Raw genomic sequence first — 55,772 nt, 5'->3', positions numbered from 1 at the left:
AACCGGTATTTGAAAAGTCGCATCAAAGATATATGACAATGCGCCTTTTGAGACAGCCTCCCCTAAACTACTGAGAGTCGCGTTTAGGTAATGAGAATTCCAAAATGGCCATAACTAAATAGAATTAAATTATAAACTTCACCAATAGACCTGGTATTGATGAAACCATAATCTATGAAATTTCAGATGTCTTAATTTGATTTATGAATTTAAGACAAAAGGCAGAAGAGATAAACATCTTTTAGGAAATGTTACAACTAACGTGGTAAACAGAAAAAGGTTTACGCCAGCCAGCTGTAAGGGGGTTAAAACTTGGCGGCTAAAACTAAATTAAAAAAAAAAATTCTGTCAGTCAAGCCAGTGTAGGCAGTCCTGTTTGAAAGCGTTTTTTCAACGAATTACTAGGTCAAAACCAAGGGAAGATGAAATTACAATTATTGTGTGCAGAAATGGTGAGAGTTGTTGTGGCGAAGTAGGTAAAAAACAATGGAAAGCTTGCGTGTGGCAGCAGGAAGAGCAGGTGGATAGGAAGTTAGGAGATGTACTGGACGTGACAAGTTAAAGATGGAGGCAGATGTGGAACCTTCAAAAAAACTGTTAAGGGAGTGGGAGTGTTAACTTTTCTAATGAACATTATTATCTCTCATTTGTCGAGTGGCCGAGTTGAGCCACTGTTCTGGTGTGTTCATCTAGTAGCTCCACATCATGGAGCTGCATGTTGATTATTATTTGTTGCTATAGCAGGCAGTAGTGGAATCAAATACACAAATCAACAATTGTAGATAAAAGTAAGAAGGGCTCAGTTCAGCGTGAGACATTTACCCTTGAGGGAAGACAAAAATTATTTTAAAAGGTAAACGGCTTTGGACACTGCCAGTTACTTGGCACAGATTATGAAACATTAGATTGGAGCCAGTGTAACAAATCCCCCTAGTGGGTGCCAAGTCAGTATAAAAGTGTAGAGTGGAGCTCAAAATGTCCAAAATAATAGTCAACCCAGGGAAGGGATGAACTAACCTGGTGCAACTTGTAATTGCAACAGGGTGTAACTAATGGCTATCTCATCAGATCCAAAACACTTCCATCTCACCTTCTGGGTGATCTTCTCTTATAAGCAAAGCCAGCAGGGGGTGCTAACCCTGTGGTCTGTGTGTGTATATCACAATGCCCCAGGGCAGCGATGGGGACACTGTGCTGTAAAAATGGTGCCATCCTTTGGATGAGATATAAAATCGAAGTCCTGACTCTCTGTGGTCATTAAAGATCCCTGGGCATCCTTTGTAAACAGCAGGGTGTATCCTGATGTCTTGGTTAAATTGCCCACCTTGTCCTGGTCATTCAGGCCCCCTAATCATCCCCAGTCTCTTAGCTAACTGTCTCTCATCTCTTAAAAGTCTAATAGCTAATGTGTGGTGAGCATATTGGCGTAAAAATGGCTGCCGTCGCATCATCCAGGTAGATGCCACACATTTGTGGTGGTTGAAGTGGCTCCCCACTCTCTATAAAAAAGCGCGAGTATAGCAATATGTATATATATATATATATATATGTTTATGAAAAGAATAATACAGTAATAATTATTATTATCTAGTGGTCACCCTTTGGTTGTGCCTATGTATGACATCTCCTTCCGATGCTGGACTAAATTAGTGAATATCAAAGATTTGTGTAATTGTTACCTCCAGATAACTTTGGGGTAGCTACGCTACAGAACTTCAGAATTGCTGTGGGTTTAGCAACATCCTCAGAATTTAAGACCTACTTTGGGGTCCAAGACACCCTCAGAATTTCAGACCTACTTTGGGATTGGGGACACCCTCAGAATGTCAGAATTGCTTTTAGGTCAGGGTTACCCCTCCAACATCCTGAGATTGTAGTCCAGAATCACAGCATGACTGAGCTGACTGTTCATTTAAATGGACAGATGTCCTGTGTAGCGAGTAGCAGGACTGGGCCTTCTGTAACACCACATCCAATTGGAGCTAAATGCTGATTTCTAGGCAGCTTTCTTCGGTACCTCCTAATATCATTGAATTTCTGTTCTTCTGCCTTTTGACTTTTTGAGGGGCTCTCCGTCTCTGCTATCGCTTTTCCCCAGTTTTCTGAAGTCTTTGTTGCCCTCTTATTATCTCCATCTTGATTGTTAGATCTCCTCCAAACCTTTTTTGAGGTCACAAATGTTTTCTTTTGGTATTATAGAGAATCCCAGCGAAATTCAAAAAAGAATTGTATAGGTTTGTAAGGTCCTTATTGTCGTGTGTATGGAGTATGGAGAAATTTTCAGATGCGTGTGGTAATCAACATGCAACGTGATGAAAGTGAAAGTGAACTTAACCCGTTTGTGCAGGAGTATAGAAGCCCACCCCCATTCTGGTCTCATGTAAACAGGTTAAACATCTATGGAGCGCACATTCATTTAATCCTACGTGGGCCGAGAAGACACTGAGGCAGAGGCGTTAGATGATGATTTTTGTTTTTCAATAATTGAGTTGTTTTTCAGTTTCACTTCTCATCATGTTGTACTGATAAGCAAGAAAACCGAAACGTCCGACTCTTTTTTTCTGTCGACACAATAAAGGCAGCAGTCTGATGAGTTCACTGCTCTCCAGCAAATCTAAATGTCTACCTGTCAAGGAGCGACACACAAATTGAATCTTTGGAGGCCGAGTGGCCCTTTTCAATCAGTAAGTGCAGTGCACCCTCTGGAGGCCATTTGTTTAATAGCACGCTGTCCTAGCAAGCGGCTTGATGTGTTATGGTGTGGACTCTTAAGAGCCAGGGGATACTTTTGTGAAGGTTATGGATTTAAAATAAATATATGAATAAATTAAACCCTTTCGGGTCTTCATTTGTATCAGCCAGAGGTTCAGAGAAGTCAGCAGTGTAAGCTGGTTAATGGTGTAGCCTCACAGCACTTAGAGGTTTATGTGGGAAATAATTCTACCTTAGACTTATATGTGAATTCTGTAATATGACTTTTATAATTTCTAGTGTACATCGGAGGAATCAGGAACGTTTTACGCAGAAAAGGGGACAAATCAAACAGTCAGTGGGAGAATGGGAATTTTACTCTTTCTAGGAAAGCTCAAGATCCCCGACTTGATATAATGCCGTTGGAGTCCATCTTGTGCAAGAGGTAAGCTCAATATTTTGTTGTAATTGATATTTTCCACACTTTTTGCAGATTAACATGTTTCGCCCCTCATTTTTAGCAATATTGTATTTTCAGTCATTGTTTTACTTAGTAAAACTCTTTGGTCCATGCAGCAAGCACACCTTCCTTAATTGGGTTACATGGTATGACAGACAGATAATTTCAGAGTGGTCAGGATTGAACTGGCACTTTTCTGCTGTACACTTGGAGAATCTGTGGTCTTGTGAATCGTTGGGGTCCATTTTGTTAATCGGGGAGATGAGCGCTCCTCTGTGTATTAGAGAATTATCATGGCCCCCTCTTTACTAGGGGTATTATACGCCACAGATGGTGGGATCGGCACGCAAGCCTTCTAGAATTATGTTAGATGGCATGACAGACATATCTCCAGGAGAAAAAGGGTCTGTGCGGTTATGTGAAGTTACCTATGAAGTAATGGGAATGGGCAGCAATTTGTAGGTTCAGAGGGGTCATTATCATCACATTACCGTATGTTATGTGTATGATAATACATTCTTACTTGTATATGCTAATCGACATGTAACCACTTTCTGGTATCATGATCACTGGGGGACAACTACCTTACCTTGAAAGTTCTCTGTTTTTGTTCCCTGAAAAACATTTATTTTCTTTACCTCAAAACTTCTGTCTTCCTTGTCTCAAACGTTTGGTCTACCAGACCTTAAAACTTCTGTCAACCGTACCACAAAGGTTCAATTTACTTTATCTCAAAGATTCTGCCTTCTTTACCTTGAAATGTCTGTCTTTGTTGCCTCAAAACTTTTGTCTTCCTCCCCTCAAACATCTCCATTTACCTTAATTCAAAATGTCTGTATTCATTACCTCAAGCTTTCGGTATTCTTTATCTGAAATAACTACCTTTCCTCTAAGTTAGTAATATGACCTGTGGCGGATGGCCGGGGTCCTGGCCCGGCTGGTACACTTCTACGCTCGGTGGACTGGGGGAACAAGTGTGGTCTGAACATTACCTCCCTCGAAACGCTAGATGGCAGCCTCCCTGGGTTGCAGCGGTGCCTAGTATTCCCGCAGGGCTTCATGGGAGTTGGAGTTATCTATAGCCATGTTGGGATCCAGGAGTAGCCTTCTTGGGCGCTGCTGGAAGTAGGCCAACGAGCACTTCCGGGGGCATTATAAAATGAGCCAGCAGCCACCACTCGGAGAGCTAGAGTTGGGAGGGGGAGGAGGAGGAGGAGGATGAAGATGAAGCTTGCTGAGGAGGAGTGGAGGAGAAAAGAAAAGGACTGAGAGATAAAGAGAAAATAGGAAAGTAAAGAAAGGAAAGTGTGTGATTGGGCTGTTAGGGACACTGTACATCAATAAATTCACGTGTGTTTTTTGGACTTGTGCCTCTAGCGTCTGTCTGTGTCAGGTTAGCGCGTTATAGCGCCACCTATCTTCCACAGACCTCATATCCAAAAATGTTGGGATAGTACGGAACATGCTAGTTAAAACAAAAAGGAGTGATTTGTAAATTTACTTTGACTTGTATTTAAACACAAACAGTATAAAGACAAGGTGTTTCGTATTTAACTTCATCGACTGTATTGTTTTTTGAAGACACACGTTTGTTCTGAAGTTGATGCCCACAACACATTCCAAAAAAAATGGCCTGGGTTCGTTTGGGACTGAAAACGATGTGACAAATTGAAATAACAAGTGGTGGCTCTGAGGCTAAGGATCTGCGCTGCTCTTTGGAATTGTTGTCGGTTCAAATCCTGTTACTGCCAGAAGAGATCCTGCTCTGTTGGGCCCTTGAGCAAGGCCCTTAACCTGAAAATTACTCCTGGGGTGCTGCACAATAGCCGACCCTGCACTCTGACCCCTAAAGGTCATGTGAAAAGACAATTTCTCTTCTTGAATTAACAAAGTATATCAGATCAAAAAACCCAAATTTTAGCTGTTCAGATCTCCTGTGATTTCCTTGTTAAACACGACAGTTGTGCTAGCTTTAAAAGCTGCTTGAGACCTTCAGTGACCACATCATCAGACATTCAAACCGATTCAATTAAATCCGTTTAAATCAACACTCCAAAGAGTTCCAAAGGGACATTTTCTGTTCCATCTGAATTAAGGAGAAAGGTGGGTTCATGGGGTGATTGTCAGGTGTGAAATTCCTACTAGCTTAGATGTTTGGTCATCCTGGTTTCACTCTTAACTTTGGAAATACAGCAAAAATTACGCTGGACAAATCTCAGATCTGGATAAACGCAAAGCTCATCTGAGTGTATGTGGAATCTCCATGCATGGAGCTTTGGACTTCAGCTACAATTTAGTTTACTGTTTTGGGTTAGAAGAAAGACATGGCTGATTTTGGTTTAGGAACTTGGCTTGTTTTTTTGACCACATCTCCTCCTCTGGTTGCTTCCCTAAAACAGTTTGTATTCCCACCTTGGCATGACTAGAATAAGTGACAGGCAAGAGTTGTGGGAGTTTTGTGTCACTACATTTATACTTTATAAAGGTGGACCTCAAGGCTTTAAGGTTTTGGTCAGATTTGAACCAGCACCCTTCAAGGCCACAGTCCAGATGTTCTGATGTAGACTTGGGGATTATTATGAATCCCCCAGATCCATTTTGTTAAAGCATAAAATGTACATTCCTCTTCTTCGTAGTAAATCATGGTTCCTTGCTTTGCTATTTTGCCATGGGCCCAGTTGTACCCTGAGTGTATTTCTGATGGGGGTTTGTGTGTTCCACCACATCTGTGTGGGCTTTCCAGTGGCTACTTCAGTTTTGCTTCTTGTTTAACCTTTGAGGTGTGCTACTTTGCCTATATGAGCAGGTTTATTAATAATCTGCAAAACTGGTTGCTCAGCTTTTGCCTCCTGTGTGGAGTTCCTTCATAATCCCAAAGGTGTGCATATATTCCATGAACTTCAGGTTTTGTTACTAGATTAGACATAAAGGAAGTATTTCATATAAGGAAGACAAAAGTTTCGAGCTAAGGAAGACAGATGTTTGAAGGTAAAGTAGACAGAGGTTGCAAGGGAAGGAAGATGGAAATTTCGAAGGAAGGAAGGTAGAAGTTTTGTGGGAGGGAAGACAATTTTTGAGGTGTGGTAGTCCCAGGTTTTAAAGGAAGGTAGGCCAAAGTTTCAAGGTACATTGGACAGAAGTTTCGAGGGAAGAAAGATGGAAGTTTTGAGGTGCAGTAGTCCAAAGTTTTGAGGTAGGGTAGACAGAAGTTTCAAAGTAAGGTAGACTGAAATTGTGAAGTTAGGCAGACAGAAGTTTTGAACGGTAGGCCAAAGTTGCAGTGGACAGATGTTTTCTAGGGAAGGAAGATGAAAGTTTCACAGACAGAAAGAAGTTTTGAGGTAAGGTAGATTAACATTATGAAGTAAGGTAGACAGAACTTTCGAACAGTAGACCAAAGTTTTAAGGTACGGTGGACAGAAGTTTCAAGGGAAGATGACGGAAGTTTCACAGAGCGAAGTTTTGAAGTAAGGTAGACTGACATTTTGAAGGAAGATAGACAGAAGTTTCGAATGGTAGACCAAAGTTTCAAGCTTACAGTGGGCAGAAGTTTCGAGTTATGGTAGATGGAAGATTTGGGGTAAAGTATTGATGCTCACTAATCGTAGTGATGGCACATGCAAGTAAGAATTTCATTGTACTCTGTACATGCGACAATATTGACCCTTTGACCAATGTACAGCTGCACTTTGGCCTGTGTGTGCCTATATTAGTGTGAGGTGCCCCCATCTTTGTTCCCAGTGCTCCAGTGTTACCTTTAGAAATTTGCTGGATAGGATTGGCAAGATTTGTTAATCTGAATGGTCCGATCTCTTCAAAATGTTTCTGATGTTCTAATCTCACACCTCACTGTTATGGCCTGATGTTACATGTTACCCTATGGTTGCCTAACTACTGTTAGATAGATAGATAGATAGATAGATAGATAGATAGATAGATAGATAGATAGATAGATAGATAGATCTTTATTGTCATTGTCACTTTTACAAAGGAACAACGAAATTGAAGGTGCAGTCAAATCAGTGTGAGGCATAAGAGTTGAAAAGACAAGAAGAGAGAAAATAATAACAAACCGAATAGTACTAAAAGTACTTTACAGAATATACAAATTTCACTGTTATTAATATGCTCTAATATGATTTGCTTCTCCTGTCTCCTTTCAAATGTGAAAGTCAAGGGGGATGTTTAACATGAGGGGCTCAACTCCATTCCTAAAAGTGAAAGCTCAGGTTATCGAGTGAGTGTCTGGTAGCCTCCAGACAGGGCCCTAAAGTGTAAGGTGCAGGCCAGGTGCAGGTGCTATCTGAGCAATTGTTGGGACATCATGACAGGACACTGCAGTTCTTTAATTTTTCATCTGGAAGAGTTTTAATGAAAACAGAATGTTATATTTAATTGAATACAAGTTAATAAAAAAATATATAAAAAATAATAATATGCATATAATAAAAACTAAACCAATACGAATACACAAATAAATAGCAAATGACATTTAAATAATTTTTTACAGAGATCCTTTTCAAGCAGCCTTGGGGTGTCAGGTAGAGATTTGAAAAAAAAAAAAAAAAAATCAAGTAACACACAGACGAGGGGGGACATTTTGCTAAAAGCATTCAGCTTGAGATTTTAATCAGTGGTCTTAAGTGGAGGGCATCCAAAACTGCAAGCAGTTGACATTTATTTAAACAAAGGTGTCCAAACATGATCTGAATAGCAAAAAGAGGGGCTTCTAGACCACACAAGAGAGTGGCGACGTCCTGCATGTCGATTAGCACATGTGAGTTAAGAATTTCACACGTGACAACATTGAGCCAATAAATAAAAAAAAAAAAACAGCATGATGATGCCCCCCACTCTCAATAGTCAGTGCCTGTTGGGGTTTCTGCCAATTTGTTCCCTATGCCTGGTATCCCTGTACCCCTCCCTCCCCCTTTACTATTGCCCAGCATTGTCATTCTTGCATTTGAGCAGCCTTCTCTCTCCAGGCCTTGCTGTCATCCACTATCGACTGCTCAGTGTTTAGTACCATTTTGCTTGGCCACCACTGACCGCCAGAGTGTCTATTCTGGCCATCTCCATTCCTTTGGTGGTCCACACGGCTGTTCCCGGCGTTCAAGGCATCTGCTGCTTCATTCTTTCATCGATCCAGTCCAAGTAGTTGACTACTTTGGTGTACACACCAGGGGTGTTTTTCTTCCCACAGCCATCACCCCAGCTGATGATGCCCAGCAGAGACATGCGTCCTTTGTTTGAACACACAAGTGGACCACCAGAATCCCCCTACAAGAGACGAGATCACAAGTCAGAATAGCTATGCCAGTCTGCTTTCACCCTGCCTGCATTATGATTTGTTTTCCTGGTCTTTTTATGCACCTTTTCTGATATTTCTTATTTGCCTTGTTTTGACGTACTGTATGCCGAATCTTATTCTGCACTCCGAAAAATTATTTAAAGGTCCTTGGTGTATTTTTCTTTTATAGATGTAATATTGCGTCACCCTTGGTTTTACCATAGTTACTAACTGGGCATGCACCTGCTGGAATTATTCTAGTGTGCGGTTTACTCTGCTTTAATTTGTTCACCTCTGGTACAGTAAAACCTTGGATTACGAGTAACTTGGTCTGCGAGTGTTTTGCAAGACGAGCTAAAATTTTTAATAAATTTTGACTTGATAAACGAGCGAGGTCTTGCAATACGAGTAGTACATATATGCATTGTCTGCCGAGCGTCACGTCATCACAACTGAGCCGATGGTTCTTCTCTCTCCGCTGGATTGTGGGTAATTGTCTTCCGTGCTCGTTCTCAGTCGGCGTGCCTCACTCGTATAGTCAACATCCGTACGAGTGTATACTGTTTACTACAGCATTGTGACCACGTGTGGGGGGTGTAACGTATGAGTCTCTGTCTTGCACCCCAAAACACGAAGCTGAGTCTCAGTACTTTAGCAAAACCAGCTTTATTCAGCGTGAAACAGGAACAGCACAGTTATTTATTGTAGCGGGATCTACCACTCTCCTATACACAGACACAGCAATCAGGCAGGGTCGGGGCCAAGTAATCCTGTTCCTTGCATTTATAATGTTCCTTGTATCACCCATCGACAGTAGGCGCTTATAGCTTGACCACAATCTTTCTTTTCGGATTCGCTTTTGCGGCGACCTGCTACAGAGCTGGGAGTCTGTGGTTGCTTTGGGACGCTCTTCCACGTGTCGTCACGTTGGGTGGAATCCCTAAAGAGTTTAGAATCCTTACGGAGTGTAAAGCATTTTTTTTATTTTGTGTCCAAGTGTAGTGACTCTTCAGGCAAAAGCAACTGTCATTGGAGAGGTTTCCTTGTTAAAGTCGCAAAAAAAGAAGAAGATTCCAGTGAGCCCACAGATAGCAGGGATTCTGTTAGTTAGAGTGAAAGTCGTCCTGCACAACAACCCTCCTCTCTCTCGTCTCCCTCACACCAGCCATGATTCTTTTCAAAGGTAAAGTGCAGGTTAATTTGTTTTATGTATTTTTACTTTATATTTTGTACTAATCATTTTCATCTGAATATTTTTGGGTTTCCATTATTTCTTATGGGCAAATTCGCTTTGATATACGAGTGATTTGGATTACAAGTACGTTTTCCGTAACGAATTGTGCTAGCAAACTGAGGTTCCACTGTATTAAGAATTCTTGCTTTTGGTTTTTTCAGTTTAAGACTTTTGGTTTCTTAGGCGTTGACAAAAGACATGGCTGATACTTGGTTACAAACGTTCGCTTGGTTTCTGCTCACTCATCCTTCATCTTCCTCATAAATCTTTGTGCCTTGTTACACCTGTCAGCCTTCATTACTACGACTGCTTGGTCTCGCTGAGCCTGACGTACAATCAGACATCTGGAGGTAACCAAGAGTGAACTGGGCTTAAACACGGGTGGGAACAATTAGTCATCTGACTCGGCTGGAGAATTCTAAACCAATCCACTGCAATGCCTCATGAAGGCGGAACCTAATGTAGGGGCATGATTTAAACAGCAATGCTGCGCCTAGTAACATGACCAGCAGTAAGCCGGTGGTGACGATGGATAAACATCTAAGTCTGAAAAGTCTCCTAAACATAAAACATATAAATGTGTGTCGTGTGTACAGAGACATTAAAAATACATGTTGCAAAGGAAAAAACCTTCCTCTAAATCCAGATTATACACCAATCAGCCACAACTTTAAAACCACCTGCCTAATACTGTGTAGATCCCCTCATGCTACCGAAACAACTCTGACCCGTCCAGGACCTCTGAAGATGTCCTGGCACCATGACGTTAGCAGCACTTCCGTTAAGTCCTGTTACGTTACCAGGTAGGGCCTCCACGGATTGGACTTCTGCTTCCACCACATCCCACAGATACTCGATCAGATGGAGATCTGGGGAGTCTGGAGGCCAAAGGCAACACCTTGAACTCTTTGTCATGTCCCTCAAACTATTCCTGAGCAGTTTTTGCCAACTGGCACGGCACGTAATCTTGCTGAAAGAGACCCACTGACGGGCTCACTTGTGACCACTCTTTAAGAACACAAGGCAACGCATTTGGGAGCACCCCGAGATAAATGAACTCCAATACAGGAAGAAGGGCAAACTTCACCTAGATGGGGTATGGACCGGGATGTGGAGCTGAGAGGCAGCAGTACAGACCACTCCATCTGCAAGTGGTCTTTTTAAATGGTTTCACTTTTATAATACCCCACGTTATGGTACGACTTGGACAATTAAAGAATAGTAATGCAATATTAATTGATAGACACTTTCATAATTGTATAAAGGTCTAGGTGTTGTGGCCTGCAGGGAGCCCACCAGCTTCCCCCAACCCGACATAGACAGGCACCAGGCGCACAAGTCCAGCAACACAGCTGTGGGAAATGCTCTCCAACTGTTTCCCACCAATGCTCAGTACAATAGAGCACCAAACACACTGATGGAAGCACACAGCACGTTGCCTTCTTTTCCTTCTCTTCCTGTCTCCTTCCATTTCCACTCTTCCTCCTCTTCCCAACTCTGGCTCTGTGAATGAAGGCGGGCGGCTCCTTTTATGCTGGGTGTACCCCAGGTGGCTCAGTGAGGTCCACAAGCACTCCCAGGTGTGGCAGAAGCCCAATGAAGTAAAGGGCTCTGCAGCTCTTCCTGATGGCACCCCAATAGGGCTGTGCTGAACTCCAACTCCCATGAAGCACTGTGGGAATCTGAGGTACCAATGCCATCTAGAGCCCTGGAGAAGATAATGCCCTGATCACACTCTCTGCCCAGGTCCTTCCATTACGGAAGCATCCAGGACGGGTAAGGTCCCTGGCCGTCCCTCACATCATATTTCCAATGTCAGTGTATGATAAATTAAAGTGTTACCATTTAATGTACTGCAAAAATGCATGTTACTCATGTACAGCACTCTTATGTAACAAGACCTTAACAAAGGCTTCATAACACTTGTGAAACATCAGTAGATCGGTTATTCATCTCTGTGCAGTGGGACATACTGACATGATGGTCAAATTACTTGTTAATATGAAGGATTTTCAGGTCTTATACTAAATATGTAACATCAAGAGACAAGTGTCTCAGTTAGGCCACCTCAGACCACTCCAAAGTGACGTTCTGTTAGTAGGTCATATTGCAGAGGTGAATAAACACTTTACTGATGCTTTGTAAGTGTTATGAAGACCCAAAGAAGTGTTTGTTAGGGTCTTGTTACATAACAGTTAAATGAGGAATAGATGCACTTTTGTAGTGTGTGCTGGATAGCCGGGTCCCATGCCCGGCAGGGACACCCCTGCTACTTATGTTCCGGGGGAGCAGCCATGGACAGCTCAGTACTTCCCCCGGGTCGCTTGGTGGCAGCCTCCCTGGCCAACAGTGATTCCCCAACCTCCCACAGGGCTCCATGGGAGATGGAGTCCTCCACAGCTTGTTTGGGGGCTCGGGTGGCCGCTAGGGGGAGCTGCATGGAGTCAGCATCCAGGCTGGACGAATCTTCAGCCCCAACCGGAAGTGCAATTAGGACGAGGTTGTCAAGCACCTGGAACGCTTCCGGGTGGGCTATAAAAAGTGCCAGCCACCACCACTCAAGAAGCTAGGGTCAGGAGGAGGAGGACTACGCTTGCGGAGGAGTGGTGGTATAAGACAGGATTATTGTGTTGTGTTGGACTTGTGCTTTGTGGGACTGTGTATTGCCTGTGGGTCATGGGGAAGACGTGCCCACGGGTGAAGAAAAATAAAGGCTTTGTGCATTTATATACGTGCCTCCGTGTCTATCTATGCCGGGTCGGGCGCTTATATAGCGCCTTTGTTACAAGTGTTACTGATTAAATAATGCAGGTAATGAAGTTCACCAGCATTTGTAGATCTTTATCATCAGTGTTATTCAATTGTACACTGGGATTAGTAATGTTTGTCACTTAACTATTAAGGAACTAGCTGTACCCTGTGACTGCGCCCACATAGTAATGTAACCAGACAAACTTTAAAAATCAATAGACGTTGCCACTCTATCTGATCATGTTCAGCTCTGACGGGACAGCGTTCCCCGTGTGGGGAGCTGCCCTCTAAAACACACGTAGCTCTGATCTCTCTCTCAAAAACTTCAAACATTACTCCTTAACAATCTGTAGATGATAATGTCTGTTGAACAAACGGGTATCGCTAGCTAAGCGGAGGCGAGGTACACTCCAATACGTGGCGAGAAGTAGACCAACTCGAAAAGGCTGGCAAGTGGTCTCGGCCCACAGCCACTCTCTTGGATTTGCATAAATACATTGGTACCGCAAGCAAACTATGGTACTTAGCGCGATGAGAGAAGTCGTAAAATCAACCAGAAAGTTGAAGCAAATTATAGAAAACAACCAGATCTAAATCCATTAAGTAATTCTCTTGTGAAAAATGGACATACAAACATACAGAATGCGCTTAGAACATGAAATTTTTGGCGAGCACTTATGGGCCAAGGGTAACCTACAGTCCAAATTTCAAGTCCCAAGTCCTCATGGTTTGGGAGATTTCATGATGAGTGAGTCTGTTATTTGGCCGCAGGACACGCACACACGCACTAGGGACAATTTAGGATTGCCAATGCACCTAACCAGCATGCAGACATGGGGAGAACATGCAAACTCCATGCAGGGAGGACCCGGGAAGCGAACCCAGGTCTCCTTACTGCGAGGCAGCAGCGCTACCACTGCGCCATCGTGCAGCCCATAGGCAAGAAATGGCTCCTGAAAAATCAATCTGTTGTAATGAAATCCATCAGCCACTGTGGGGCGCCAGGGCACAGGGCTGCAACTTGGACAAAACCCATCATAATCAGATTTATAAAAAAGAGGTCACACTCATGTCTTCTGGCACTTGATGACCACTATTTGGTGTCCAGCCAGATGTTATGATTTGGTTGCAAAGTAAATTTGTGTTCCTATACTTCAGAACAGGTCATCCACCTGAAGTTAAGCACTTTTGGGCTCGGCCAGTAGTTGGATGGGAAGCCAACCAGAAAAGCTTGGGTTGCTGCTAAATGAGGTGTTGCTGTGGCCATCAGGGGGTGCTTACCCTATGGTCTGTGTGTGGATCCCAAAGCACTGTGATGTAGAAGCTGGCACCGTCCTTCGGATGAGATGTTAAGCTGACGTCCTGACACTTTGTGGTCATTAAAGATCCCTGGGCATCTTTCAAAAATGGTAGGGCATTTCCTAATGTCCTAGCTACATTGCCCACCATGGCCTAGTCATTCCAGCCCCCTAATCCTCTCCTGTCTCTAACTGGTTAACTATCTCTCACATGCCTTCACCACCTAATAGCTAATGTGTTGTGAGTGTACTGGTGTAAGAATGGCTGCCGTCATGTCATCCAGGTGGGTGCCACACATTGGTGGTGGTTGAAGTGGCTCCCGACTCACTATGATAAAAGCTCTATATAAATGTAATTATTATAACTACCGTATATACTCGTGTATAAGTCGGGTCTTGAAACCAGAAAAATCGATCATAAAATCAGACCCCGACTTATAAGCCCATTCAAAAATACGACACTTAATTTTTCTCAATCTCTTATCAGTTTCTTAGACACATCAAATTTTGTTGCAGCAGTGCAGTTACCAATTTCTTTTGTCACTTCAATGACTTTTAATTTAAAACCAGCTTCATATTTTCTTCTGATCACACGCTCCATCGTAGATAAGGGATACTGTTACGATAAAGGTGTATGAGGGTGTGAGATACAAAAAACACAAAACAGTGCAAATGTCGCTTTGGAAAAGTTTGGATATTACCGTGTGGTCACGTAGGAACGATACAAAGAAAAAAAGGGCCGTGTGCTCCGTGGTTAGGTGGGCGTTAGCATATCAGAATCTCTGGGACCAATAGCGTGAGTTTTCCGCATTCGACTGACATTATAAAATACCGGAAATTATACGTTAAAATCAAGCCTCGACTTAAACGCCAGAGAAGTTAAACGATACTTTTTTTTTTTTGCAGTATTAGGTATTGGCACATGTGGATTTTGAATTTCTTAACAGCTTCTTTAAGAAAGGTTTAGTTTAATTGGATTATTTTTGCATTGCTCCACTTCATGTTGTGTTCTCCATTTTGTTTGAGTGGTCATTAATCCACCTAGAAGTGCACAGTTTATGATGTCACCGTCTTGACCAGACCCGTTTTGATTTTTTTGGGGTGAGTTGCAGGCAGGTCTGACCAAGTCTCTGCGGATGTCGAACTATATGCCTGGTGGTCACAGAGGTGCACCGTGAATGCCTGCGACTTGCTAAGATCATCTAAATAAAGTCTGTGACTGAACATGGTTGGAAACGTCATGTAACACAACAGGGCCTTAAGGCAACAAGGAGAGAAAAATGGCAGCTTCCTACCTTGCAGGCATCGTCCAGCTCACGGGTGTCCCCGGCGCACAGCATGTTCTTAGTTATGAGCCGACCGGAGAGGCGATCCGAGGTGCACTGGTCTGCAGGCCAGAGGCGGACGTGGCCCTCCTTGAGCCGACTGGAGAAGAAAACACCAACTGTGGGAAGAGTAGACAACGGTGAGGAATGTAGAGATAGGCATGCCAGCTTCACCCCCACTTGTTCTTCTTCCTCTCTTCCATACTCACACTCTTCCTCCTTGCCATAGCCGGAGATCTCACATTCAGTCCAATCTGGAAGAGTCAGCTGGGCCACTGGTAAGCACACTGGACGGACATAGTTGGTCTCCTGAGCGCATCTGGAACCCTGGCCTTGGAGCTTTAACAGTACTGTGGGGGAATGAAATAATGAAAGTAGAGTGGTCAGAGTGCCACCATCCAGGAACACCTCATAAATGTATTCCTATGAAGGAGGCCTCTCTGGGCTTACCTATGTCATTGTCGTAGGTTTCGTGGTTGTACTTTTCATGCATAAATAATTTCTCCACTCCAAAAACCTGCTCATTTGTTGAATTCTGAACACGATAGGTACGTCCCAGCACCACCTGCAGCCGGTCGATCATAGAACTGTTGATTGATGGAAAAGCAGTGAGAACAGAAGCTGTAGGTGGCCACACTAGGAGTGCCAGCACTCTGGCCGATTCGGGTGTGTGCACTTACGCTTCCTGAAAGCAGTGGGCGGCACTAAGCACCCAGCAGGAGTCGATGAGGACACCACCGCAACGGAAAGCATAGTTTTGACCTCGGGGGCTGTAAACAAAGATGGCAGCTTGCCAAGGATGAGAGGTAATGTCTGAAACTTGTCCACCCTTGATCCGGTACTGGTTCTGAGCTGGCATCCTCTGCCCACAAACAGCTGTGGGAAACATGAAAAAAGTTTGTGAATTTTAGCATCAGACCTGACAGGCTGACCATGAAGAATGAAAAAAGAACATTCTCGGACAGGAAGAACCACATTCTCAGCCTGCCAGCAGGAGGTGCTAGCAGTTCAAATGGATTGTGGTAGGAGCAATAAAGAGCAAAGAAAGACTGCAGGACTGCTGTTAATGCTGATGATGGCCCAACTGAACCTTCTAACCAGCTGCAGCCTTAATATTAGTATGATGATTTAAAAAATCACTTGGGAATCAAATATTTTTACCCAGTGAGAGCGCCATGGGACGGAGGATACCAAGTATCACATAAGCATGGAATTCCACGGTGTACTTACCACACTTGGGGATATCACAGTATTCCCAGGTCAAGCTTCTGCCCCGTCTAACATGGCACCATGGCCTCACATCATTATCTGGGTTCCTGTAAAGACATTAACAAGTGAGCTCCCTTTCTCCTATGACTTGATCTTCAGGTTTGACATCACCAAGGTCCTCCCTTAACTCAAAGCTACACTTCCGTGTGGTGTTCATCTTTACCTGTTTGCTCTATCCCCCACCTTGTATCTCTTCCCTTCATCTGTATGCAGCCGTTCCTCTGCTTCTCCATCTTCACCTCTCATCTCCTCTGGCTTTCTCATCTATACCTCACCAGTCCTCTGGCCTCTTCATCTCTGCCGGATGGGCTCCTCTGTCTCACCATCTACACCCCACAACTCTTGTCTCTATCAAGACCTCCTCTGTATTTTCCTCAATTGTGTTTCTATCTTTTGACTCCATCTGAAGTCTCCCATATTTCTCTGATCTAGTCCTCATAATTTCAGTCTCGGGTCACGGGAGCACATTTGTCCCATAGTCCTTCTAGCACATCATCTCTGCCATTTATCTCTCATACTTCATCAATTCAACTTCTCATTCTCATCTTAGACCATCTCTGGCTCACTTGTCTCCATGGTCGTTTGCCTCAGCCTCTTCCATGTGATACCTTCTCTGTCAGTTATAGGCCATGTCCCATCCCATTTAATAGCTCCTCTATCTGATCTCTCCTTCACACATTTCACAACTCCTCTGACATTTAAACATTTCCTGCCTCACTCTTCTTAGCACCTGTGTTTCACCTCTGATCTCCTCAGCCTTCGCTTTGACCCTGAACTTGGCCTTATCTCCTTGTCACGGATCCTTCAGTTCTCCAGCTGCACATTACATCCTGTCTTCAGCCCTCACTTCTAACTATGCACTTACAATTCCTGCCTAGATGACCCCTTTACCATCTCAGCTCTCCCTGTACTACCCTCCTCTATTTCTCATAGCTCTTCTGGCACCTGAGGTTCTCCTTAGGTCTCCTCTACCCCTACTGACTCCTTCAGGTAGTTTGCCTGATCCACCCAACCCCTCTTTTGCTTCCATCGTCAACATATGATGACTGTGCTTCATTAATACCTGCTGTATTGCTGTATCACTACTGCCTCTGTCATCCTCATCACTTCTCTTCCATTTACAGTCCCATCTGACACTTTGTAGCTGCATCCCTAAACTGTCTTGTTCCTTTGATTGCTGTCCTCTAAAACACCTGTGTACCCCCAGTATGTCAAGAACAGTTAATGACCTGCAATAGTTGTGGCTACCAAGGCCTTGCTTCCAGGCATTAGGTTTCCAAGCCGTGAATTGCTTGTCTAGGAGAGCCGGTGAGTCCCAATGTAAGCACTGCGTCCCTAAGTGGGTAACGCTTTTGGTTCCACGGTATGAGGTGCCTTTGTCGGTATAGCAGTCCACCGGAGAGGCTGAAAAGAGATGGGCTTGTGAGACATGACCAATGAGGACCTTCAAGGTGGCTTTAAAATGGGAGCAGACCTACCTGCAGAGCAGCTGGGGATGGAGCAGTATTCCCAGGTCAGCTGACTGCCTTTGTAGACGTGGCACCAGGGCTGTTTATCACTGTCTGGATTCCTGTAGGGAAAAAGATTCCAAAGTAAGTGCATGGAGACACAATGGCCCTCCTACCACCCCAGGACCTTAGACCAGGGCTGAGCCAAAGATGTCAAATAATCCAAGGAAACTACTCGGCTTCCTGTTCGGGTAGGTACAGTAAGTGGTGCTCACCTGCAGTAATTGTGATTACCAAGCCCAAGCTGATGGGCATCCTGGCGCCTAGCCTGGTACTTCTTGTTCATGACGGCAGTCGCGTTCCAGTTGAGACATGTATATCCTGACTCTGTCACTGACCAGGTTCCCCTGTAACGGACCCCCTGACCCTCAATACACTTTGCACTTGTGCCTGAAAGAACAACGAGAGGAGAAAGTGATTTAAATGTAACAAAGTACCATTCACATTGATGCCACAGAGGTGTGCGGGGCAACTAAAACATGGAGACTCAGGGCATGGGTACTCACTAATCTCACATCGAGATCCTTTGAACCCTTTGGGACACTGACAGATGAATTCGGGGAAGTAAACAGCTTGCTTGCAGGTACCACCATGGTAGCATTCAGGTTTGGAGCAATCTGCAGGGGGGAAAAAAGGAGTGCATTTCATTCTTTTAGAAAGGTGGACACAACAGCAACCTGGACATCTTGACTCCAAATGGCAATTGTTTCAATTCAGAAGATCTCAGGAATATGAGAAAAGTATCATTTATTAAGCATATTGGGCCCATCATGGAAGGGAAGTTCTGATCGATGATTTAAAAACTTTGCTAATTAACATTTTAATAATGATAACTAGGGGGCTTCCTCCCCCAACCCCCCAGCCCCCCTGGCCTGTGGTACGTGCCAGCCACTTCACGTCTCTGCCGCTCGCGTTTGTGGATTTCACTTTCACCAAACAAATCTTTTAATTCTCGCAGATACGCCCCTTAATTTGGAAGAAACACTACTTTTCCCTGATGGCAACACGACTTAGGCGATCTACAAATCTCCGACTTAAAGTTTAAATCCGAAGAATATATTCAATCTCTTTTCGCTGTTCCGTTATTTCGCCGAGTAGTAATTTCCGTTTGTTTGCTCTAATTCGATCTTTGCTATCAGTTTTTTGAGACTTTATAATTTTCGTACTTCCATTATCTCTAAGCTGCTCTGCATGTGTAGTGCCCCAACAATTTTTTACAACGTTTTACTTTGTCATCTACTCTTTGTCTTTTATTTCCGGCCCGGGCCTGGTTAAATCTCTTTGCACAAAGTCTCGTCTCACGGGACATGAAAGTGTCTCTCTGAAAAAGTCTCGTCTCAGGCTAAAAAGTCTCGACTCGTCCCAGGATTTTTTTCTTATTTCAGGGTTGTGAAATTTCCATGGGGCTCAAGTCACATGTGGATTGTTCATCTTGCCGGTCAATCCATTAGGCGACAAAGTTGGCCACCTAGGGCGGCATCATCTGAGGGGCACCATTTATGAAAGTTAAGGCCTGCAGGCTCCAGACTCCGAGTGGGTCACGCTCCTCTGGGTCATAGAAGTATGATGATAATGTCTGTAGTAGATACACGAAGGAGTGCTGTTTGCATTTCTGAAGGGGCATGCGCTCCAGACACTGAAGGGGCAACACCACCTCCAGAGTGGGTACCATTACCTGCTGGGCACTGTTTTTGAAAGTAAAAGTGGGCACAATCCATACACCAAGGTGAACGCGCTCCTGTAATTTCACGGTATATGCACAAAGGACCGCCGTTTGTGCAACTTAAGGGGTGTGAAGGTTATCGAAGTCTAATAATATTGAGTAACTGCTACAGACAATGAGGGAGTGTGGACGTCGCCTAAGCCTTTAAGATCTTATTACATAGAAGCAACAGCTGAATTGATGCATTGTGGGTAATTCCTCTACTTGTCTTATTAGGACTCAACAATGCGTTTGTTAAGGTGATTTTACATGGCAGTAAGCGATTATTAATGGACTCAGGCAGCTAAAGTGTTATTAACAACTAAACATATATATGTAAGACATGACTCTCATTTGATTTCTGATTTGATATACTTTATAATCCCCAATGGGTAATGGTCTGTGCGAATGATCTTTGGAGGGCAGAGCTCAGGGCCGGTCATTGTATAGCTCCCCGGAGCAATTTTCAGGTCAAGGGCCTCGTCAGTGAAGTAGGGATTTGAACCGGCAATTTATCCGACTGCCCAGTGCAAAGCCTGGCTTCCTTCATCTGAGCCATTTTGGTGATGCTGGAGACTCGGAGTCGACGGCAGTAGCAGCAGGTGGTTGGCAAACTGTTCAGGGCTTGACGCTGCTGCCATTTTCTAACTTTCATTCTCTCCTTTTTTTATTAAGATTTCCACCCTTGTCTGCTGTGCCAATGTACATTTGCATCACAGCCCCTTTCATAACTTTACTTGCTCGTTGAGAAAGAGGAAGCAGAGGAGCACTAAAAGTAACTAAGAGTGTGTGAAGTGGTATCTCGAGTTCCCACACAGCCTTTGGCCCCCCGCTGTCCTCAGCAGTGGCCTTTTATCACTTCAGAGACCGGAGCTGATCTCCTTTACACTTGTCTCTGTTACTGAGAATTAGGAGATGACTGAGAAACAGAAATAAATAAAGAAAGAAAGAAAGAAAGAAAGAAAGAAAGAAAGAAAGAAAGAAAGAAAGAACCTGTCTGCGCTCCCACTGGAAATCCTCTCCCTGCTGCCCACAGTGTGGCACAAGAGTGTTAAAAAGAAACAAACAGAATCGCCCTCCTTGGCCATTTGCCTGGCCACAGAGCCCCCAGAGTGCCCATCTCTATACTTAAGAGCTCATCTTCCTTCAGTGGCTTTACAAACCTCCCAATTTCCAGTCTCGTGATGACAGGTTTCCTTTGAGGTTCACCTCAGAGTGCATCACGTATGAGGCAATAAGGCCGCTTTGAGAAAGCAGCACAGTGAGCTCACGGCCACACCTCGGCTTGTAAAGGACTAAAAGAAAAGCCTGACACAGGGGGCCCACTCGCCTGGGAGGGTCTGGAGAGACTGGGCGGCATGTAATGGTTCTAAATGCACCAGGCGTGAAGTGGCCTGACGAAGTAAACGGAGTCTCACCACACCTGACATGTCTACCTGGCACTGTGTTTTCAAAACCACCCTGCTGTTGCTGCTGCGACTACCTGGTTTATTTTTTAAATCTTAGTCCCAGGGCAACAATATTAGTGCAGTGTTTCAGGCCTGTCCAATGAGAAAGGTATTATATAAAAATACATTAAAACTGAATACAGTTTTGTGCCTTCCTGACATTTCTTAAATGGTCAATCAACACATGCATCTGGGGGCAAAAGCGAGTAAAGGCTCCACAAATTAATTATGACATTAACAGGAAAACCATACTGTGTATAGCGCCTTGCATATCTTCTGATAGGTTCATTATTGTCACGGGTGCAGTTGAATTCTCACTGGCACGTGCTTATTCACATGTAATTGCTGTCACCCTCCAGCGCCGGTATTAACCATACTGAACAATGGTCTCCATTTTGTTTTATAGTGCAAGTCCTGCTCAGAGTCCTCTAGCGAGTCAGTGCTGGAGCTTGAACCAGCAGTCATGAGCTCTAGAGCTCGGCCAATACTCGCTCTGTTATTCAATTTCATCTCTAAAAGATGACTTTGATTCCACGGCGTTCAAGATGAATGTTATTAAGATAGGAGTGTGAAAGTCCAGTGATGTTTTAAGGGGATGAATGGCTTGAAGGATCAGGCTTGAGGAGGTGCAGGATATGAAGAGGCAGGACAAGTCTAAGGAGGTTCTGCTCAGACTTTATAACTCACTGGTGAGGCCTCCTCTGGAGTACTGGGTGCAGTTTTGAATCTCCAGGCTACAAAAAGGACATAGCAGTGCTTGAAAAAGTCCAGAGAAGAGCGACTAGGCTGATTGGTAATATTATGAGGAAAGATTAAAAGAGCTGAGCGTTTACAGTTTAGGCAAAAGAAGATTAGGAGGTGACATGATTGAAGTGTTTAAAATTATGAAGGGAATTAGTCCAGTGGATCAAGACTATTATTTTAAAATGAGTTCATCAAGAACACGGGGACACAGTTGGAAACTTGTTAAGGGTAAATTTCACACAACATTAGGAAGTTTTTTTACACAAAGAACGATAGACACTTGGAATAAGGTATCAGGTAGTGTGGTAGACAGTAAGACGTTAGGGACTTTCAAAACTCGACTTGATGTTATTTTAGTAGAATTAAGTGGACAGGACTGGCGAGCGTTATTGGACGGAATGGCCTGTTCTCGTCTAGATTGTTCTAAAGTGTCTTTTATATTTAAGTGAGGACAGAAATGATTTAAATACCAACGACGTTTGAAAGAAGATGTTGTGGCAGTAGTGGAAACAAATTCTTAAGAATATGATTGTAGGAAAAAGAATGAGTGTTATGTGATAAGACAAAGAGACTTGCACCCCGGAGTCTCGGGAGTTTGACTCTACATTGAACTCCAACTCTAATGATAAGGGGAGTCTCATAGCTGATGGATCTGCTCTTGGCCTTTGGAAGGTGAAACTTGGTAGGTGATGGGGTGGCCTCCTCGGAATCAAGGGAGGTTATGCTTAGGTTAAATGATGCACTAGTGAAGCTTCACCTGGAGTGCTGTGTTCAGTTTTGGTATCCATTTGACAAAAAAGACCAAGAAAATCCAGAGAAGAGCAACTAGGCCGATTCTGGGACTGAGAGGTGAGAGCTATGAGGAGAGATTGAAGGAACTGGGAATTAGCATTACAGAAGATCTCTCTTGATCTACTAATACCTCCATTATAGTAAGAGAAGCACAGAAATGACTTTGCTATTTGAGCTGACCAGTCCCAGAAGCTGCTGGTCAACGTCTACAGGTGTGCTACAAAAAGCCTATCAATGTGCTCTACCACAGCTTGGTATGGCAGGTGTACCAAAGCTGAACAGGCAGCTCATCAGCGGGTCATTAAAACATCGCAGGAGATGGTAGGAACATGCCTTGGAGCAATCAAGGACAGATGACGCTATGTGAAGAGGGAAGTTCACGTAATTACAGAGCCATTCCACCCCAGTAACCATCTGCTTGATCTTCTACCATCTAAGAGGCCTCAGAGAACCATTCATGTCTGCACAAGCAGGTTCAGAAGCAGTTTTTATTCAAGGGCCATCATTCAATTGAATTCTAAACTTAAGTAAGGTCATAATTTAAATAACATAAACGCAATATCAATAAATATCAGATATGTGAGCAATATTCAACCAGAAATCATACAGTGTGGAGGTATTTCATGTAGTTTATGCTATAATCCGTTATTGTTTGTTAGATTTTCCTTATATTTTTTGGCATTGACTGGTGTAGCTACTGACATCATTTCATTATGAAAAAGCAGAATGACAGTAAACTCTGACTGGATTTGATTTTCAGTTTCAGCAGTGACAGGACTGAAGTAAAGAGAATTAGCACAGTGGGTCCCGGCTGGTATCTGCAGCAAGAACGCCTTTGGAAACTTATTAAGGGCCGATTTCGTACAAATGTTAGAAACGTTTTACTTCCAACAAATAAACTCAGAGGACACGAGAAGTGTGGTACATGGAGAGCAGGACGTTAGGGACCTTTAGATCTCGACGGGATATTACTTTGGACAATCTAGGTGAGTAGGATGGACGAGTTGTTGGGCTGAACGGCCCTTTCTCTTCACAGCTGCTCCAATGTCTAACCGGCTTCCTCCTCCATAAGCATCTGTGGTTCTTCTAGCCTTACACTTTCGACAGACAGCAGTTAAACTAATACAGAGGATGAAGATGCTGTGTTTCCTGAAAATGGGAAGACTGAGAAGCTGAAAGCATTCTTGATGTGCGCCGAAACAGGAGATGTTAAGCCATTCAAGGCCAAGAGAGGTGACGCAAGTGGAGCAGGAGCTGAAACTGAAAGACGGAGGCCGTGATGCACTAGTGACGTAAGGACTACTCAAGTCAAATAACAAACGAGAGACAACTTTGCTTTGAGCCTATCAAAGACAAAGACTACTAGAAAATGTGAATAGGCCTTGTGTTATTGGTGCTGAAAGCCATTTCAGATTCTGCCCTCCTCCTTGTGTGTGGGTTTAGACAGGCAGCTTAGGCTGGCTGACACTGCTACCCTGAGTTATAATGTGTGTGGGACTGTGAATGTGCCCTGGATTGGCGTCACGTCCACAGTCAACTCCTGCCCGGTGCTGCCAAAATAACGGAATGAAAGAAAGAAAACTAATTTGGGGTTACCGAACCCCAAAAGCACTTGTAAAGCGCTGCTCTAGATGACAGAGGCTGCAAATGTTCCCATGAAGAGAACTATAAAGAGGACCTCCATGATTTTTTGGCTGAACCTACCACCTGTAAGACAACTGACACAAGTCTGACAAAATTGGATTACTCAATGCCAGGAAAAAAACGTCTGCCTTTAATTAAAATCCTCAGAGGCGCCTGCAGGTTGTTGCAGCACTGGCTGTTGATTTAATCAGTTACTTCTGGGACAAGCACTGCAGGCTCTGTGCATGTCTGCCAAATATTTAAAATTTTCATTTTTTAAATACATAATCTTTCAAAGTATGCAACATAAAATGAATAAGCTGGGGATAAAGACTAAACCCTTATGCAACAGCTCATGAGAAAAAGGTACATAAAGTTTGGGATTTCTATACTCTTACTATCAGGGCCGGATTACAAACTTTAGAGGCCCTAAACACAACGTGAGATTATAATAAAATTTTATTTTTTACAAGATGAAACAAAACTCAAAAGTAAGATGGAGAATAATGTTTATATTGGGTCCATGGTAAATCTGGCATTGGTGCCCCCCTTCTCTTGATGCCCTAAACATGTGCTTATTTTGCTTAATGGTTAATCCAGCCTGGCTCGCTATTGAAAATTTAGTGATAGGACAGCAGACTTAAACAGACTGGGACAGGCTTCTAATGAAGAGATCATCCATTCATCCATTATCCAACCTGCTATATCATTACACAGGGTCGCGGGGGTCTGCTGGAGCCAATCCCAGCCAACACAGGGCACAAGGCAGGAACCAATCCTGGGCAGGGTGCCAACCCACCGCAGGACACACACAAACACACCAAGGCCAATTTAGAATCGCCAATGCACCTAACCTGCATGTCTTTGGACTGTGGGAGGAAACCGGAGCACCCGGAGGAAATCCACGCAGACACGGGGAGAACATGCAAACTCCACGCAGGGAGGACCCAGGAAGCGAACCCAGGTCTCCTAACTGTGAGGCAGCAGCGCTACCACTGCGCCACCGTGCCGCCCAGTGTATAAATATGAAGGTTTTAATCTATTTGATGTAGAGAGCAAGCAATGGCATCTATTATTAGAGAATATGTTCCTAATATCTGGATGAAGTGATCACTCTGTTTTAAATCAGGGTAGTAAAACAGGGACAGACTACGTAACACAGTAGTGAGACCACATCTGAAGTATTGTGTGTAGTTCTGGTCACCACACTTCAGGTTAGACATAGCAGCACATGAAGCTGTGCAGAGGACATTAACCAGGTACTTCCCAGGACTTCAGACTGACACACACACACACACACACTAGGGACAATTTAGAATCGCATGAAGAGATTAACTACAGAAAAAATAAAATGGCAGCCGCAGGAGATCTGCCATGATAACCTTGATTGACTGCGACTAAAGCTGCAGTCGTGTTACACAACTGTTAGTCGTGGGGTACGTTAGACTTATCGACTGCACTTGCTGATCTCATTGCCGGACCCTGTCTCTTCAGACCTGGTGATATACCAGACCAGGTCAATTTATGTGGCTAAAAATTGCTGGCCATTTTTCTGACAGCCAATGACGTGATCCCTGACTGAGCCGACCCTGTACGAAGGGTGAACACATATGGCGAGTTCAGATGTATTCTCTGCCCTTATTTTTTATTCTTTTTTCTAATCTGTTGTGGTACATAAAACACAAGACATCAGACAGACGAACTTCGCTTCTGCTTGTGAGGTCTAAAGCCTTCTCGTTGCTAAATTCTGTGTAAGAGCATTCATTGGCTGTCAGCTCCCATGTGACTAAAGACAAAAATCAGAGTGGGTGAGTTGCCAGGGATGTCACATTATGTGACTGACTTCATAAGGTGGCGCCACCGATGACGATGTAAATGAAGGCTACAACTGAAAATTGTTGGAATAGTCGTTCACTGTGACTTGGTCTTAAACGAACGTGTGGTGTTTGCACATTCCCAGGTGTTAACGTTAACTTTTCAGTTTATAACGTGCAGGATAGATGGTCTGGCAGTCTAAATCGGCCCAGTGTGGGTCTGTGCATGGTGTATGGGTATGCCCCCCACCCCGGATTACTGTGTATAATTGCGTATAAGTCAGGTCTTGAAACCAGAAAAATCGATCATAAAATCAGACCCCAACTTGTACGCCCGTTCAAAAATACGACACTTAATTTTTTTTTTTACATCTTCTTGCCTCCTCCAGTCTCGCATCAGTTTCTCAGACACATCGAATTTTGTTGCAGCAGTGCAGTTACCAATTTCTTTCACCACTTCAATGACTTTTAATTTAAAACCAGCTTCATATTTTCTTCTGATTGAACGCTCCATCGTAGATAAGGGATGCTCTTATATAAAGGTGTACGAGGGTGTGAGATACAAAAAACACAAATCAGTGCAAACGTCGCTTTTGGAATAGTTCGGGTATTACCGTATGGTCAAGTAGGTACAATACATAGAATAAAAAAGGCTATGTGCTCCGTGGTTGCTCTCTGAGGTGGTCGTTAGCATATCATAATCTCTTGGACCAATAGCGAGAGTTTTCCGCATTCGACTTATACGACCGACATTGTAAAATACCAGAAATTATACGGTAAAATCAACTTAAACGCGAGTATATACGGTACTTCATATGTTAACTCTAATGCCGCTGGTAGAACCTCCCACACCCAGATGTATGCCAGAATAAGTAAGTTAATAAAGTGAGCAGAACAAAGACAGCCCATGAGCTCTCCAGGGCTCTGATCAGACTGGCGAACTTTATTGGCTTGAATGGCCTGTTCTCGTCTACACTGTTCTAAAGTTCTGATAACATTTGGATTTCTGTTGATTCGTGACCCACACCATAGCTTTCACTCCATGATATTATTTACTCTCGACTGATTATTTTTAATTTGAAAGAAGACTTCTAGACAGGTAGAGGACTTGAGGGGACAATACCAGCTGCTGGAGCCAAAGGCGGACATTATTTTTTCCCCTAGATGGAAGTGTCACATCTGCTCATATTTTGTTGAATACTATTTCACAAAGCCAAATTTGTAACGCCTTTTTTGAAATTACGCCACTTTTATCTATTGATGCTGTTTAAATGAAATCCGATTTTGACACGTCCACATATGTTAATAAAGAAAAACATTTCATGGGGTGTACTTGCATTTCCACATGACTGTATATGGAGTGCAGTTCAAGTCTTAGGACCCCCAAGAACATGATTTTTAAAGCTAATTATGTAGGTAGTAAGTGTTTGTTTGTGAGTGAGAAAACATTAGAATAAACACAAATAAACTCTTGGAACAATGTGCTCCATTGTTCCAACTTCCACCACTCCAACAGGAAAATGTTGCATTTTCAAAGCAAGTCCGTATTTTGTATGGCCTCCATTAGGATGTGATCCCCTTTGGTGCCCTGGTTTATATTTTATTTCAAGAAGTCCTTTGTTAAATTCCTTCAAGGTTCTTTTCAGGAGTCGCCATCGCCCTTCTTTTGACTTTGGCTGCTTTTTGTTCTTTTTCCTGCCCCTGTGTGTGATCCTACAGCTCCTGGTATGTGCAGTTCATGGCTCAGAGGTGGCCAATTTAATGCTCTTAATGTTCCAGCTGCAGATTTCTTACTTGTGTTTGCGTTGTGTTTGGGGGGTCACTAACATGCTGACAGCTTGTGTTTTTATCAATAAGTTGTTTTCCCAAAGGAAGTTGTTCATATTTCTCAGCCGTCATCATTCCATTGATATTGACCAGATCCTGTACGCCGCTGGCTGAAAATGCACTTGGAGAACACGACGGAGCTGCCACTGTGCTTCACCGAAGGCTGCTGACATCAATGTGTTTCTCGACAGCTTATCTTCTAACATACAAACACCTTTACGAACCAGAAATGTGAAATTTGGACTTATCGTTTCCCGAGACTGATGGTTGCTCCGTGCTTATGGTCTTTTGCATGCTGCTACCTCTTCTGCTTCTTGATTGTCCTCAAGGCAGATTTATACTTCTGCATAAAGCCTACTTCTGCATAGTCGATGGCATAGCTATGTTGTGGCCTAATGCGCACCTCCTTAAAATTGTGATTACACATTAGGGTTGCCAGGTCCTTAAAAACTTATAGCCCAATGACAGCTTAAAATAGCGAATTTGCCAAAAAAGTAGCCCAATACCTGAGGTAGACATAATGACACACCAGAAAGCGGGGCAGTGTCAGAGTGAGAAGTTTAGGTACATATCAGCAAAGCCCTCCCCTCAGACATATTCCAGAGTGATAGATTGGGAACATACCATCATACAATGATGAGGGGGAATACAATAAAAATGCTTGAAAACTAGCCCAAAAATCCACTTTGTTTTTAAAAATGTAGCCCAAAAAACCACAACCCATGCAAGCCCATTTTTTCCTCCGTGGACAACAACCAATAATAGCCCAATTGGGTGAGAAAACGTTGGACCTGGCAACTCTGCTACACGTCACGTCAACGCGAAACCTACACACACCTCCTCCTCCGACTCTGATTGTCCAGTTTGGTAACTATAGATTTCCTGAAATGCATTCCGTTCGTCATCTGGTTTGGAAGTCGGTGAATGTTTGAAAAATGTGAGGGGTAAATATATATTGCCTATGGAAGAAAATGTGTAGCAAGAGGAGCGGTGATCCTGGAGGGTAAAAACTGCCAGCATTTTAATGGATCGCTCGCTACAAAAAGCGCCAACTAGCTGTCACGGAAGTATAAACTGCTTTCGCGAAACACGTAGCTACCACGTAGATTTGACACAAAAATAAATCTACCTTTACCTGCAACATGTCTTAAGGGACCAATTGATTTTAACACGTCACAGTGTGTACTTTGGTGTCGGATGCTGACCAAGCTCATGACTGGCCTGCCTTCTGTCCGTTATGGTAGTGACCGTTAAGTCCTGTTAATCAGACTAAGATATGTTTTTGGGTCTTCCACAGCATTTTCTGCCTGCAGCCTGTCCAGTTTAATTGAAATTTCTTTTTGACAGCTCAATCACCTCATCTCTATAATCAGTGTGCTGTGCCTTTGCTCGTCGATATGAAGAAGCCCTAATCTGAAGTCAGTCGAGGGGTGTTAACGTAACGCCACATTACAGTGACTTTCAGTCGCAGATCTTGTTTACATGACCTCAGCTACGGTGCATTCTCGTCACCTCCAGTCCTGCTGTCTGATGATACCCGGCCACTCGCTCCAACCAGTCTGCAACTCGACGCAACAAAATCTAACTGGCTTGTAAATGTGCTGCAGAGGAGGCCGTCAGAGATCACCAAGAGAACCGTTGTAGTGGCCGCCATCAGCCCAGCTGTAGGGAAGACTGCCAGCTTTGTTGCTTTGCTGAAAGCAGGATGTGAGGCACTCGCTTCACTCCCGTAGATATCATCAGCTTTCTTCCCGGAACTGTGTGGCTGACAACAAAAGGCTGAATGGCCATCTTGTTATTTCAGCCATGAATAGCGCTTCTCACAGTCTTCTGGCCTTTCGTTTATTTTTGATCCGCAAAGAAAAAGCGTTTTTAGTCTCTCCTGTTTCCGCCTTTAGACTTGCAGTCAATTGCGTGCCCTGATATAAACAAGACTTGTGTTGTGTCGGATTTCATTCCTGCCTGTACTTGAGCATTCCCTGCTCCATTCCCATGGATGCTGACCAGCTCTGGCAGGATGTGTGGCCTGCTGCCTAAGGTGCTGGATTGTAAATCAGAAGAATGCCACTGACTCCCTGCAGAACCCTGTGCCAGCGAGAATGGCAGGTTTAATAGTGTAGAGACACAGATATAAGGTGTCTGTGGTGGCGTTCGCTATGAAAAGCACCATAAAAATAAGTGCTTTGATTTTGTGGTAATCATGTGTTTCAACTGAGGGGGCAGCATGTTGGTTCAAATCCCGTATCCAGGTGTGCACATTCTCCCCATTCCGGTGTGGGCAGTGTGAGTATTCTGGTTTTCCTCCCACATCCCAACAGCCATACTGGATATGTTAACGGGTGTTGTCTGATGTCACCTTACGTGATGTGATGGACCGGCTGCTATGGACCCTACTCCTTTACCTGGCCTGGAAGCCAAAATAAGGGATGGTCAGGAAGGGAGCTGCAATCTTCCCCCTCTGTGCCAGGAGGTAAACATGGAGGGACGCTGCCGCACAAGGTGATCCAGAGCTGGCATCCTAGCAGGTGTGCGTGGACATGTTGGCTGAGGAAGTAACCCAAACAGGCAGGTTGGCAGTCCCCTTCCCAGTCAGGAGGCCAGAAATACGAGACAGGGGTTAAACGGCCTGCTATGGGTAGATCATTCCCTCTTACACTAGGTGGCAGCATCCCTTCTGGCAGGCCCCAGTATGGATTCCCACAGGGCAGCATGGGAGTTGTGGTGTCATATGGCTGCCCTGTTAGGTTCTTTTGGAGGCCACCAGGGGGAGCTGGTGCCTTAGGTAAGTTAACTAAAGAACCCAAAAAGGTCACCACTCTGGAAATAAATGGAATGGGGAAGAAATTATGTAAGCATATAGAAGGCTGGATTGATTGAACAACATTATCTGAGGATTATTATTGTAAAGAACAGACATCATCAACCTGCAGCTAAATGGGGTTTGAACTAATTAATAAGACAGGAAAGGCGGCGCTGCCCTGACAGATACAAACACAAGACGGGTTAAGAAATGGACAGTGGCCTCGAGAGGCGGGGGGCTTCACTGGCTTAAGACCCTGCTTGTTCAGTCCCAGATATACACAAACAACTGAGGCAGGCCCTTAATCTTCTTGCCTATTCGTGTGCCATTCATCTTCCTGTTTTACAATAAATCAGTTCCTTATTTGTATCTTTTTAACAAATGACTGTGTTATATTTACGGTAATATTAATAGCTACATGGGGAACTTATTTCAGTTCCTCCTCTACTTTGATAAGGTAATATTAATACTGATTTTGGGCAAGTATTGGTCTTTTTCTAATAATGGATATATTTTTTATTTGCTAATTATTGGATGCTACTCTGTTGGGTATATTTTCAAAAAATCGGGAGTGGTCTCCGCTCGACTTTCTCGTATACTCAGATATGGGATGGATATTTGAGGAATAAACCGCAAAACAATGATCATATTTTTATATCATGTACAATAAAGATTGTAAAATTAATACTCCGCTGTAAGTTGAATAAATCGGACTCTGCAGTTGCATCAATAAAAGGTAAAGTACCACTTCCAGTTAGTGGAAATAGGCCAAAACTTGATAGAAATCTATGTTTTGTATACTCAGACCTCCTACACCTGAACACCAGCAAAACCAAGGAGCTGGTGGTGGATTTTAGGAGGCCCAGGCCCCTCATGGACCCCGTGATCATCAGAGGTGACTGTGTGGAGAGGGTGCAGACCTATAAATACCTGGGAGTGCAGCTGGATGATAAATTGGACTGGACTGCCAATACTGATGCTCTGTGTAAGAAAGGACAGAGCCGGCTATACTTCCTTAGAAGGCTGGCATCCTTCAACATCTGCAATAAGATGCTGCAGATGTTTTATCAGACGGTTGTGGCAAGCGCCCTCTTCTATGCGGTGGTGTGCTGGGGAGGCAGCATTAAGAAGAGAGACGCCTCACGCCTGGACAAACTGGTGAGGAAGGCAGGCTCTATTGTTGGCACAGAGCTGGACAGTTTGACATCTGTGGCAGAGCGACGGGCGCTGAGCAGACTCCTGTCAATCATGGAGAATCCACTACATCCATTAAACAGTGTCATCTCCAGACAGAGGAGCAGCTTCAGCGACAGACTGCTGTCACTGTCCTGCTCCACTGACAGACTGAGGAGATCGTTCCTCCCCCACACTATGCGACTCTTCAATTCCACCCGGGGGGTAAACGTTAACATTATATAAAGTTATTGTCTGTCTGTATACCTGCATTGTTATCACTCTTTAATTTAATATTGTTTTTTATCAGTATGCTGCTGCTGGAGTATGGGAATTTCCCTTTGGGATTAATAAAGTATCTATCTATCTATCTATCTATCTATCTATCTATCTATCTATCTATCTATCTATCTATCTATCTATCTATCTATCTATCTATCTATCTATCTATCTATCTATCTATCTATCTATCTATCTAATATGTGTATGAAAAATTTGGTTGACCAAAGTGTAAGCGTGATCAGGTTATCGTGTTTACACACTGTGATGGACGGCCATGGCGGGACGCCAGCAGGGTGGAAGGACCAAGGGAAAGGGCATTGATGAGGCAAAGAGGGCAGCCCTCCTGGGCGCATCCCCACAGGGCATGTTGGGAACTGGAGTTTGGTGAAGCCCTGTTGGGTTCTGTGGGGGCCACCAGGGGGAGCTGTAGAGCCCTATAGAGGACCTCCAGCACACCTGGGAGTGATTCCAGGTAATAGTGATGAGCCACCTGGAACACCTGAATAAGAGGAGCCGCCTCACTCCATTGACGGGCCAGAGTCGGGAGGAAGGAGGGGAGGCGGATGGGCTGGCAGCACGGCAGGGAATGGACTATATATTGGTGTGGCGTTGGTCATGTGTGCACAAACTGTAAATAAACACAGGTGTTGAGTGAACCCGTGTCTGGGGCTTAGGGTGGCAGTATGCCCCCTAGTGGCTTATAACACACACACACACACACACTCACAGACATAACTCCAAGAAAGGTATTTTCAGACTCAGGGAGGTCTAAAACATCGAGATTCATCAAAATCTCGAAATGGAATTTTTGGATGATTACAATGCTTTTCCTATACTTTGTATATGAGAAAGTAAAAAGTTATGTTTAAGGAAGCGGAGTAACTCCACCAATGACACACATTTTCACATCACTTGAATTGCAATCCATTGTGTATGAAAGCTTTTGAGCCCCCACAAGCATCTTTGTGCTCCGTTTTTAACTCCACTGTAAAGTTACAGAGTACGTATTTAATGAAGTCCGCTAGCACATCGAATTGCATTCTATTATCGTTATTACTTTTGAATATGACTCACTGTTACAAAACTATTTAGTAGTCAAAAATGTAACAACTGAATCTTGGATGAAGTAACATAAAATGAAAAAGTGAGATGCCCAACGTTCACATCAGTTAACCTAAATGCTGACTGCACTTCAATGTTATGCCAAGCACACCTCATCTAACTTGTCTTATGTACCACAACAGAATGGAGGCACCAGTGAGATGAGCTTCCCTTCTGTTTGTGAGCTCCACAACACACATCTCCCTTATCCCTCATCGCTGCATTCTATGCATTGTACTTCTGGATGAGCGTCCATTAGTTGTCAGCTCTCGTGCACACAGAGCCCACCACTACGGCTAAAGACAAAGTCAAATGTGTTCGATTTTATGGGAGCAAGTCACAGACTGGCAGGAGTGAGTTGCTGGGCAGGCCACATTACTCGACTGCCTCTGATATAATTAAAGACTACAACCGAAAATCGCTGGAAAAGTCCTCTAAGGTGACATGGGCTTCAGTGTGGCAATGTGAGGGTGTGGACTCAGGTAGCCCACCCAGCATGGTTTCTTTTCCACCATCCGGCACTGTTTCCTCCCTTGGGACCAGTGCTGCCATTATATGCTCTGGCTCCCCTCAACTCTGAATTGGATTAAATGGGATACAGAATTCAAGTTATGGGCACCACACAAGGCGCCCCCTGACATAAACAGCTCATGCTTGCCAGAGAGGCTGAGATACACAGCATGAAGATACAAATCCACAGGAAAGGCTGACGCAAGATCCAAAAGCAGGACTTACCAGTGACTGGCACCGAGTGGCATCTGGTGAGGCCAAACACACAGCGACAATATTGCACACGTTGATCCTGCCATCGCAGCCATGTATCTCCTTGCTGGTGTATCTGGGACGTGACTGTGTCCAAACAGCGCTCTGGACGTAGAGACAGAAAGCAGGGCTTGTCAGCACAGATCTAAGATAAGAGCAGGCAACAAGAAGAGAGAACAAAAGAAGCCGTGTGTGCCTCGAAGAAGAGAGGAGGGGGCATTGGTGGTCTGCTGTTGAAAGACTGGACTGAGGAGATCGTTCCTCCCCCACACTATGCGACTCTTCAATTCCACCCGGGGGGGTAAACGTTAAAATTATACAAAGTTATTGTCTGTCTGTATACCTCTTTAATTTGGTATTGTTCTTTGTCGGTATGCTGCTGCTGGAGTATGTGAATTTCCCCTTGGGATTAATAAAGTATCTATCTATCTATCTATCTATCTATCTATCTATCTATCTATCTATCTATCTATCTATCTATCTATCTATCTATCTATCTATCTATCTATCTATCTATCTATCTATCTATCTATCTATCTATCTATCTACAGGTTTAACAAAGTAGCTGTGACTGGAGGGAATGTGAACAGCATAGAGTTGTCTTGTTTTCTGAACCAGTTTTCTGCAGTACTGAATTTCGGAATTGGTCGCTGGGATGGACACATACCCCGGATGGGATGCCACTTCATCACTCCTTATTTTAGTATTCCTGCGCATACAGAAGTGTGAATTTGAATGGATGTGTTATTTTGGAGGAGTGTGCTGATCCCTAGTTAGGATGCTGGCACTTCCATGTTCAGCCTGCGTTCATGCGAGTTTCTTTTGGGAATCAGGCTTCATCTCACACTCTAAAAGCAGGAATGTAAGTTGACTTACAAATCCAGATCAATCAAAACAGGCCTGTAGTATTCTACATGCTCAAAAATGAAAAACAGCCCTAAATGGGAAAAAAAAAATGAATGAAGTGTACATACTAAGGTTCTGGGATTTGTACCTAAAAGCAGAGGCCAAACTGCAATAAAACCCAGACAGGCCAGTTCCCCCTGACAAGAGTGGCCCACATTAGAGTGCGCTCGGTCTCCTCTTCCTCAGGGCTCTCCAGTTTCCTCTCACGTCCCACAATATGTCGGTCTAAATTATGATGTGAGAGTCAGAGTGTCAGCGTGAGTGGGCCTTGCAATGGAGTGGCACCCTGTGTCTTCCACTCAGTATTAGTAGAATAGGCTCTGCCCCACACCAGTCCGTGACCGTGAATTGGATTAAGCAGGTTGGAGAACGTCATGCTATTTTATAAAACACTATTAACAGCGAGCTCGGGATGACTTTAGTTCCACTGATTATACCAAACTAAGAATAACTTGACGATACGTTCGCCGGGCACCTAAGTAGCTAGATAATTTTTGTAAGAGAGAAGACATTACACTTCGTGAAGTTTGAGAGAGGCACCCGTGGACTGTAGAGATGTGGCGGATAACAAAACATTCTCAGTCTGAAACCCAGGAGGTTCTACACATTAGCATTAAGTATACAGAACTTAGCTTGAAGATAATCTATAGATGGCGTCTCACTCCTGTGAAATTAGCTAAAGCCTACTCAAGCTGTTCTCCTTCATGCAAAAATGGTACTCTTATACATTTGTGGTGGTCCTGTAAATCAATTTATCATTACTGGCTGTCAGTTCACAAATTTCTCTCTGACTCTTTAAAATGGAATATTAAATTCACTCCCCAGTTGGCTTTGATTGGATTGGGGATAGATAACTATCGACCAAATTGTCACACTTTAATTTGCAGCAAGACTGATTATACTGTAGCTCGAAACTGGAAATCATCTATTGCCTTCAAATTTTCTGATGTCTTGGAAGAAATTGACCTCTGTGCTTCTTTTGAAAAAATGGTTGCAATTAAAAATGATGCCTTTCCTAAAAATGAAAAGGCTTGGTTATACTGGAATAAAGGCCCATATATTAAATAAAGACGTTATTTTAATTAGGTATTGTAGACTAAATTTTATGATTGCACACATTAACAACGGTTTGAAGAAGGGAGGCTACTTTTATTTTTTTTTTTTTTGTTGTTCCTTCGTTACTTTAACTGTATATGTTAATAGTAATGAAGAGTTTTCTCTTTTAGTTCACTGTTCCATATTACTTCTATGTATTAACATTCCCTTTAATTTATGTTTTCCGTAACACTGATAAATAGAGATAATCTCATTGTTGTGTGATTATTTAATACTAGCTGTCCGCCCGCATAGTAGTATAACAGGACAAACTTTAAAAATCAATAAACAGACAGGTATCGCTAGCTAAGCGGAGGCAAGATACACTCCAACACGTCATGAGAGGTAGACCGACTCGAACAGAGGCTGACGTAAGTGAGGAGGGCCTCACCCGACTCCCTACTCCTGACGTCACGCTTCCCTCGTCCCGCAGCCTCTGTCTCAGATCAGTGCAAATATATCTCTCCTGCAGGCAAACTATGATACTTAGCGCAATGAGAGAAGTCGCAAAATCAACCGGAATGTTCAAGCACATTATAGAAAAAAAACTGATCTAAATCTGTTAGGTAGTTCTCTCGTTTGCTAGCTAAGCGGAGGCAAGGTACGCTCCAACACATCACGAGAGGTAGACCAACGTGAGTGAGGAGGGCCCCACCTGGCTCCCCACTCCTGACATCATGCTCCCCCACCTCCTCGGGCCTGCAGCCTCTGTCTCAGATTAGCGCAAATATATCTCCACCACAATCAAACTATGATAATTAGCGCGATGAGAGGTCGCAAAATCAACCGAAATGATCAAGCAAATTCTAGAAAAAAACCCGATCTAAATCTGTTAGATAGTTCTCTCATGAAAAGCGGACAGACAGACAGACATGGGATTTTATATATTTATACAGGTGTAATGTAACAGTTTTGTTTTCCTCTTTACATTGGCTTGCCTACCCTTTAATAAAATTCTGGAGGTTAGGAACACCCAACTTTCTAAATCATTCCTTTACATGTACTCCTTACCCACATGCCACTGGTGTTATATGCCAATTTCATGAAGGGCCGGGTAAAAATATCAATTTGACAATAAATTGTTATTTTTCATTTAAACGATTCAATATCAGTTCTTAAAGTCTTAAGATCAATCATGTGAGTCTCTATCCTGCTTTAGTTTCATGCAAACTGTGCCACAGACTTCAGGCGTCACTGTCTATCCAATTAGTCATTAAGAGATCATTAAGAGACATTCCAATACAATACAACTTATTTTTGTACAGCGGTCTTCACTGAGTGCGGGCACAGAGTGCTGTGAACAATTCTCAGTTAAAATACAATTCCAGTTTATACTGATTACTAAATACAGACCCGGTACACATATAAATGCACATTTGTTCAAATACTCATGAAACTGATTAAATCTAAATGAAAGCCAACAACATCTGTCCAATAATTAATTGGTCAACTACGGCCAATTGACAACAAACCATAAAAAAGAAAGTCAAAAACAAAGTCCCAGACCTTGAGACCTTGGCAAACTGGCTGCCCACCTGGTTTTGTGCAGTGGAATCTGTGTTGGCCGTCCAGTTTGATGACAGAATCTTTCCATTCCTGCCTAATTTCAGGTCTGAAAGCTCCTAGTTAGGATAAGGTGGTTTAGGGCATTCCTTTTCTTGTTTTTTAACTTTTATGCCTCACACTGAGTCGACAGCACCTCATTTCATTGTTCCTTTGTAAAAGTGACAATGACAATAAAGATCTATCTATCTATCTATCTATCTATCTATCTATCTATCTATCTATCTATCTATCTATCTATCTATCTATCTATCTATCTATCTATCTATCTATCTATCTATCTATCTATCTATCGATCATGTAGTGCCTTTCCTATCTATCTATCTATCTATCTATCTATCTATCTATCTATCTATCTATCTATCTATCTATCTATCTATCTATCTATCTATCTATCTATCTATCTATCTATCTATCTAAAGCTGACACTGTGCCAGGATTTCATAAAAAGGTACAACTAAAACTTGTCACAAACTTGTCAAAAATATTTCAGAAATCCAGTCATACCAGCATAAACAGGTAGACACAAACATCCAAAGAGTATCTGCTGTAATTTTGACTAGTAATATTACATAAAAGCACACAGATGGATTATGGTTTTTGGCCTTCCTTGTAATTTGTCAATTTACAAAGCGCTGTCCAGTGAGTTTTAAGTGACTCAGGTTTCGAGCAAGCCTGAAGCACATGTTTCCACCACCTGACTCTACAAGAGAATCTGCCCTCAACTGCAGTATCACCAAAATGCCAAAAATCCTTTGCACCAATGAAAAGTAAAGCCGCACACCTTACCAGCCTTAACAGAAGTTGGGAGCTTTACTTCCGATTGAGTTGGTGGTTTGCATATACAAGACAAGTCTGTGACTTCGTCTGATTCTTTGACGCTTGGCGGCCGAGTGGCTGTGGAGTTTCCCTGCATACTCAGTAGCAGCACTGGTAGCAGGCCTAAAAGCAGCGTTTCCACTTGCTAATGGGAATCACAGAAATTTTCAGTGCCGACATCAGACTCTGGCAGGTTTGGCAGTTCTGCTTATTTCCTTTCACTGATAAAACCTAAAAAGTGTTCTTTGTTGAGACACGGCTCTCTCTTATCTTGCCTTGTTTACGTTTCCCTCCAACAGGACCTCCTGTACCTTCACAACCAGTAAATTCAGTACGTTATAGCTGAGAACCTTCCGTTAACATAACTGATGAATAAAATTTCATTTTGTAGACCTTGTTGAGGTTGCTTTTCATATACTACATAGGAGTTCAACTAAAATTTATACAAATAAAGTAACACTGCCGATTTAGGTGTGTAGCTTTATAATCAATTAATATTCTAACCAAGGGAGATGCATATTAAAATGCATATATGCAGTACATGCTAATTTACATTTGTACAAAAAATGTAAACAGTTAAGTTACATAACATTTGAGACAATGAGCAAAGTTGGTGGGCTCCGGCCTACACGGGCCTGCATCTGTTGTAAAGTTAAGCAAGTTACCTTAAGGATAAATGCTTATTCTAAGTTTGATACAAGCTCCAATTTCCCTGTGATGGCCTGGTGTCTTATTCAGAGCAGATCCCTGGCCATTAACTGGAACAAGCAAAATAAAAAATGGTAGACTCTTTGGAGAGTACAAAGTGTTACAAGTTAAACGCTTCAATCATGTCATCTCCCAATCTCCGTTTTTGTAAACTGAAAAGATTTGGCTCCTTCAATCTCTCCTCATAGCACATACCTCTTAGTCAGTCTACTTGCTCTCCTCTGGACCTCGTCTTGCACTGCTACATCTTTTTTGTAATATGGAGACCAAAACTGAACCCAGTCCTCATCAGTATGTTATACCTGAGGCATAACCTTCCATGACTTGTACACCGCATTTCTTGCTTTATAACCCTAACATCCTATTGCACTTCTTGATCGCTTCTTTACATGGTGTGGATATAGATAGTGATGAGCCCACAATGACTCCCTGGTCCTTCTCATAACGTCTACTTCCACGTTTCAGACCTCTTTGTATATTCAAATCTAACATTTCTACTTCCTACGTGTAATACTTTACATTTACTGACTATTGGTCTTTAACAATTTAGATGATTCTCCATTATCTGCCCTTCCACCAAGTTTGGTATCATCTGCAAACTCAGCCATCTTATCTTCTTGTATAATACGCTACCGTGGCTGTCCGTTTGTCTGTCCAGGATTTTAAATCGCCTGTAGCTCGCAAACCATTTGACCTATTGACCTGAAATTTGGTAGACATATACTACGTGATGTCTACAGTCCACTTTCGGGGTGATGATTGACAGCCAAGGTTATTCCTATTTTTATTTTATTTTATTGTAGTATCAGCTCTCGGTAGCGGCCAGCAGGGCGGCCGTGTGGCGCATGGGTACGGGCGCCGTTCTCATCCCTACCGCCTTCATCATCCTACCTCTTCATATCTTAAATCATTCTTGAGGCAGACTGAACACTTAAGTGCCAGCTTAACTGAAAAATTAACAAATTTTAACTAAGTAATTGCAACACAAACACTGACTTAGTCAGTTTAAACGCGAAAAGATGGCAACGAAAGAAGAGAAGAAGCGGACCGCTCGGGTGGAGAAAACAAGAGCTGCTCAGGAAGCAGCAAGCGCATCAACCTCTGAGCAAACGAATGCTAAACGTACAGAGAAAGAGTCTGAAAACAAGGAATGCTCAAGTCAAGTGTATTCATTCCACGTTATCGTGCAGTGCACCGTTACTGGTTGATTACATATATATTAAAATGAGCAGCGACCCCAGCACTGACCCCACCGCTTTTAACATCGCCTAACTCTGTAAAAGCGGAACTCAACATAACCCAAAGGGTTATGACCTAATTTTGCAGCCACGTACAGACTGTGCCGTGAACCCCCACTTCTTTTAGTTTGATCACTGACCATCCGCGTGGTATAAGAGAAGAGTCTGGTAGCATTTTTCCAAGCAGAACACGGACGATTCACTGTTGTGTTGTCAGTCACTCCATGAACCACATAGTTGGATTCAAGTCTAAACTTCCCTCAATGGCAACTGATACACTGAAGAGCTAAAGTACTGATCAATGTGAGTGTTAAGGATGATAGCGTGGGCAGTTACAGATTTTTGACTTGTATTGTGAAAATGGAACCCAGTGAGTGAATGCAGTTAAAAGGGAGATGAAGAGAATAAAGGAAGAGAAAACTGAAGATGAAATGCAGATAATACGGTATATCATGAATAAGAAAGGTTCTCACCTTCAAACTTGCGTGTTCCTCTCCTCATGCGGATGTGCAATGCCTGAAACACAAGAGGTGCACATAAAGATGTCTGCACGCATACCCACTTGCGTTTCTCTCCAATGACAGCGCACCCTATAGGGGGGGGCCATGCCTGAAACATGCCTGCCGTGGGACCCCCCCAACCCTCCACTTACCTCTTCTCCAAAAGTGCAGGACGCCTCAAGTAAAGCTGCCAAGAAGAAAACCAAAGCCTTCATGTTTAAGTCGACCCTGAAAAACAAAAGGAGTTCCATTTAAAAACAAGTGTGCGTGCCATGGCCGTCTTTTCAGGCATGGAAAAGGAAACTCGATCAAACCTCTCCAGAGCCAAGCAGAAGTCCACCCTGACCTCAGAGAAAAGGGGCCCAGCGAGAAGGCCAAGAACCAGAGTTCAACCCTGAAAATATTTACAGTGATGATTGTTGAAACATCCGCCCTATGGAGGCAGCCAACGGCTATGCGAGGGGGGGGGGTCCACCACGTTGCAGACGGTTTTGCCTTCTAGGCTCGGAGCGTGACGCTGACTCACAAATAAACACATTTAAACAGCTTTGTGTTTGCAGTTTGGTTTTTTTTTTTTTTTGGAAATCCCGGCCTGCCTCCAAAATTAATCGGGGCCTCAGGTGGTGTGGAATGGGGGATCTAGGGGGTCTTGAGCCGGGCAGGGTGATGGAGGTTGTTGTACTGTTAGAAACCATGACAATAAGTAGGTTATGACCTCTTGATCTTGTAGACTATTAATGACTGGTGTTGGGAATGCAGCAGGGGCTTCAGTCACCCCTCACAGAGACTGGACTCCCAGCTGCAGAATGTCAACGTGCGGTTGATGAAATCACCAGCTAGATTACAGAGACAGAGCGCTCTGACTCATTCCCTACACCGGCACACTAGGAGCTGCACATTCCTGCTCCGGCCAGCTCAGCGGGACTTTTTATCTGACAGACAATGGGAGCAGAGGAGTCAGATAACAGAGCCTCTGATATCCTGCGCCTCCTTCTCAGCGCACCACTTTAGCTCTGAAGGGCATGGAGAACAAGACCTGAAGGGCTTCATTCTCCTGCGCCTGACACCGCGGCACACGTCAGGAGATGGAGATGGTGCCATAAAGTAAAACAGTCTACCGTAACGACTAAAGACACCACAGCTGGAACGGACAGTCCTGCTGGTCAACACGTTGGCAACTCTGTCCTGAAGATTAGGTCAAAAATGTACACGGGCTCTGTCTGTCTGGGAATTAATTAGAAAGCTTGATTTAGAACCGTACTGTCAAAATTCTTACATGGCACTCCTTCCACCCATGAAAGCACTCGTGGAGGTTATCTTATGTGCTCTTTGGATGTTTTCAATCTTTCTCAGAAAGTCTGTGCCAGGCCTCATAAACAACAAATAGACGGCAAAAGGGCAGTTGACCAGTTTCACTCCACATTAGACGTGTGATTCACTAGACGATGGCTGGTCGCCAGCTTGCTGCAATAAATTATATGAAATTGCTTTCACCTTGATCTTTTCTAAAACAATTTCTTCCTAGACAACTTCCCAAAGTGCTCCAGACATTATAAACCACAACTTTCCTTATGCATGTCTCTTACCTGCAGGGCAGAAACGTGCTGAGGTGGCGACGTGCCCCACTAGTCAGACTGTCGGAAGGAGCAGCAGCCCAGTTAGGCTTTGCTGTCCACATAAGCAGCCATTTTGATAGAAAAAAAAAATCAGAATGTTCTCCTCGGCACACTTTTTTTGGTGGGGGTCCATTCATCCAGACATTTTCTTAATTTGCTTTTAAAAGGGGTCCTAGAAGTCAAATCATGCCCTACTGGCATTGGTTGTAAGGCACAAACCAGCATGGAAAAGGATTGTGGTAAAGTGTGTCACAGGCCCGTGATGGATCAGCGAGGGTACAGTCAGTCAGTCATCGTCTAACCCGCTATATCCTAACTACAGGGTCACGGGGGTCTGCTGGAGCCAATCCCAGTCCGCACAGGGCACAAGGCAGGAACAAACCCTGGACAGGGCGCCAGCCCACTGCAGGGCACACACACACCAAGCACAATTTTGGATCGCCAATGCACCTAACCTGCATGTCTTTGGACTGTGGGGGGAAATTCATGCAGACACAAGGAGAACATGCAAACTCCACGCAGGGAGGACTCAGTGAAACCAGGTCTCCTAACTGCGAGGCAGCAGCGCTACCACTGTGCCACCGTGCCACCCGTGAGGGTACAGCATTTTTGTCCTCACAGGTGGCGCAGTGGTAGTGCTGCTGCTTTGCAATAAGGAGACTGTGGAAGATTGTGGGTTCGCTTCCCGGTTCCTCCCTGTGTGGATAGCGCTTTGAGTACTGAGAAGAGCGCTATATAAATGTAATGAATGAATTATTTTATAAATAAGTGCAATGTAGGCGAGTATGAGGTGTGTGGCCACGGAGTGCTTAATGGAGGAGTGGGCTAGTTAATCATTCACGTGTGTGAGGGCGATTGGCACTGCCATTTCTCCTTAGTGCCTCATGAATTATTACAGGAAGCATCCACACTCAGAAACATAAAAAGATCTGAGTTGGTGAGTGGTGGGGGGGGTTTGGGGTAATGGAAAGAAAGAGGAAGAAAAAGAATGAGGAGGAGGAGGACAAAAGAGAGCAAGAGGAAGAGCAGAACTGAGTTCATTCGCAGTGACAGAGAGAGGCAGGGAGAGAATAAGACAGAAAAATGAACAAGTCTGAGACGCTCCGCAGTGGACGAGAGGGAGGATCATCCCGGGGTGGACATGAGCGAGAGGAGCAGCGGTGATCGTGGGCTCAGGGAGAGACCTGCGGTAAATGAAGGAGGGTGGCAGGAAGGAGGAGCTGCGCTCGGTGGATCCCAACAGGTAACGACAGAGCTGGCTGAGGGAGAGAGTCGGAAAAGGGGCCGCGCTGTTGGCTTCTCGGTCCTGCTGAGCAGACGTGGAGGGTGAGTGCGGGGGGGACAGACAGAGAGACAGAGCAGAACTGGGGATTTGTGGAGAGGGCCGACTCTGTGTCTACAGTACCGTTCATTCCTGGCTTTAACTATTTATTGCATGCATTTATTGTGTTTTTTTATCGTCTTTATGGCCCCGTTTTTACGGACAGTTATTTATTGTTAATGCACTATGCACACCGTTTCTTGCTTTCGTTTTTTACTTTTGCACTTTACACCTTTTAACTTGCTGTTGTGTCCTCACTTGCCCTGATCCGTCCTCAGTTATGAGCTACATGACGCTCCAGTAAATGGAGGGGGCCCATGGCTGCCAACACAGAGCATTACATGGATGGCGGTCTGTTTTAGTTCTTCTAATTAGATTTAGATTAAAAACAACCGTAGGGTGGGTGGGTAAGAATACCCCGGCCAAGATCAGCTGCGGCTGCAGTTGTCCAGTCTACTAATCTGGAATGGTGAACCCCTTAAGAGCGTGACCAACAGCTGCCCACAGACCCTCACCCCGCCGTCCATTAAATTACACGTTAGCAGTATACTTAAAAAGCTGCGGACACTCAATCTGGAGTGTGAACACTGCTTAACGGGCAATTACTTCATTAATCAGATCTAAAAGAAAGATAAGCTATATAAATGTAATGAATTATTATTATTATTAATATTGAACTGCTTAATAAACTTACTGGGACTTGTGGTTCAAAGCTACACTTTAATCCAGTCAGTTATATGACAACAACCATCAACTTTGTCATTCCGTTCAGTTTATTTTTGTATTGCGCTCTTCCCTGAGTGCATGTAAGTACATCTGTCCATCCATTGTCTACACCTGCTTATCCAGGGTAGAGTCACGGGGAGACTGGAGCCTGTGCCAGAAATCATTGGGTGCAAGGTGAGAACTTCACCTGGACACAGGGTGAACACACAAGCACACACACACCCCGGCCACCTAACCGGCATTACTTTGAATTTGGAGCACCCATAGGAAACCCAAATTGGCACAGGGAGAACATGCAAACTCCAAGCTGGTCTCCTTATTGTGTGGCATTGGTGCTACAACTGGGCCCACCATCAAGCAAGTAGAAACTTAACAAATGACTAATTACATAACGAGTACACGCCAAGACACAGATTTATTGTCACCTATTCTCACTTTCCTATTGCTGAACAGTTTATTACATTATATGAGTCCACCTAATAAGCTGTCCAATAGCTGTTGTCCAACAGTTACACTGGTTTCCATTTTGCACCATACCAGGTAAAAACTGCCAATTGCCTGAACTGGCTGCGGTGGGTTGGCACCCTGCCCGGGATTGTTTCCTGCCTTGTGCCCTGTGTTGGCTGGGATTGGCTCCAGCAGACCCCCGTGACCCTGTGTTCGGATTCAGCGGGTTGGAAAATGGATGGATGGATGCCTGAACTGGAAAATTCACTTCTGTACATTTAGACACATTTTGCTGACTCCTGAGGTCTCACAGCTCCGGCGGTGAGGGTTTAAATTGATGGCCGCCTATCTGAACGTTCTCGCCTTGTCCACACACACTTGGATTGTCTTCCACATGCTAAAGACTTGCAGGTCAGGATAACTGGTGACCCTTCAAACTGGCCTGGCATGTGTTTTGGGTATGTGCCCTGCAATGGTGTTCATCCTGTCCAGGGCTGTGTCCTGTTTCTACTGAGTTTCCTGTGACTCTGTAATACTCAGTGTAGGTTTGGCAAATGTATGGATGATATCACATGACCTAAAGTAGTGCTGACACTCAAATATGCCTTTCGTATTGTGAAACTGTAAATAAAATAATAAATCGAGTCACCTACATGACAAGAGTCAATTTCGTAATCCATACAGTATTACTGTTCCTGCCTACACTCCTAACAGAAAGGTGCCAAAGTGGCTCTTCAAAGCGGTGCCATGGGCTAATCGCTTTTTGGTTCCCCCTAAATGACTACCCATGTGATGGTCCCAGAAAGAACTTCTTATTTAGATCTGTAACGGGCTCCATAAACAGACAACAGCAGATTTGTGAAATGCCAGTGGATTCGCAGGACTTGATTGGACTCTTACAGCACACAGTCACACAGGCTACGTTCAGATTTTTGTGATCTGCCAGTATCCTGCCAGGTAGCCAACTAATACATTAAAGATTTCTGTTTTATTCATATAATCAGAAACTTTTCAAAGCCCAAAGCACCAGCTTCATATACAAAGCCCCCTTCGTCAATCAGTGGCTCGACAAGGAAACAGACAATCCAGTAAAACGCCGTTACAGGACCATTACTTGTTACTTGAAGTATATGTACTCGTATTCTATTAAAACACACCAGTCCATCTACTCAAGCTGACTTTGAATTTTGCCTCGACTACACCGGACACATTTAATCATATTTATTGCAGACAGCTTCCGAACAACTGCCAAGATCTAGCGGAACCATTGCTGTGCAATCAATCAGTTACTTCTTCTTGACAGCAGACAGGAAGGCCAGCGGTGATCCAAACTCAGCTCTGCTGACCGCAGTGTGCTTGCCTTGTTAATAAACTGACCGGCACCAGTGGATCTAAAACAAACTTCATTCCAGTGGGCTTCAGGTCTACTCTTATGTGCCTTTTCCTTTTATAAAGCATTTTGCCAGTCCACCTGATAAGCTGTAAATAAAACGACCAGCGGCTTGTGCTCCATCATCTGTTGCTTAATGAATTACATCAAACAGAACGAAATAAAAAACACTTGTTTACAGTCAATTACGTGAATCTCACACGTTTAATAAATTGACTAAAGGATGTGGTTCAACAGTCACAGCGACGTCCCAGCACTTACATTACAAAATTCTGGCAAGCAGAATGATCAACTACGATGACTCAGATGAATTAACACTTGTCTATCGTCAGCTATGTTAAACCAGTAAAACCAGCCAGATGTGGCAATGCCACAGCTGGCCGGCTAACTGTATTGTACTGATCCTCCTTAAATTTTGGTCATCCTGTGCTGCTGTGTGCAAGCCATTATGTTAAGCTGGATGGACGATCCATCTGATAAAGCAGCAACTAATTACACCCTAGCATTTCTTTGCGGAATTATTTTATATTGATCACTCTAATAGCAAGACTCAAATAAAAGAAAAATGATTTTCTGCAGTCAATTTATGTTAAACCGCTGCATCTCCATCAGCATCTAGTGCATCAGACTAGTAATGCAATTTTTTTTAATCTTCTCAGGTGGTGTTTTACTGGACAAGTGCCACTGTGGGCAAAACCTCAGACATGCTGGAGGAACATAATCTTCAAGATGCCATGGGAATGCCCAAGGCAAATTCTGTCTGCACCGCTCAGCTTATTGGCACAGTAAACCTCACAAGATTTCAGGAAATGGAAGGCGGGTGGCACCAACTCGAACAAATCACCCCCTAACCGCTGTCCATTCAGAGAGATTGTGCTAACCTACCTAATAAGCCCACATGTGGGCTAAAAGAAACAATGTGGTCCAGTGATTTCTGTTATAATAGTGCTTCAGCTGTGAATTCCCAGTAATTATATTCATTTAGATGCTGGACTGCTGAATAATACAAAAGCTGACGCTCAGATAAGTCACCTCTGCCCGCAGGCAATTATTAGGCGGCTGACAAAATGACACCGTGTAAAAGCAATCCGGTCAGTTACTTTACACCTGTCCACCTGTCAAAAGATGCGCCGGCTTTCAATAGCGGAAAGAACTTACATTTGGGAATAAATGATGCCATGAAGCAAAATCACTCGTCCGCAATGCAGTTGTTAATTTGACGGCTTCAAGTGGTAGGAGCTCGGCTCGCATTAAAAGGTACCCACTATTGACCAGAGCAAATAAATAAATACAAACATAAAAAGTGGAGCGGAGAGATTCACCCATGCAGATTCTCCAAACCCCGGGTTGCATCGAGTCGGACAGAATGATAACAGGAGCAGGGACTCACCAAAATCCAAAGATGAGACGATGTTTCCCCGGCCGCCGCACAACTCCAGTCTGGGGCGCAGCGCTCTGCTGCCAGGCTAAGAAGCTTAGATGGGCGGGGCCAAAAGTGCGTAGCTATGGGATGCGGTGGCGTAATGAAATGCAGAGGATGACGGAGATCGGACTGGAGAAAGTGGGGCTTCAGATGAAAGGCGGGGCTTTGCAGCTAAAATGAGGTAAGACGGATGGGGATGATCACGATGATACAACAAGTATGACTTTATTAGGGGGGAAATGTAAAGTGCCAAATAATAAGAGTGTGACCAGCCCGGGCAGGGGAATGAGGAGACTGGCGAGTTTGAAAAGTCTATAAAGGACCGGGACTAAAGATATCAGGAAGGAGCGTGAACAGGAAGGATGAAGGGAGGAAGGCAAGAAGGAACCGCACCAGCCAGTCGAGGAAGGCACAGGCGAACGAACACGAACATTAAAAGAGTGAAAAGACGCGCTGCATTTTCGCCATACGAGTTAAATTGATTCAGAAAGATTGCACAAAGTTCTAAAAAATAGCAGGCTCGATTTGTAGGCTGTGAACAGCCGAACACATACCTGAATAAAATGAATTGCTATCAATAAGAAAAAGATGCAGCGCAAGAATATGCGACTGGCAAGAGCCTGAATAGCGTGTTTACACTGGCCCGAATGCTAAGGAGCGTCTCATCTCTTTTTATAGATTTCAGTAGAACAGTAAGTTTTATGATGAGCTGTGATAACACATTTCAGAAAACATAACGGAGCACTCTGGATTGTGGAAACACATCAAAGCACCGACTCCTAAAACCAACATCTGTTATAAGATGACAGCAGATGGAAAGTTGTGAGATAAAACAGCTAAAGACGTTTCTATTTAGGAAAGCTTATTAAACAAGAATGCTATAATTGTTGTTGTTTTATCTCTGTTTTTATCTTGCCTTGCCTTTGTTTAAACTTTTTATGTTGCACTTTGAGATTTACTGCTAATGTAAAGTGCCCCTATAAATAAAACGCATTATTATTATTCTTATTATAAAATGATGGGCGCTTAATGTAAAACTATATAAACAAATGAAATGCATTACGTATAATTAGGCAAGGCAAATCGGGAGAGAGAGGGGAGGGTGACACGGTGGTAAAAGGACTCTGACTCACACCTGACATCATCTGATGGAGATGGAGAGCAGAAAGGGAAACTATCAGCTGAGGCAATAAGAAGCGATGGTAGTCATTTCCAAAACACACCGACTTGCTTCCGACAAACCCACATGTCATTATGCCCCCTTCCTATCCGCTAAAGTCCCTTCAAACACGTATAAATCTGATATAGCATCATTCATACCGAGGACCACCTCAAACAGTTACAAACAATTACACTCAACTGTACGGTAACAAAGGTGACAGACCTCTGATGTGGGCGTGGCTCAGGGCGTGAGGGTATCCACACACCTCCGAAACCAAACACGTGACACTGGAGCATCAAACAGGGAGACTCAACGAATCAGTTTGAAATGTGGGGTGGCACATTGGCGCACTTGGGACAGGATTTGGACGTGAACGTCCCCTTCCGGCTTACCGCCCGCATCTCAAAGGCGTTTGGGTTATTTGATGGCTTTAAAACGTGCGTGGTGTGAATGGACGGCTGCTGCAGTGGGCACTACGATGAACTGCAGCCCCGTCGCCGTTGGATTCCCTACTCGAGATCAATGCTGCCAGTATAAACACCTGCTCCTCGGCTCTTAAAACTTTTAAAACGGCATAGGAAATGGGTGGATTTAAGATTGATGCTGTATATCAGGGGTGCCCACACATTTTCGGCTTGCGATCTACTTTTAAAATGAGCAGGTCGAAATGATGTACCTACATTAAAAATGCTATATATATATATACATATATACTGTATATATACTGAGTATACTTTATACATAAAATATATCTTATCGTACCTTGCATAAATGAATAACCTTTATGGCACAATAACAATTCAATACATTTATGGTCACTACAGTATTTGGATTTAATAATCTTCATGTGGGAAAAGGCTGACTCGCACAAATAAGTAGAGCCAAATAATGCAGTCAAGGAGGCAGCACATTTCCTCATGTTTGGGTACTTTACCTCTGTCAGTAAGTTCCAAAACTGTCCAAGAGCCCCAGACTTCAGCTGAATGTCACCCTGTAGTGTCAAAATCTCATCCTCCACTGTAGAGGAGCTTTAGGTGAAACAGCGTTGTAATTTTTGATGCGGGTGAATCCCCCTCGACACCTTCCCTAAATGGAAAGCACTTAAATGTAGCGATTGGCTCAAGTAAAGCTGAGTCTTGAAACCGTCTGTCAAAGTTTTGACACTGTCCTTTTTTTCTGTTTTCATATTCTGTATCTTGCTCTGCATGTGTTTCGCGCTTACGTTTTTTTGAGTCTTTTGAATTCCAGTTTTCATTATCTCTAACCTGCTCTGCATGTGTTTGGCCCCCTTGTTTCTACTCTATCTATCTATCTATCTATCTATCTATCTATCTATCTATCTATCTATCTATCTATCTATCTATCTATCTATCTATCTATCTATCTATCACCTCGCTTTATCTTGCTTTTTTTTCAATGACACCTGGTCCATGCTGATTATTTTTCCCTTTTTCGAGTAATAATTTCCGTTTGTTTGCGCTCCTGCGATCTTTACTTTCTTTTTTTAATACTTTCAAATTTTCCTACTTTCACATTCTTTAACTTTCTCCACATGTGTATCGCGCCAACTATTTTTTGAGCCTTTTGATTTCCACTGCTTTCATAACCTGCTCTGCATGTGTAAAGCGCCAATGTCCGGATTGGACGTGCTTTTTATTCAATTCAGTTTCGTAGTTTTTATGAACAGTTCGAAAGTGCCTTTCCACATTTTCCTTCGTAGATTGACAGATCAGACAAACGCACTTCGATTGTGACATTGTGAGAAAAAAATCCTCTTCCAATTCCACATCCAGTCCATACCCTCCCCAAACAATTTTATTAAAATCCTTTCTTTAGTCGATATAAATTGGATGGCTAACTTGATCACTTAGATAGCCGGAGTTTTGCAGGAGCTCGCGCGTTTGATCTTGCGTGCGGGATGACCAGTGTGTTAGAAGAAAAGAGATCTCTGTTCTGTTCTGTTCTGTGTATTGTATTGTACTGACCCCCTTCTTTTGACACCCACTGCACGCACCTCGAAAGGGGTCTCTCTTTGAACTGCCTTTCCCAAGATTTCTTCCATTTTTTCCTACAAGGTTTTTTTTTGGGGGAGTTTTTCCTAGTCTTCTTAGAGAGTCAAGGCTGGGGGGGCTGTCTAGAGGCAGGGCCTGTTAAAGCCCACTGCGGCACTTCTTGTGTGATTTTGGGCTAAAAATAAACTGTATTGTATTATATCTCAGACTGGCCGTCCTGTATGTCAATCAAGTGGCAAATGCCATAGGGAGGATATATGATAGACTAACGTTTAAAAAAATTTTTTTTGAATGCAACGCGATCTACCTGCACTACCTTTGCGATCTACCGGTCGATCGCGATCGACGCATTGGGCACCCCTGCTGTATATGGATGGAGTCAAATCTAAAACGGGTATCGTCACTTGAAGCCAGTCTGACTAAGCGTGAGCTGTTCGGCAATGAAGAGTGGAATCAAACTGGAAAGTCAATGGAGACCGAGGCACGCGGAGTGAAAGACTTATTCTGCCAATATATATATATATTATAAATACATCATATATAATAAACGGTCAAACATAATTTGCTTGATTTCTGATTTTTGTATCACAAAATATAACATTTCATTAAAAGTGTGCAGAATGGCTACAAAATGTAACTGTTAGTTCCGCATATACTATATATACTACATACTGATTTAACGGTTCAAAAATCCAGTTCATATATATCAGATTTTACCTCATACAAATATTTAATTTTTATTGGAATTCACTTTATAAATATCATTTTGACTACATATATATCAAAGGGATTGCAATGATGTTCCTGCATGGACTTTGCATATTCTTCCTGTGTCTTTGCTGGTTTCCTCCTGATACTTTGGTTTTCTCCCACAACTCCATACCATGCAGGTTAGGAGATCTGGCGTCATTAAGCTGGGTTCTGGTGTGTGTGTCTACCCCTCGATGGACTGGTGCCCATTGCTTACTGGTATATTCTCCAGCTTCTCTGCAACATACTCTAAGAGGATTTTTAAAATGGATGGACATATCAAAGTTTACTATACTGTATATTCAGGAGCTGCTTGGCATGTTTTGCGTTGTGTATGCAGATATATCATGTAAGGGAAACGCCTCTCTCTATTTTCAGCTGAACAATGGAAGAAATCATGATGGCACTTTAGTCCCACCTCCTCCTGCCAACAGCCAAACTATCAACAGATCAAGATACATGGACTCCATGTCAGAGCAACTCTAAAGAGAACACAAAAACATCATCAGCATTGGCTCTGTTTTTCTGTGTATGTGTATATATATACTGTCGTGGACGGCCAGGACCCTTGCCCCGGATGGGACATGCATATTGTAGAAGGACCAGGACGTGGAGCGGGCTTAGGACATTATCTCCCCGGGGATACTAGAGGGCAGCCTGGTTGCTATGGCTCCAGGGAATCCCGTGGGGCATGCTGGGAGTTGGAGTTGGCTGCAGCCATGTTTGGTTTACGTGGATGCCACCAGGGGAGCTGTGGGAGCGGCATGGCAGAAATGCCCCCACACCGGGAAGTGCTGCTGGAAGAAGGTCACCAGACACCTGGAGCACTAGAAGGAGCCAGCCACCACTATTCTGGGTGCCATAGTCAGGAGGTGGGTGGACAAAGCTTGCCGGTGGAGGAGTGGTGGCGAAGGAGAGAGAGAGAAAGAGGAAGGAGAAAGCAAAGAAATGCTTTTGAATTGTGCATTGGTGCTTGACTGTAATGTGCTGCTGTGGGGAGTGCAGGAAAACACTTCCCCACATGAATAAAACTGGGTGCTGTGCTGGACCTTGTGTCTTGGTGTCTGCTGGTTTTGGGTTTGGGCAGCTGGAGTGCCCCGTCATTACCCAGCTTAAAGGAAGGACAGGGGGAGCACAATTATTATATGTTCCCCTGAAGCACTGGGTGGGAATATCCCTGGGGACAGGCACACCAATGGACAACCACAGGGTATGCTGGGAGTTGTAGTGTTGTGGAGCAGCCCTGTGGGTGTTCCTGGGTGCCACCGGATGGTGTTATTGTGAACTATGCTTTGTGGTCTTTGGGGCTTCCAGCAGGCTACAGTATCTCCTGGCTTTGGAAGTACTCACGGGGTTCGAGATAAAAGGAAGTACCCTGCCACTTCTGGGTGAGTCGGAGTTGGGCGGAAGGAGTACAACGTTCATCTGGAAGTGTGGAGGAGAGGAAAAAGAAGAAATTTGGGAAGATTATTGTGTTACATAAATCACTTACTTACAGCTAGGACTTGTGTTTGTGTGGTGGTCTCTGACGTTTGGGGTGTGGCAGCAGAGGCGTAGCTAGGGTTTTCAGCGGCCGGGGACAACTGAAGATTTCGCGCCCCTTCCTGTTTGCCAAAATGCAATGGGGAAGGGAAAGAAAATTTTAAAATGGTGCCCCCTGGATGCTGCACCCGGGGACACATGTCCCCTCTTGCAAGCTACACTAACCCGCGTGACACCACTGTGTGGCAGTGCCCTGTTTGGTCCACACATCTTAATACATAATTCACCTGCCTCCTCACTCACTCACTCACTCACTCACTCACTCACTCACTCACTCACTCACTCACTCACTCACTCACTCACTCACTCACTCACTCACTCACTCACTCACTCACTCACGTCCGTCTGAAGCCGAATGCGCAGTCACCTTCTGCTCAGCTGCCCAAAAAACCTAACGAGACCGACATCCAACCCCAACATTGCAGCAGGCGGCGGATTTACGGCCACAAAAATTCAAAGAGAAAGGCGACTTTGATTAAAGCTCTAGAGGCCTGAAAGGCGATTTCGACTACAGCTCGAGGCCTAATTACGCATTCTGATTCAATTCTGCATTCATTCAATACACCTATATCAGGTTTGTGGTGCTTATACTTATTACTATTCCATATTGTACTGGAACATTCATCATTCAATATTATACTATAGGCCTGGAAAATTCATCAACTAACAGTACAAGCCTGTACAGTAGGTTTAGGTTTATTTGATGTTTATTTGTCATATATAGGTATTCCGAGTGTGTGCAGGTACAGTTTGTGTGTGAGTAGTGCAATGTAGATGTAATGCAATGTAGGTGTAATGTAAGTGTATGTAAGTGTTCAGGTGTTGCTGTTGAGGAGTCGAATGGCCTGGTGGTAAAAGCTGTTCTTAAGTCTTGTAGTCCGAGCAGCCAGACTCCTGTATCGTCTGCCGGACGGTAACAAGGAGAACAGCTGGCGTGCTGGATGGCTGTGGTCCTTTACGATGCTGCTTGTCTTACGCAAGCACCGATGGAGGTAATGAGTAAAGCAGACTACAATCATTACAAAACAACTTCTTCATTACTTATCATTTGTTCTTCATATACTGCTGACACAAACTCGTGCCCGTTTCATCTTACGTTGTCAAAACGGGTTCTTTGTCTAGTGTGTATATATATATATATATATATATATATATATATATATATATATACATATATATATATATATATATATATATATATATATATATATATATATATATATATATATATATATATATATATATACAGTGGTGTGAAAAACTATTTGCCCCCTTCCTGATTTCTTATTCTTTTGCATGTTTGTCACACAAAATGTTTCTGATCATCAAACACATTTAACCATTAGTCAAATATAACACAAGTAAACACAAAATGCAGTTTGTAAATGGTGGTTTTTATTATTTAGGGAGAAAAAAAAATCCAAACCTACATGGCCCTGTGTGAAAAAGTAATTGCCCCCTGAACCTAATAACTGGTTGGGCCACCCTTAGCAGCAATAACTGCAATCAAGCGTTTGCGATAACTTGCAATGAGTCTTTTACAGCGCTCTGGAGGAATTTTGGCCCACTCATCTTTGCAAAATTGTTGTAATTCAGCTTTATTTGAGGGTTTTCTAGCATGAACCGCCTTTTTAAGGTCATGCCATAGCATCTCAATTGGATTCAGGTCAGGACTTTGACTAGGCCACTCCAAAGTCTTCATTTTGTTTTTCTTCAGCCATTCAGAGGTGGATTTGCTGGTGTGTTTTGGGTCATTGTCCTGTTGCAGCACCCAAGATCGCTTCAGCTTGAGTTGACGAACAGATGGCCGGACATTCTCCTTCAGGATTTTTTGGTAGACAGTAGAATTCATGGTTCCATCTATCACAGCAAGCCTTCCAGGTCCTGAAGCAGCAAAACAACCCCAGACCATCACACTACCACCACCATATTTTACTGTTGGTATGATGTTCTTTTTCTGAAATGCTGTGTTCCTTTTACGCCAGATGTAACGGGACATTTGCCTTCCAAAAATGTTTCTTAGCAAAATTGAGACGAGCCCTAATGTTCTTTTTGCTTAACAGTGGTTTGCGTCTTGGAAATCTGCCATGCAGGCCGTTTTTGCCCAGTCTCTTTCTTATGGTGGAGTCGTGAACACTGACCTTAATTGAGGCAAGTGAGGCCTGCAGTTCTTTAGACGTTGTCCTGGGGTCTTTTGTGACCTCTCGGATGAGTCGTCTCTGCGCTCTTGGGGTAATTTTGGTCGGCCGGCCACTCCTGGGAAGGTTCACCACTGTTCCATGTTTTTGCCATTTGTGGATAATGGCTCTCACTGTGGTTCGCTGGAGTCCCAAAGCTTTAGAAATGGCTTTATAACCTTTACCAGACTGATAGATCTCAATTACTTCTGTTCTCATTTGTTCCTGAATTTCTTTGGATCTTGGCATGATGTCTAGCTTTTGAGGTGCTTTTGGTCTACTTCTCTGTGTCAGGCAGCTCCTATTTAAGTGATTCTTGATTGAAACAGCTGTGGCAGTAATCAGGCCTGGGGGTGGCTACGGAAATTGAACTCAGGTGTGATACACCACAGTTAGGTTATTTTTTAACAAGGGGGCAATTACTTTTTCACACAGGTTTGGATTTTTTTTCTCCCTAAATAATAAACACCATCATTTAAAAAC

At 43.6% G+C, this 55,772-nt stretch overlaps 1 protein-coding gene across 1 annotated transcript; it reads right to left on the bottom strand.

Moving 5' to 3' along the window:
• Positions 1–7,585: 7,585 nt before the first annotated feature.
• Positions 7,586–40,968, bottom strand: plat (plasminogen activator, tissue). Its single transcript, XM_028797585.2, has 13 exons — positions 40,876–40,968; positions 40,697–40,739; positions 33,868–33,999; positions 18,333–18,443; positions 18,042–18,216; positions 17,797–17,888; positions 17,548–17,722; positions 16,280–16,365; positions 15,730–15,925; positions 15,500–15,636; positions 15,259–15,399; positions 15,020–15,168; positions 7,586–8,431 (listed from the first exon to the last, which is right to left on the bottom strand). Exons 1-13 carry the CDS (start codon positions 40,936–40,938, stop codon positions 8,264–8,266), a joined length of 1,668 nt encoding a protein of 555 aa, XP_028653418.1. The 5' UTR covers positions 40,939–40,968; the 3' UTR covers positions 7,586–8,263.
• Between the last annotated feature and the right edge of the window lie 14,804 nt (positions 40,969–55,772).

Source organism: Erpetoichthys calabaricus, chromosome 1 (assembly GCF_900747795.2).
Source record: "Erpetoichthys calabaricus chromosome 1, fErpCal1.3, whole genome shotgun sequence".
NCBI lineage: Eukaryota > Metazoa > Chordata > Cladistia > Polypteriformes > Polypteridae > Erpetoichthys > Erpetoichthys calabaricus.
Note: the sequence above shows the minus strand (reverse complement) of the source record. Positions and strands in the feature narration are given on the sequence as shown.

Coding starts and splice junctions, on each gene's coding strand:
- plat (XM_028797585.2), bottom strand. CDS start 40,938: ATGAAGGCTTTGGTTTTCTTCTTGGCAGCTTTACTTGAGGCGTCCTGC. Junction 18,444..33,867: donor CCACTCGGTGCCAGTCACTG/GTAAGTCCTGCT, acceptor TCCCCCCTGCAG/ATTGCTCCAAACCTGAATGC. Junction 15,637..15,729: donor GCCCACTGCTTTCAGGAAGC/GTAAGTGCACAC, acceptor ATCAATCAACAG/TTCTATGATCGACCGGCTGC.